Genomic DNA, 72,089 nt, shown 5'->3' with positions numbered 1-72,089 from the left:
AGTGCTCGCTTTTCCCGATTGCCGTTCGAGAGTGGAATGGTAGAGAGACAGCTTGAAGGTGGTTCATTGAACCCTCTGCCAGGCAATTTGTTGTGAATAACAGAGTAATCACGTAGATGTAGATGTAGATGCAGTAAAAGTGATATAATTCGAGTTCAGATGGAAGACTGATTGTGTGTGAACCATTCATTGTATATATTATTATTATTATTATACAAATTTGGCCGTTAAAGACCGTGAAAACAGTTATTTCTTGCGCTTCTGGGAAGTCTTCTTTCTCTCAGTCCACACTTCTTTCATTCTTGCGCTGAAGGCGGCTTTTCTCTCTTCAGACCATTTAGTTCCACAAGTCTTCTTAATTTTCACACCGAAACCCGTGAATGAATTCAGTTTTTTTCTAAAAAGGTTTCTGTTAAATATTGTTTCCTGATCTATGCCCATTTCTTTTAGATCTCTTTCTGTGTTGATAAACCATAAATTTTTATTTTTTAGATTTGCGATGTACGAAATTATTTGTTTTGTAAGCCTATTCGGGTTCATCCTCATGATGTGAGCATAAAAGGAGCATCTTCTTTTACTAATTTCTTCTGTAATTTTGCTGCACTTCGTATACATTTCTTTGTTGCTTTTTAGTCTGTATACAGGCTTGCCTTGATCATCTGTTATTTTCCTGTGTCCAAGAATTGTCCTCACAATTCTTCTTTCACGATTTTCTATCTGTTCTGCGTATGTAATATTTGCCAGTGTTTCTGATGCATATAGTATCTGCGGTCTAATGACAGTCTGGTAGTGTCTGAGTTTAATGTTTTTGGATATACATTTTTTTGAATACATTTGTCTGCAGTAGTGAGTTGCTGTCTCTAGTTTTTGTATTCTAGCCCTGCAGGCTGGATGACCTTTTGCCACAGGCTGAATTAGTTCACCAAGATATTTAAAATGTTTAGATACCTGTATTTTCCCGTATTTCGTAGTTATTTTCTTTGGTGGATTTTTGATATTTGTAATGATTTCTGTCTTTTCAAATGAAATTTGCAAGCCTGCTTCTTCAGCAGTTTCTTTAAGTAATTCTATTTGTTTTATTGTGTCTTTTTGTGTGTAAGCTAAACAGGCGAGATCGTCAGCGAAGGCAAAACAGTTGGTTTCAATGGCTTTGTAGCACTTCCCTCCAATTTGGACTTTCTCAACTCCATGTTTTTGCGTGAGTTTTCTCCATTCTGCTATGACTTTATCCAGAACACAGTTGAAGAGTACCGGGGACAGCGCATCTCCTTGTCTGACGCCGGTCTTGACCTCGAAATGCCGTGAAATTTCTCCTTGGAATTTTACTTTTGATGTTGTATTTGTTAATGTTTCTTTGATTATGGTGATTGTTGTTTCATCTATTTCATATTCTCGAAGTGTTTTGATGAGTGTGTCCCTATCGATTGAGTCATAAGCTTTTTTGAAATCAATGAATGTTATGAAATGCTTCTTGCTCCTTGTAGATAAATAGTTCATTGTTGTTTTGAGGTTAAAATTTGTTCGGCGCCGGATCTTCCTGGTCTGAAGCCAGCTTGATTTTCTCCAAGTTTTCCCTCTATAATTGGTAATACACGATTGAGCAGGGCTTTTGATAGAATTTTGTATGGGACTGGCAGAAGCGATATTCCACGATAGTTGTTAACATCCCTTTTGTAACCTTTTTTAAACAAAGGGTGAATTAGGGTAGTTTTCCAGTGACTTGGGATTTTCTTGGTTTCCCATACTTGTTCAAGTTCTTTGTGTAGTGCTTCTACTGATGTTTCTCCCCCAAGCTTGAGCATTTCTGCTGTAATTGTGTCTTCTCCACATGCTTTCCTGTTTTTGAGATTTTTGATTATGTTTGTGATTTCCTCTCGTGTCGGAGGTGTTGAATGTGTTGGTAATGTTTCTGGTTGCGTAAAACTGAGAGTCTGGATGGGTATTTGGCAGTTTAGGAGTGTCTCAAAATAGTCAGCCAGGACTTCACAGTTTTCAGTATTGTTGGTGGCGAGAGTCTTATTATTTCTCATAAGGTTTAGGCAAGGGGACTGGTATCCTCGGAGTTTCTGGTTGAATGTTTTGTACCAAGCTGCCGTATTGCATTTCTTGAAATTCTCTTCGATTGAGTCCAGTTGTTGTTTTTCATATTGTCTCTTGGTGTTGCGAGTAGTTTTCGAGGCATTCTTTCTGGCTTGCTTAAATTCATCAAAGTTGTTTTCAGTTTTATGTGAGTTCCACTTTTTCCAGGCTTTAAGTCTTTCATGCAGAACTTCATTACAGTTGCTGTCCCACCACGGGTGTCTCGGTTTGCTCTTTTTTGGAAAGGTTGTTTCTGTTGCCTCAATCAAGTTGTTCTGAAATTCTTGGAGGTTTTGTGAAGGGGAGAATGTCTTTAGTTTTTTCTGAAAATCCTTGAGGTTAGAGTTGGACTTAAGGTTGTAATTTCTCAGGGTTGTAAGATCAAAATTTATTTTATTTCTGTTTCTATATTCACCGTTTCTGCTTTTCTGTTTGTTTTGTGGGATCAGTTTAGTTTTTATTTTCGTGAGATAGTGATCGGAATCGAGGTTTAGAGATTTTCGGACACGTGTGTTCAATATTTCTTTTTCACATTTGGAGGAGATGGCAACGTGATCTATTTGAAATTCTCCGATACTCTTTATCGGAGATACCCAGGCTTTTTGTTTTCTGGGAAGATGTTTAAAACGTGTTGACATTAGCTTGAGTTTAAACTGCTTACAGAGCATAATTAACCTTTCTCCATTTTTGTTGGTTCGTTTGTGTGCGGGAAAGTTGCCGACAATATAGCGGAATTTCTTTTCTTTTCCAATCTGAGCTTTAAAATCTCCTAGAAGTATTTTTGCATTGTTTTCTGGGATTTCTGATATATGATCCTTAAGGTTTTCCCAGAATCCATCCGTTTCTTCCCTATTTTTAGCATTATTTTTGTCATTTGTGGGAGCGTGAACATTGATTAATGTGTATTTTTTATTTGCACATCGAAAAGTGAGGAAAGATGTTTTCGATGATGTTGACCAAAAATAGTCGACAGAGTTCAGAATTTTTGTGTTTACAGCAAAAGCTGTGCCAAGCTGAGGGCATTTCTTCATTACAATTTTTCCAGGTTTTCCTTTAAATATTCTGAATTTGTTTGATTCAAATGTGTTTTCATCAGTGAAGCGAGTTTCTTGTAGCGCCACAATTTGTATGTCTTCCGTGTGTAACTGGTCTGTAAGGTGCTTAAGTTTTCTCACTTTGAGAAGGGAGTTTATGTTGAGAGTTGCTATGTTGTTGATTTTTCTGGGTTTAATCTTGTTGGATTTGCATGGTGTTGCAGACTCCCCAGAATCCTTGGGTCTGCTTGCGTCGTTGCCGACGGTGGATTGGCCACCTGGGGTAGTTTCGTTATTGAAAGACATTTCCATCATGCGTTAAGATTGTAACTGTTGAAATTCTTCAAAGTTGGGGAGATTACTTGCGTAACCTACCAGGACTATGACTAACGTTGTTAGCGTTAGAAGGTTTTCTTGAAACAGCCGCCTCTAACATGAGGAACAGACGCTGCCCACAAGCCGCCCAATCTGGGTACAGACGCTTGCAGTTATAGATTTTTGGTTCGTCCGCTCTCTCAGCCGTTGGGAGTTAAAAATTCCTCATCCGCCTATGAGACCGTTGACCGGTTTATATATTATTTAACATTTGCAGCCACTGTTCCTCAGTTACTAGGAAATGCAATTTATCTTTTTACCCAAACATGTTTCACTTAATTTCCTTAGGCATCTACAGTGGTCAAAAAAGAAAAAAAGAGATAACTGTTTGTTAGGCAATGACTGTTTTGTTTTCCGACGTGTAGTGGCTCATGGCGGCCCTTTTAGATTACGTAATTTTTGCATTACGTAAAAGTACAAGATTGTGATTCAGCACTTTTTTATGTCTGCTATGCTTTATGTGCACCCATTGACTCCTAAGCAAACAGACACAACTACATGTCACACTTTTGCCACTCACTGCGCTTTACCTGTCTGACAGGTTATCTGAGGGGCCGTGGGAACTCTAGGGTGTAGCAGTGGACTGGGCCGTTGGAGGTGGGAGAGAGACTGGGTCCATGGCGTGTGCACTCTGGTCATGTTCCTCTTTGTGCATGTGTGTGTGTTTACTTTAAGTTTTATTTATTTATTTTTTATGTTACCAATTTACATTACATGCATAACAGTACTACTACAAATGAAATAAATCTCATAAAATACGGTGTCACTGTCGCCTTCCGCACGTTTATTGGTCAAGTGTGACTTGCTTGACGGCCATGCCTGCTACTTTTCTGCAAGCAGTTTAGTAGTTTATTCTGTTGTCGCAGTCACGTCATGCTCACATTTTCTCTCCTCATCTCCCAAAGTTAACGCGCAGTGTGAGAAAAAATATGTAATCGCCTGTAAAAAGATATTTTTTCCTTTTTCACAAAGTTTAAATCATCTCATGAGTAATCAGCAAGGAAATATTACAAGGGAATATTTTAATAGATAATGTTTTTGGATAAATGTTTACTCCACCTTCTTTTGTAATCTGTGTTAAAGAAAAAAAGGGTTGTAGAGAGTGGGGAATATAAAGGCTACATGGCATAACTAATAGGTCAGAGGAAAATCAGGTAAGCGTGTGATGCTGTACGGTGATGACTTGCGTCGGTGGACCATTAACCTGTGCCGATCCCATATGAACTTGTTCGACGTAACTGGATACGCTGCAAAATTTCGCCGTTCCACATTTACCACAAGGAACCATTTCTTCATAAGGATCGTAATTATATGCACTATACAGCCATTGTTGGTAAGACGTTTTCTGGCAGGTGGATGGGCAGAACACGTCTCAGGGCAATGCAAGTACGGTTGTAGGACTTCTTCTGTGAGGGATTGCCAAATGAAAATGTATCCCCTCTTGTAGGTTACGTGTTATATTTGCACGGCTGAATGAAAGAAACGACAGAGCTGTGCACACCGCTTTTGTTGCTTGACCAGTGGCAGCGATTGGATTACTGCCTACACTACCCGGCAGTACAGTCGAGTCCCACGGAAAAGCCTGTTGAAACCTTGAAAGGGCCTATCCTCATCTACATGTACATTAATGTAGTAATATAGTGGCAAATCTTTTCGAGGACTCTGAAGCATATGACTGATTTTTTTATTGTTGCCACATACAAGTGTCTTGAAAGGAGGGTATAAGATGAACATCAACAAAAGCAAAACAAGGATAATGGAATGTGGTCGAATTAAGTCGGATGATGCTGAGGGAATTAGATTAGGAAATGAGACACTTAAAGTAGTAAAGGAGGTTTGCTATTTGGGAAGCAAAATAACTGATGATGATCGAAGTAGACACGATATAAAATTAGACTGGCAATGGCAAGGAAAGCGTTTCTGAAGAAGAGAAATCTGTTAACATCGAGTTTTGATTTAAGTGTTAGGAAGTCGTCTCTGAAAGTATTTGTATGGAGTGTAGCCATGTATGGAAGTGAAACGTGGACGATAAATAGCTTAGACAAAAAGAGAATAGAAGCTTTCGAAATGCGGTGCTACAGAAGAATGCTGAAGATTAGATGGGTAGATCACATAACTAATGAGGAGGTATTGAATAGAATTGGGGAGAAGAGGAGTTTGTGGCACAACTTGACTAGAAGAAGGGATCCATTAGTAGGACATGTTCTGAGGCGTCAAGGGATCACCAATTTAGTACTGGAGGGCAGCGTGGAAGGTAAAAATCGTAGAGGGAGACCAAGAGATGAATACACTAAGTAGATTCAGAAGGATGTTGGCTGCAGTAGGTACTAGGAGATGAAGAAGCTTGCACAGGATAGAGTAGCATGGAGAGCTGCATCAAACCAGTCTCAGGACTGAAGACCACAACAACAACAACCATATACAAGATGTCGATTCAGCACTTGATTGTGAATATGCAACGGAAATGTAAGTAAGATCGGGTTTCACCCACAAAAGTATAACAGGTTCGCTGATGTTCTCAACAGATGAGTACACAAGTGATTTATAAGACAGAATCATCAGCACTATAATTTTCTTCGCTGACGGAACTGCGGTCTACTGGGAAGTAATCTCGCTGAATGACCGGAATGATGTGTAGAAAAATGTAGGAAACTATCTTTACTTCTTGAGATGAATAGCATTTAACTTTATATCTTAAGAAATGTAAGTCAATGGCCATAAGAAAAAGGAAGACGCCGATACTCTTCGTTTACTGTACTACTGGTAAAGCAGTGGAATTCATCTGATTATTCAAATATTTAGCACTGGAAGGGAAGGGAAATGGAAGATCTGGGTTTCTTGGAAGAATTTTGGAAAAAATATGGTGCATCTGTTAAGGAGACTGCATAGATGACACCAGAACGATAATCCTACAGTAGCTGTCAAACATTTGGATTACGTATCGAGTAGGCATAACAATCTTAATCGAACGAATTCAGAGGAGACGTACTACAATCTTAACACATCGGTACTACCAACACGAAATTGCAACAGAAAAAGTAAATGCAAATAGTTGGTTGAAAGGTCACATTTTTGTCGCAGTTTTCTGCGAATAATATACGACTGTACCGCTGCTTCTGTCGTAATCTTGTGGAGGGATTTTGAGGGTGACATAAAGGAAATAGTGAAGCATACAGTCATTTTTTTCCTCTAATCAATGGAAATAGAATACACCACACAAACGTTAATTCCGCTACGAATTTTCCTCTTCGATGTATTATACAATGGTTCTGAGAGTGTAGGTGTAAATGGAACATCACATTCTAACAGCGTAACCGTTTTGGGTGTAACTAATGTCATCATCACAGAAATAGCCACCGTACAGACACTATGCTGAGGTGTCGGAGCGCGGGGTATCCAGCAAGTTCTGTCGTAAACATACATTGAATTCAGCAGACTGTTACACCGCATTGACATTTACAAGATCGTTCGCTGGTTGCCAGGGATCCTGAAACCGACCCATGGAAATGACCTCTTGTGACGGCTTCTGTTTGTAGTTGGCATGAAATGACCGTATGGCATCAATTATTGGAACAGCTGCCTCTCTGAGGCTGTTACACCGCCGCCGTTCTAAAAAAAATGGTTCAAATGGCTCTGAGCACTATGGGACTCAACTGCTGAGGTCATAAGTCCCCTAGAACTTAGAACTAGTTAAACCTAACTAACCTAAGGACATCACAAACATCCATGCCCGAGGCAGGATTCGAACCTGCGACCGTAGCGGTCTTGCGGTTCCAGACTGCAGCGCCTTTAACCGCACGGCCACTTCGGCCGGCGTACCGCCGTTCTACTGGGCGCCACTTCGGCAACTCGCATGTCTGTGAGGTGACGTGATTAGGACAACACGAGACCTACGTAGAGCCTAAAGAAACACCACGGAGTCAGGGATACGCCATTTATTTTTCATCCTTTCGTATCAGTATGTGCTGTGTGTACCAGTGGAACAAGGTGTTGCTGTGTAAGTGCAACACACTTCACAAATGAGAAAGTTGTGGAATTTGACCGGTACCTGTTAGGCAACTTTCAAGGACAGGGACAAGAGCATGCCGGTCTTACGAAATAACTGCAGCGCGTTAAGTGGGAAGACCGCAAAGGCAAACATTGCATGGACGGCCTTGAAGCGGAAACAGGTTCGCGGGTTGTCGACCTTTGCTCCGGTTTCCGACAAAAGATTCTCTGCGAAACTGGAAACTACCCCGCAACCGTTACTGACGCCGCTTTCATTTACACCGCAAAACAATCGGCCCGTAAGAACATCCAGAGCTACGCCTAGCGCGCCCTGTGCGATGACGACGACGATGACAATGACAATGATGATGATGATGTTGATGATGATGATACGAAAGTTTCTGATTTAACATCCTGTTTCAATCACATCTCACTTTATGAAATTTATTGTACGCATCGTTTTTGACTACTTTCACAACCATATATGTCAGACTGTAATTGTAGAAAATCTGTGTGCGCGTTCGATTTATATTCAAACTATCGAGTATAATATATTCTGTATGATAATAATTCGCGTTCTGACTCTGTTAAGGTACTCATATTTCCAGGAACAACCGTCAACATACTAAATGTTTAAGCTCATTAAATATTCATTTTTCATAAGCTGTTGAGGAAGAACTTGGTGAATACAAGGGTTTCAGAATCTATGACAGTAAGTGAACGTTAGAAAAAATTTATTAGTACTAATATTAACTTGTGACCACTTTTATCTGTTATTCTTACTAATAATAAATAAATATTTACTCTCGGTATTGTATTTTATTTGATAAGCATAATGAAGTTTTCGAGATACGCTCACCCTTGTATAAAAGAAACCACATACTGCGTTCAAACACACAGAAATTCGGAGAGGAGAATTACCACAATGCAAACTGTTGAACAGCATTTCTCTCATTGGTGTAGTGTCATACGTAATACGAGGCGACAGAAAAAGTCAATTACGACTATGGCTCGTCAAGTAACTTTTATTGAATACTGCATTAAACTTCAAACTCATACAGGTATGTGACACAATCTTTCAACATAGTAACCAAGTCCCTGTGAACGCCCAGCCGATCCTTCAGTTCCCCCAAGATAGAGATCCATTCTCGGCCACGGAACCATCCGAGAACAGGTCTCGGCGCCTTCACCTGTGGGTAACATGCGACTGCCACGAACCAGTTGGACTGCCTGGACATTGTCGCTTGTGGCCGATGTCGATGGCCTTTCTTCCCGACCAGCATCACCCATCTCTGTGCGGCCTTCCTCATACTGTAGGCACCACTTCACTAAGGCTGGAGTGGACGTTGCATTTGGTCCATGTAAAGGCAGAATTTCACGACGAATCTCTCTGCAACTTGACGTTTCGCTCACAAGAATCTTACACTCTCGCGTACTTCAACTCTGAAGTACGTATCCGGTTGCCTCGCAGTTTTACTCGCACGCTCTGATGTTGTCGGGACCGCAGCAGAATCGTGAATGCAGCAAACCCAGAATACGTTATCTCCTCTGATATCGCGTCACTCTTGTTGCGTCGGACTAGATGTTTGACTTACTTTCTGATGTCGCCTCGTACATGGATACTACATCGGCAAATCACATAACAACGCTTCAACTCTATTCCAAATTAAAAGCATGCATGACTTTCAATGAATATTTCATCTGATGAAGTGAGTATGCTATCAAAATTAGTCCACCGTCGTGAATGCTTTCGAAGTCCACATAAGAGTTGACATTGGGGGCAGAGAGGGAAATGTAGATCATCTATTACCGAAGTTACACAGCATAAAGACACCACATGGACTAAACTCGAATAGAAACAGTTAAGCGATGAGATACAAGATTTCACAATATCCCAGAATCATTTCGAATCCGATATCGCAAATGCCACAGGATTTATAGAATCAAGTTAACCTAAATAAGAAGACTGGTATTCATTAGCTGAGCGTTACGTGCAGGGAGTTCCTCAGATCCTGTTATACGTTTCAAGCTATTGTAGACGGGGCTTAAAGTTTTCACAAGGAACCCGTGTCTGGAAATGTGCTATTTGGGTATAAAATAAGTTTGAAGATCCGACTACTTTCACAAATACCGGACTTAGATTCCTTATCAAAACTTTATCTGTTAAGTTCCCTTTACATCCCCTTGCACTATGTAATATGAACTGTCTTTCAGATGGGAGGTTAAGTCTTGTGCACCATCTATCTGTGAAAAGTGTGAACTCTGTGCTGTCATTTTCCGAGTTTGCACTCTTGGTGTGTTGTGTGTTCTGAGGCGGAGATGAACCAACCCGTCGCTTGCCAACACAGGTCTGGGGAAACAGCCTAAAAGCCACACTCAGGTGGCATTTTGAACGACATTAACAGTAAATGCAAACAATTACGGGGAACGAATTACAGTAGTTATCACAGCGGTTTGTTACCCCAGGCGTTATTTTCACTGCTAGTGACAATAATTATTACTGGGCGATGATCTTAATGTCTGACATTATCTTGTATTAGACTATTCTACGGTATTTGTTTGACAATAACGTTAATGAGACTCAGATCGCTGATGTATTTAACGTAGAACATTTTCACTTTTCAAGTAATTAGCAGTTTATTCACATCCCGTCGGGAGACGCGTATTACCATGACGTATGTAGTTACTTGCGGCCCTTGCAGTTATGGCGACGATTTCCACTGTTATAGCATATGCAGTCAGCGTATGTAATAATACACACATCTATGACTGAGATAATTTTAGAATTTCGTTTTATAGCTCGTTACATATCGTTTGGTACCACCATGTTGAGTCACAAATTACTGTATACGAATAATACGTGAATCACATCTTTAAGCGATCATTACTCCAGCTGTATGACATACATAAATAAACTATTATCTCTCGCATAAGTGAGAGTCATGAGGTGGAGTTGTCTAATAAGCCATGTTTTCTCAGTTTTTAAGAACACAACGCGTTGATTATGATTTTTATTTTTTGCTCTTTAATTTTTTTCAATAGGACGCTATCATCTGACTGAATGGGACAAAGTATTTCGTAGTCAGTCTCCAAATTTTTAATTACATCTAAGAACTACGTGCGTTGTTTGATTTGTTACTCCAAATCTTGCTTAATATTTACGAGTCTTGTGGGACCATAGATCGGATACACGTAAACTAGCATAATTTTACTTTGCGACCGGTCTCTTTCTCCATATCGAAGGGAAACAGACTAAATTTTTTTGAGGCATGAGCAGCACATATTTTTAGAGTTGGATCACTGGTTATAACGAGATTGTAATAAATACGATCAGCGAGATATAAAGAGCCTCGCAAACAAGTAGAAGTATCCCCTAAGCTGAAATCCATCTTACTTCATGCTTGACAGGCAGATCACCTGAATCCCATAATTATTAAATTTGCTTAAGTCATGGCGACATTTTGACAAGGGTTTTTTGGTTAGAGTTAGTTCTTTTACAGTTTCACCGTAAGTAAAGACGTTTGACTTCTTTTTTCTGTTCACTAACCATCACAAGAATGTGTTAAAGACTGTATCGCGTATCTATTGCTTAAATCCACAATCTTCAGTTCATCTCCTACAACCGACACAATACTTCACAAGAAAGCAGAGTATCTCTTTGCGTGGCTTGCCAATTTAACGATTGGTCAAATTATTTGGTGTCAACACTGTAACAAGATGTACGAAATATTTCCGCGTTCGTTAAAATTCCCCATCCGATTGTTTCACAATTTACAGAACCTCAGTCGTCTACATTTTTATATCAAGAGACACAGTAGAACGTAAAAAAGATGTTCCGACTAACCACCACAGACTGCCGTCCAGCCTACTCCTGAGCGTCTTATGTATTAGATGTACCACTCTTTATACGTTTTGTGATAAGAATTACCCATAGACTTCTTTCCTCATGTAGCCTTTTCAGCAACTTTCGTGATATTATTGATTTCATCACATATATTTCCATTTTATTCACCTGTGGTTTACCCACTGTCCACATATTATAGAGCTGGACTTCAGTTATACAGTTTTAGGAATTTGAATTCAACATCAATATTCGATAATCATTGCGTTCTTTGGTTGGAGAAGGCTTTTTTCGTGTACGCCAATGTGTTTTGCACATTGCTCTCATTCGTCCATGTTTCTTTGTATCCCCTAATGATAGAATTTTAAGTTTGGCAAGTATCACTTTTCGTTTCTACAACTCTACGTCATTCTCGTTTTAGTTTTCTTCGCACTTAGCCCACATTGTGTGGTATATAGGTCGCCCATACCATTCCCCATGTCTTATAAGTCTTTCGGTGTCGTAGGCAAACCAAATCACTGGTAGTTGATTCCATTGGACTTTCACAAAGCTTCAGAAACTTTCTTTTACTTTGCTTAATTCATTGCTTTTAGAATACACAATTTAAAGAAAAGACTGGATGAACTGCACCACTGTCTTGTGCACTAATCAACACGAACGTGTCTTTCTTTTCGCACACTATCACAGTTCCAATTTGTGTTTTGTATACGTTGTTTACGTACCTGCTACACTATCGTAATCTTTCTTTATGTATACAAATTGTATGATGGTATGTTATTCTTGCGGTTACTAAACTTAAACTCAAAGCTAATTATTGTAACACCCCAAGAAACCCGAAAACCCAAATAAGAATGTCATGATAACAGTGTTATCCTGACAGGTACGACAACTTTGACAATAATATAACACCTTAAAGTTTTGATGAACACCTATTTCAATAATTACTGAGTATGCTATGAAATAAAGCTGGAAAGGAAAAAAAGGTTATTTGTTAATTAGCTATCAAACATCTTAGTAATAAAGTCCAAAGTAATATGTCGGTCAGAAATAACATTTATTGTGAAAGAGAGTTGCAAACGCGGCGAAAAGGAAACTCAATGCGTCTACAATGCTCGATCATGGGGAAAAGTCAGTCGCTTGCTAGCTTGCTTGCTATCAAGTCGAAAGACAGCACCGTTTGTAATAGTACTACAAACGGAACGCTACGAGATAGGTTTTTAAAAACAAAAACAAAAAAAGGATTATTGTGTGACAGAGATGCGCGGACTTTGTTCTCAGTTATTCTGACTCGAGAACTTGAACTGAAGTGATATTCTGATAGTGTACGACGAGCCAATGAACTTTAATTATTGGAGATATTATTGTTGAACTCAACCTTCATCAAAGTGAACAGTTACAACGAAGAATGGACGTAGTATCGAAGACTGCAATACCTGATTAGCTTGGAGTAGGAAACACTAATACGACCACACGAAGATAATTCAAATACGCCGATTGTAAAAGTTGTCGTAATTGTCACAATCACCGAATTGGAAAGAATCGTAATTGGTCTGATCCATCGGTGTGCGTGTGGTGTGATGATTATAAACTAATTGCTAAGAAGGAACAATAAAATTGTTCGTCAGTAATGGAAATCTCACGTGTTGGCTCCATCATTAATTGAAATGTGTGATAGTTGATGATCAAAATTAATTAACTGTGAACATTTTAATTGAAAGAGTGACTTGATGAAGATTGAGCAGTGAAAGGAGTGTTTTGCTGAAATAATATCACGACACACAAAAGCAAGACGGCATTATAGATTATCTCTGGATTTGCCTCGAGCCGTAGTGAACAATTCTGCCTAGCAACGTAACAACAACTGCTGATACTGAACCGCAAATGAATTTTTCCTCGATTCAGTGGTGTGAAACGACGCCGGTGATGAATGATTCAATACTGCAATAACTAACTAAGCGGGCATAGCAAATCATCATAAAACTATAACAGACAATTAAAATCAGCAGTTCACATCGCCGAGAAGACTGCGCGGACTCGCAAACGGACTTTCATACGTTACGCGAGGAACAATTTTCTTTACAGATTTTTAGATGCTGTTCCACGTTATCCGACGGGGACAACCATCCCTGCGCGTCGCGTCTCCATTCCACCGACCGAGCTGTAGCAGTAGCAGCTCAACATCAACAGCGACAACAAAAGGGGAGAGGGGACGTCACACTATGTAATACTTGGTTTTCTGAGGTCAAACTGGAAAGTTCTCCATCCATCTACACGTTAAAGATAGAACTCAGCGCATCGTTCTCAGAGGAATAAAATCGACAGATCTAAAAGGAATAATTTCACGAGTGCCGCAAAGGTCTAACATAGGACATTTAGTGTTTGCAGTTTACACTAATTGCCCAGTGGATAACGCTGGAGCGTCTTTGGGAGTATTCTTGGATGACGTTGCTGTCTACAGTACACTTTCGACGCCAGAAGGCTGTAACAAAATGCTGGGAGACGTGCAGAGTTTGGACGACTGGTGCAGCAACTTGCAGCTAATCCTGAACTTCGACAAACATAACACATTGAGCGTAAATTGGCGAAGAAGTTAACTAACGTTCTATCACATTGTAGACAACAAACTACTGGGAGCAGTAATTACAGTAATCGCTAGGTGCAACCATTTGGAATTATCTAAAGTGGAATGACCACATAAAACAAACAGCAGGATAAGCAGATCCCAAGCTGATATTCATTGAGAGAATCTTAAGGAAATATAATTCATCCACGGAATGACAGCTTGCTCTATCTATTCCTGAATGTTATTCATCCGCTTGCGACCTTTACCATGTGGAGAGGAGAGCTGGACGAGGAAGTAAGTACAAGATACTGGTATCAGAAGTACTTCTGGCCACGCAGTGCAAGGTGACTTGCGGAACACATAGATGCCGACGTATCTGATCTGTTTAGTAGTTGAGAACATGCCACAGAATGTAACACTGGGTACTGAAAGCTACTGGGCCCTCGAAACCGTGCAAATAATCGTTTTCCATCTCTCTATTCGCGAATGAAACAGGAAAGGAACCAATTAGCAAAGGTACTGAGTTTGCTGCTCCACGTACTTTACTATACTGTCTAGTGTAGCAAATTTATAGATATATTTAACAGACCTTAACATAAAATTTCAATATCAGACAGCGATTTTCAGTTAAAAATTAGATTAAAACTGTGTGCCCGACCGAGACTCGAACTCGGGACCTTTGCCTTTCGCGGGCAAGTGCTCTACCATCTGAGCTACCGAAGTACGACTCACGCCCCGTCCTCACAGCTTTACTTCTGCCAGTATCTCGTCTCCTACCTTCCAAACTTTACAGAAGCTCTCCTGCGAACCTTCTGTAAAGTTTGGAAGGTAGGAGACGAGATACTGGCAGAAGTAAAGCTGTGAGTTCCGGGCGTGAGTCGTGCTTCGGTAGCTCAGATGGTAGAGCACTTGCCCGCGAAAGGCAAAGGTCCCGAGTTCGAGTCTCGGTCGGGCACACAGTTTTAATCTGCCAGAAAGTTTCATATCAGCGCACACTCCGCTGCAGAGTGAAAATCTCATTCTGGAGTTAAAAATTACATAAAACTATAATTTAAAAAAGACTTACTTCAGTTTATTATCTCAAAAATCACTTTTAGTATCGATTATAGTAGATTCGATTAGATTCAGTTTCGTTCCATAGACCCAAAAATGAGATTATTCTCGTGGGTGTGGAACATGTCAAAAAGTATAACATATAAAACATTTGGATATAATAGTTACTATCCTAGTCATTTGTCAGATTGTCAAAATAGGTAAATACATTACAGTAAACTGGAACTGCTAATTTCTACAGAATTAATACGCTGTCAGAGTGAAACATTGTTGTGCGCTTTTAATAAATTTATGATGCACAAAATATCTAATCCTGACTGTTGTGACCAAGTGCTGTCAAAACTGCAGTCTAACAGACATTTTTACTTAAGCTGGCTTGTTAAGATATTCATCTATAGAGTAGAGTATAGGAGTTGCCTATCAAAAAGCCTTTCAAGCTCTGTTTAAACCGTGCTTTACCTGAAACCAAGTTTTTGATGGGTGCTGGCAGTTTATTGAAAATATGTGTTCCCGTTTTGGACCAAGGTAAGTGATTTTAGGTCTGTATGTAGATTGTTCTTATTCCTAGTATTGATACTATGTATTGAACTATGGGTCGGAAACAGAGATATATTACTTCCAACAAATTTCATTAAAGAATAAATATACTGAGAAGCAGTGGTTAGAATACAAAATTCCTAGAGCAGGTTTCTACATGATGTTCTTGAATTTGGATCACAAATGATTCTTATTACACGCTTCTGCTCGCTAAAAACTTTTACTCAGTTTGATGAGTTGCCCCTGAATATGATCCCATATGACATAATAGAATGAAAGTAAGCGAAGTCTGCAAGGGTTTTTATATTTGTACCTCCTATATCTGACATCATTCTCACTATAAATACAGACTTGTTTAGGCTCTAATGGCTCTGAGCACTATGGGACTTAACAGCTATGGTCATCAGTCCCCTAGAACTTAGATGTACTTAAGCCTAACTAACCTAAGGACATCACACACACCCATGCCCAAAGCAGGCTTCGAACCTGCGACCGTAGCGGTCGCGCGGTTCCAGACTGAAGCGCCTAGAATCTCTCGGCCACCACGGCCGGCCTTGTTTAGGCGCCTAAGCAATTCTGTAGTACGCCCTTCCCAACTGAATTTATTATCGAGTTGTAATTCCAGAAATTTAAATCGAATGGGTCAGTATGCCACAGTGATTCAACCCTACTGACACAATGATAGTAACATTCAGTGTCCAGCACATTTTACCTTTTACTTCTGCAGGAATTACAGTCTGCTGTTAAAACGCAAATTGATTCCGTTTCTGTTGAAATGCATGACGAACAGAATGCTGTCTTGTAAATCAATTTATTGATAGCTAAACAGTTTCCTGAAAAAAAATTGCTTCTATTTCGTTATTAAGTAAATTTCTATCTGTTATACAAGTTTCATTTTCGTTACAATTGTGCATCTTATGCCGTTTGCTTAACAAAATGAAACATAAAACGAATTTTCATTTCTTTCTTTTGCCAAATTTGTAACCCGTGACATTCACGTGTGCAGCTGCCAAACTCCTCAGATAAAGTGAGGTTCGCCACTAAACGACCTCCGACGCTATTTGTTGATCCTGTGACGTCAGTGTCTCGGAAATAGCGCTGTAACACGTGGTCCGAACATTTACGGTAAGTAGTCCCACTTGTGGAATGCTTTAGTTTCTACTGAAATAATGAAGTGCAAACTGTTATTCTGCTACAGCCAGGACGTTACTGATACCTTCTTTCTTTGTAGCTTACCAAGCTTTTAAACAGACACTTGTAAATTAAAATATTTGAAGCAACTATCACGTGGAAACTGGTACAGCGCTAAGAAAGCGTAAAATTTAGTGTTCTTGCTGTTTTGCGGCAAAGTGAATGTCGGATACCAGCACGCGGTTTTCTAGCTTTACTCTGGGAAAAGTTTTAATAAGGAAATAAGATTTAAGTAGCGCACTATTTTCATTTTCTATGCATTACAAATTAAAAAAAAAAGAAACTGGTAACTGGACACTGTAGTTCTCACTCAAGTGATTATACAAGTACCTTAACTCTAGACAGTATTTCAATCAGCTAATATAACTATCAAAGGCGCATTTATACTTTTAGTCATACCACATATCTTTTGATTTTATGTCAAAGTGAGAGAAGAATGCCGATCCAAGTTGTTGAAATTCTCCCGCATAAAAGGAAATTAGCTCGAGGATTTAACAGAGAGGCAAAATGTGGTTTACAAGAAACGTAAAGGAGTTCACTTACCGTGCCTTCCCTCAGCAGAACTGGTATGTGGTGTGAGATTAAACATGTCAGACGTTAGAACCATCAGCCTTGGACTCTTGGTGGGCCGCTGTCAAACACTGTCAAGGAGCTTGACATTCACTTCTGTCACTATACAACTAAACTGACACAAATATTGTTCGTTTCCGCCCTAAAGCGATGACAACTACCACTTCCTTTCTTCACATTGATGAGCTTTGCTGCTTTCGTTGTTTATCTTTTAATGACACCCAGTGCAAAGGGGAAATGTTTGTCCTCTGGAGCAAATTTGAATTATTTCTGGATGAAAAGAGGGAAATAGTAAGTGTGGCACACAGGTCATGAAAGTACTTATAGTTTCCCTGAAGATACTGTCGTATGGATGGATCTGAACGAAAATTCGAATTCTGTGTCTGTTTCAAGCAACATGTCTGAGGGTACAAGGAAACCCCCGCGAGAATCACGCCCAGGCATTCGGTCGGTGTGTCCTCAGGCTTTTCCAGCGACTCTCCAGTAGGCGCGGCCACTGAGGCGTCGTACTCTCCGCACCAGTGCGCTGCAATTCCAGCAGCACGTTTACGTCCTTCCAAGCTGCAATAAGAACCCAATCACACAAAAGCGATATCGAAATATGCTATGGCGACATCTAGATCATCGACCTCCCTCTCTTCTTGAACCCTGTCTCTAACGACAGCACTGTCGACGCGCTTTAAGCTCTAACCTTCCATCTTTCCTTCTATTTCGACCATTTCCAACGTCTTTGGCGTATCAGGCAGGACCCCGTCAAACACAGTTGCGGTCACAAATCTTTCTCCACCTGGCTCAACACACGATGCACTCGAAAGAGCAATGTCGTTGGCGTTTCCTTCCAACAACACTTTTACCGGGCTCTTCTTATCAGCTGGCAATGGATGATCATAAAAATGTACAAGCCGTCTTATAAGGAAAAATAAAGTCTTCCAGTACCCTCGCAGTGAGAATATACTAACACTGTAAGCACCTAACTCACTCATGGCTAGCCTGCTAAAACTTCATGCATGTACTTCTAGTGAGTGTCACTAAAATTGCATTTAGTAGATAACATTCCAAGAGAAGATGTTATATTAATACTTATCTTCAGTCGGCGTCAGTGATAATAATAAATACCAGTCTTTACCATAATAAATTTCATCTGGGCTTTTAGTTATAAAAGACTGAAGCACTTAGTTGGGTTGTAACTTTGACGTTTTATTTTGGCGATTTCCCCTGATAAGTTTTGATACAAGAAAATTTGTTCACAAAAATATAACATACAGTTATTACACACAGGACAGACATTTTTCAAAACGAAAGGTGTTCTATATGCTCAGTAAACTTCTTACAGGTCACTGTCTGACAACACAACACAGCCTGATCGCATACTAAACACGGACTAATTGAGACTAAATGATATTCCCTGCTTTCAGTCCTACATGTGTTTCTTATAACGTTATGGAAGCTTTTTGTTCAAATTAGAGGTCTGACATAACATTCTGTTTTACAAACAGTAAATACGCAAGTAAGAAATACACCGTTTCATAGTTACAAAAATCTGAGTAAAATTGTAGAGAGAAAAATTCTTTGATATAATTGTAACATAAATATGTAAAATTTCAAGATATGCCACGCCGTAAGGTTTCTTTACATATTGCCATATTAGTGTTTTAAGTAAAATAAATTGTTTCTGATTGAATTAACTATCATTTTAGAATATAAAAATGAATCATTGCTTAGTGGGCAATAAATTTCTGTTTGACATTACGTAAATAATCATGTCCACGTGGCATTGGTTATGAACGATATGGAATCAAAATAAAAACCCGATTACATTTTGCGTAGGTGCATATTCAGTTATGAGTCTAAGTCATTGTAATGTGAAATCTGCGAAAATTTTAGTACACTAAGGACAAATTCAAAAAGACATAAAATTTTGTAAATGCACTAATGTGTTGCGTAATTATGTGAAAAGCAACAATCTCCTGTTTTGAAGCCGAAAATCGGAATAAAAATTACCAAAAAAGGCTGTATCGGGACCTTCCGTTTGTGGGGCGGCGGGTGGAAAATTTCTTTGTTGTTATATACTTTTGAATGTAGAAACACTTCCCGGCCGATGCACCATATGTGGGGCGGCGGGTGGAATTATTTGTTATATAAATGTTCCTATTATTTATGCTGTTGTTTGCCGTTCTCAACACTGGCTCCCTAACTACAACATTGGCAACCAGAAAGTGATTACCAAAACGTGAAGCCTGTAATTAGAATTCCTGGTGCCCACTTCATCTGAGAAATACACTTATAGCTACAGCTTATAGCTCTGAGGAATTAGGAGATTGTCTGGGATTCATAATCAAAAACGATCGTGAAAAAAAACTTCGTTAGATTCTGAAAGTCACAGATGAAAAAAAAAGAATCCACACAATCTGACTAACAGAGCAGTTCAGAGTCTAATGCGCTGATGCCACTATAACTGTCCAAATTAAATATTTAAATGAATGCTCGCCATAATTTGATGATAAGGTTCATCAAACGCCACGCTAAATAATGGTAGAATATCTGTCCCGCAACGGCACGTGAAAATACGACATACGCAAACTGAAGATAGATAATTAAAGTCAACCCAGAATTAACACTTCACTCGAAAATGATTTCATGGTTACACGTATCCCGAGTAACTTAATACGGCATCCGAGGCTGTTTATAGCAATGATACCGACGCGACGCAGATGGCGTGCTGTTCAGCGTCTGGAGAGAACTGGGGCCTTCCTTCCTCGCGCAGCGTTCTTATATATAAAGCTGCGGTGCGGACGGCTAAGGAAACGCCTGATCAAATCGGCTCTCCCAACTAGCCGCTGGGCTAGTAATGCACCACATTAAGTTATTGAATAAATCATAGCTTCTTTTGCTGATGGCCGATGAAACTCTCAATTTAAATGTGCATTCAACACACAGGTAAGTAATCATAATAAAAGTTTGACGTGGCTAAGTTAAATATTTTGGGCGAGAGAATTAATTTAATTACACTGCAAGCAGTAGACGAGCTCTGAACTTGCCCTTTGGAAACACGCTATTGCTATAGTTTTATAGTTATTCAAATGAACCGTCTCACATCTTTATGGTTATAGCGGATCTCCATCCTACTTAAATATAAACATCCTAGCCTTATTTATTAGCCTACTTAATCTATCTTGCTTCCTTAATTTTTAAGACAAAACCCAGAAAATTATGAATTTTAACTAAAATCTTAAATTGTGAGATCCAGAAGACTGTTTCTATTAAATAATTATGAAAAAGGAATCTAAATATAAATTTTTATGTCTCTAGCTCTTTTCTGTTGCGCCAATGATTTTTACAGAAAAACGTCCAAATTTCGAAAATGGTTAAAGTTATCTAACTGATATTCAACACATATTAATTTAGTATTACTCCTGACATGCTAGAAACATTTTAGGTTATTTACTTGATTTTTAAAGTATTGTGCAACATTTATGACGTCAGAGCTAGTTACAGCGGACTGGCTGGCACACAATGGAAAGACTGATGTGAATTTACTGTGGCGTGAGTAGGCTGCTTCCCTACACGTTAACCCAAGAAGTTACCATAAATCTTGATTTGTTATAACACCCAAAACATCGATGTCGTCTTTCTTACAGCATTATTATAGCCAAATCTTTTGCATACACGCTCCTGAAAGGAAAGCATAGAACATTTCTTTAGTCCTTTTGTGTTACTATTGCGACCATTACAACCAACAACATGACATGTCATTGCTTACACACACTCAAAATTTTTCTGCTTGCGAGTGACTTATTCAAGAAATGTAACTAAGCTAAAATGAAAACATTCACGAAATAACACACATTCACGAAATAACACACCCTACATCGAACATACATATATCTAGATTTTCGGAAGCACTTGACACAGTGTCTATTGCAGACCGTTGAGGAAGGTACGAGCATATGGAATGGGTTCACAGATACGTGAGTGGTTCGAAGACTTCTTAAATTACAGAATCCAGTATGTTGTCCTCGATGGTGAATGCTCATCAGAGACAAGTGTCAGTATTCTCTATATACACATATGATTTGGCGGACAGAGGTGGCATCAAGGATTTTCTCTGCCTCGCGATGACTGGGTGTTGTGTGCTGTCCTTAGGTTAGTTACGTTTATGTAGTTCTAAGTTCTAGGGGACTGATGACCATAGATATTAAGTCCCATAGTGCTCAGAGCCATTTGAACCATTTTTTAGGGGGCATCAATCCGAGGTTGTTTGCTGATGATGCTTTGGTGTACGGTAAGATATCGAACCTTCCCCCATGAACCATGGACCTTGCCGTTGGTGGGGAGGCTTGCGTGCCTCAGTGATACAGATGGCCGTACCGTAGGTGCAACCACAACGGAGGGGTATCTGTTCAGAGGCCAGACAAACGTGTGGTTCCTGAAGAGGGGCAGCAGCCTCTTCAGTAGTTGCAGGGGCAACAGTCTGGATGATTGATTGATCTGGCCTTGTAACACTAACCTTGTAACACTAATCCCCCATTCGGATCTCTGGGCGGGGACTACTCAAGAAGACGTCATTATCAGGAAAAAGAAAACTGGCGTTCTACGGATCGGAGCGTGGAATGTCGGGTCCGTTAATCGGGCAGGTAGGTTAGAAATTTTAAAAAAGGAAATGGATAGGTTAAAGTTAGATATAGTGGGAATTACTGAAGTTCGGTGGCAGGAGGAACAAGGCTTTTGGTCAGGTGAACACAGGGTTACAAATACAAAATCAAATAGGGGTAATGCAGGAGTAGGTTTAATAATGAATAAAAATATAAGAGTGCGGGTAAGCTACTACAAACAGCATAGTGAACGCATTATTGTGGCCACTACTACAGTAGTACAAGTTTATATGCCAACTAGCTCTGCAGATGATGAAGAAATTGATGAAATATATGATGAGATAAAAGAAATTATTCAGGTAGTGAAGGGAGACGAAAATTTAATAGTCATGGGTGACTGGAGTTCGAGAGTAGGAAAAGGGAGAGAAGGAAACATAGTAGGTGAATATGGATTGGGACTAAGAAATGAAAGAGGAAGCCGCCTGGTAGAGTTTTGCACAGAGCATAACTTAATCATAGCTAACACTTGGTTCAAGAATCATGAAAGAAGGTTGTATACCTGGAAGAATCCTGGAGATACTAAAAGGTATCAGATAGATTACATAATGGTAAGACAGAGATTTAGGAACCAGGTTATAATTGTAAGACATTTCCAGGGGCAGATGTGGGCTCTGACCACAATCTATTGGTTATGAACTGTAGGTTAAAACTGAAGAAACTGCAAGAAGGTGGGAATTTAAGGAGATGGGACTTCGATAAATTGACTAAACCAGAGTTGGTACAGAGTTTCAGGGAGAGCATAAGGAAACAATTGACAGGAATGGGGGAAAGAAATACAGTAGAAGAAGAATGGGTAGCTCTGAGGGATGAAGTAGTGAAGGCAGCAGAGGATCAAGTAGGTAAAAAGACGAGGGCTAGTAGGAATCCTTGGGTAACAGAAGAAATATTGAATGTAATTGATGAAAGGAGAAAATATAAAAATGCAGTAAATGAAGCAGGCAAAAAGGAATACAAAGGTCTCAAAAATGATATCGACAGGAAGTGCAAAATGGCGAAGCAGGGATGGCTAGAGGACAAATGTAATGATGTAGAGGCTTATCTCACTAGGGGTAAGATAGATACTGCCTACAGGAAAATTAAAGAGACCTTTGGAGAAAGCAGAACAACTTGTATGAATATCAAGAGCTCAGATGGAAACCCTGCTCTAAGCGCAGAAGGGAAAGCAGAAAGGTGGAAGGAGTAAAGGAGTATATAGAGGGTCTATACAAGGGTGATGTACTTGAGAACAATATTATGGAAATGAAAGAGGATGTAGATGAAGATGAAATGGGAGATACAATACTGCGTGAAGAGTTTGACAGAACACTGAAAGGCCTGAGTCGAAACAAGGCCCCGGGAGTAGACAACATTCCATTAGAACTACTGATGGCCTTGGGAGAGCCAGTCCTGACAAAACTCTACCATCTGGTGAGCAAGATGTATGAGACAGTCAAAATACCCTGAGACTTCAAGAAGAATATAATAATTCCAATCCCAAAGAAAGCAGGCGTTGACCGATGTGAAAATTACCGAACTATCAGTTTAATAAGTCACAGCTGCAAAATACTAACGCGAATTCTTTACAGACGAATGGAAAAACTGATAGAAGCCGACGTCGGGGAAGATCAGTTTGGATTCCGTAGAAATGTTGGAACACGGAGGCAATACTGACCCTACGACTTATCTCAGAAGAAAGATTAAGGAAAGGTAAACCTACGTTTCTAGCATTTGTAGACTTAGAGAAAGCTTTTGACAACGTTAACTGGAATACTCTCTTTCAAAATCTGAAGGTGGCAGGGGTAAAATACAGGGAGCGAAAGGCTATTTACAATTTGTACAGAAACCAGATGGCAGTTATAAGAGTTGAGGGGCATGAAAGGGAAGCAGTGGTTGGGAAGGGAGTGAGACAGGGTTGTAGCCTCTCCCCGATGATATTCAATCTGTACATTGAGCAAGCAGTGAAGGAAAGGAAAGAAAAATTCGGAGTAGGAATTAAAATCCATGGAGAAGAAATAAAAACTTTGAGGTTCGCCGATAACATTGTAATTCTATCAGAGACAGCAAAGGACTTGGAAGAGCAGTTGAACAGAATGGATAGTGTCTTGAAAAGAGGATATAAGATGAACATCAACAAAAGCAAAACGAGGATAATGGAATGTAGTCAAATTACGTCGGGTGATGCTGAGGGAATTAGATTAGGAAGTGAGACACTTAAAGTAGTAAAGGAGTTTTGCTATTTGGGGAGTAAAATAACTGATGATGGTCGAAGATATAAAATGTAGACTGGCAATGGCAAGGAAAGCGTTTCTGCAGAAGAGAAATTTGTTAACATCGAGTATAGATTTAAGTGTCAAGAGGTCGTTTCTGAAAGTATTTGTATGGAGTGTAGCCATGTATGGAAGTGAAATATGGACGATAAATAGTTTGGACAAGAAGAGAATAGAAGCTTCCGAAATGTGGTGCTACAGAAGAATGCTGAATATTAGATGGGTAGATCACATAACTAATGATGAAGTATTGAATAGAATTGGGGAGAAGAGGAGTTTGTGGCACAACTTGACTAGAAGAAGGGATCGGTTGGTAGGACATGTTCTGAGCCATCAAGGGATCACAAATTTAGCACTGGAGGGCAGCATGGAGGGTAAAAATCGTAGAGGGAGATCAAGAGATTAATACACTAAGCAGATTCAGAAGGATGTAGGTTGCAGTAAGTACTGGGAGATGAAGAAGCTTGCACAGGATAGGGTAGCATGGAGAGCTGCATCAAACCAGTCTCAGGACTGAAGAGTACAACAACAACCGAAGTTGAGTTACTGCAGGAGGATAGATGATGACTTGGCAAAATTTCTAGTTGGTGTGATGATCGGCAGTTAGCTATAAATGTAGAAAAATGTAAGTTAACACGGATGAGTAAGAAAAACCAACCAGTAAAGTTTGGGTACAGAATTAGTAGTGTCATACTTGACACAGTCAGTCGTTTAAACAGTTGGGCGTGGCGCTGTAAAGCGATATGAAATGGAACGGTCATGCGAGAGTTGTGGTAGGAAAGACGAGTGGTCGACTTCGGTTTCTTGGGAGAATTCTAGGAAAGTGTGATTCATCTGTAAAGGAGACCGCATATAGAACGCTGGTGCGACCTGTTTTTGAGTACTTCTCGAGTGCTTTGGATCCGTACCAGGTCGGACTAAAAGAAGGCATTAAAGCAATTCAGTGGCGGGCTGCTAGATTCGTTATTGGTAGGTTAGAACAACACGTTTCAATGAGACGCTTCGGGAACTCAAATAGGAATCTTTTAAGGGAAGGCGACGTTCTTTCCGAGGAACACTACTGAGAAAATTTAGAGAACCGGCACTTGAAGCTGACTGACGAACAATTCTGTTGCGTCCGAGTACATTACGCGTAAGGACCACGAAGGTAAGATGGGAGAAATTAGGACTCATACGGAGGCATATAGATAGTCGTCTTTCCCTCGCTCTGTTTGCGACCGGCGCAGGTTTAAATGGCTCTAAGCACTATGGGCCTTAACATATGAGGCCATTAGTCCCCTAGAACTTAGAACTACTTAAACCTAACTAACCTAAGAACACCACACACATCCATGCCCGAGGCAGGATTCGAACCTGCAACCGTAGCAGCAGCGCGGTCCGGACTGAAGCGCCTAGAACCATCTCGGCCACAGCGGCCGGCTACTGGGACAGTAGCCACGCGCCGTAAAATGGATTGCGGAGTATCGATGTAGATTTAGATATACAAGTGCTGGCGCCAGGAGTTTTTCACCGACATCGTGCACGCAGTACTATAAACGTGGCCGCCGCGGCGCATTGCTTCCTTCCTTTCCCCTGTGCTTACAGGGATCTGGTGAGCGTGATGTAAAGTAAAACTTTATTTGCTCTTTCTAACTGGTTAAGAATTCTCTTCCCATTTGTTCTTTATACCACGAGAAAACATATTGTACTTAAGCTAATATTTACACCAGACTATATCACCAGAAACAGAGCGTCCGCAGCTCGTGGTCGTGCGGTAGCGTTCTCGCTTCCCGCGCCCCGGTTCCCGGGTTCGATTCCCGGTGTGGTCAGGGATTTTCTCTGCCTCGTGATGACTGGGTGTTGTGTGATGTCCTTAGGTTAGTTAGGTTTAAGTAGTTGTAAGGGACTGATGACCATGGATGTTAAGTCCCATAGTGCTCAGAACCATTTGAACCAGAAACAGCTGAATACTGATGGGTTCCGGCTGAATCTTAATCTCGCGTACTTTCTTTTGGTTTTTCTTCCAATACGAGACCATCATTTTACCAGAACTTCACCTCCCTTAGGCTAGAACCTGAGCTGAAAATTATATTACTGAATTATTTGCCACTCATCACCAGATGTACGTCTCACTCAGGTATTAACACTTTTCTTTTTAATATTTCGTCCTTGCGGTAATAATGACGCGCTGAGTAGGTAAATGAATTAGGGAGTTAAGGCTGAATATTTATTTACAAGGCAGCAGACACTGCCGCAGCTGGATAGTACGATACGACGTTGAGAATAAGCTTATAAATAAAAAGCGGGGTCCGTGTGAAGAAATTACATAATTAAATGCGTGAAAATTACGCCCGCTCTGTGAATCATCGTCTTGTTACACGGTAGGCATTAACATAAGAGACAGTGCCCAACACCGATAAGATGTACGCAGGCACGCCTTAATTGTGGAGGACTTCTTGCCTCGCGCTATCATGTATCTCCGTGGTGGAAGAAAAGCGTGCAAAATCGCTAATAAATCTCGGCATATTCTAGAAAATCGGCACACGCCAACAACCGTAGGCGTGTAATTGCAGTGTGTGCGAGTTCCAAAGAGCCATACTCAGACTCACCTGTGATTTTGCACTCCGTCAAACCTAGGACAGTTACGTAATAAGCTGTTTCCAGGTCCCGTCAAAGGATTAAAAAAGATAAAACAATACTGAGAAAGAATCCATCCTCTCATTGAATTCGGGTGATTTCCGGAGACTTTTATGAAATGTAGGCGAACTCTTGGGCACGTGAGTGCAACAAATAGCTTGTCTCATTGCGGGCAGTTCGTCTCTGTTGATAATATGAGACAGCCATGCGAAACAAAGCAAAAACAATTATTTATCACAAATGAAAAATGTATCAAGCTTTTGGTCTTGTGAACCTGCCCCTGCGGTCGTAAATAGGAGCGTAACGCACGACCAGATCGTTGGGAGCTGTAATAATGCCGTGGAAGACAGTATCATCACCAATACTATATCGGAAAAAGAGGGAGAGATTGCATCGCATAGTTGCTCATCACCAGACCCTGTAGACTCGTCCTAGGTTAAATTTCAACACTGTCACTAGCGTCTCGCGTATTAATGGCACGTCACCACGGAAGGTTCTTTCGAGTGAGGTTTTCGTAGCTGTGAGTCTACTTCGCCAACACTGGATTTCACACTCTGTTTTCCAAACAAAGCGCGTGCCGTAAGCAATATGTGCCAGCCACATGAGAGAGATACGCAAGTCATTCACTACCGCGTAAAAAAAGGGAATTTACGCCGTCTTTTGTACATCGTACATAAATCCGCGAAACTATGTTATCATGTTTGTTTACTATTATGCTGTCACTACATCGTCGCAGTGGCAAGTGGGGAGTGTTTGTAACTATGTTTCCGTAAGATACCGGTAGACATCGGGCCTTAACTACTGAAACGTCCCCTTAGAAAAATTATACATGACTGTGCTTAAACTGACACACAATATTTTTAGCGCAACGCAATCTGACTTTCAATAATCCCTACTAGAGGATGGCCCCGACTAAATTAACCTATACGTCTCACAGATCACTTACCTCACAAAAATCTTCGTTACTCGAACTACTGCAATACAGCGAGCGCCACTACTGCGATCTAAATAAAAGATTCAAACTACTGAAGGCACTAACTACTGATAGGCATAGTTAGCAAAAGAAAGATTTTGATAGAGAACAAACAATGTATTTACCTTAACAGTGTTCAAAAGTCATTATATATATATATATATATATATATATATATATATATATATATATATATATATATATATATATATATCAGTCCATGATATCCAATATTATAAATTCGCTCTTTCTTAATGACACACGTCCAGATCGTCCGCTCTCAAAATTCCGCCATCTCTCTTCCCACATCCACCACTGCTGGCGGCTCTCCTCCAACTGCGCAACGCTACGCGCTGTTAACAACCAACTGCCCAACACTACAATAGCATACACTCCAACAATGCAAACCAGCCTCAGACTGCACACAGCACAGTCAGAGATTTTCGTATAGAGTGCTACATGGCGTTACCAATAAAAAAACCCTAAGAGCGTACTTACACAGCCCCCATGCTCCCCACAAAAAATTTTACAAATTATTTTGGGCAGTGGCCAATACATATTTGAAAAAAAATTTTGTAGTTACAATAACAAAGATATCAAATGCACACACTTATTGATACACTGTTGGTCAAAAGCAAAAATTGTTCTCATAAAGACAGTCCTGATCATTTATCACAATAGTAATTATAGTTTTTTCACAAAGTCTCATTAGTAAAAGAAATTGCGCACAGAAGTAGTGGATTTCCATGCAGTCTTGAAGAAGTGGTGTTGTCCTTCCAACAGAAAGACAGTGGTGACTCTTGACATGCAGACAGGTAATGGGCCACAACAGAGCAAACTCACAGCAGAGTCAATCGTAGTTGAACAATATTGGTAGGTAGGTCTTCACAGAGCAGACCACTGTAGTCTTATTAGAGATTACGGTATTGGTGGGCCACCAGAGGTGCAGACCCACTGCAGTCCTTGTAGAGACGGCCAGCAGCCATCTGTTGCGACTGTGCAGGTGTACAATCACCATTGAAGAGTCTTGCGGACAATATAGCAAGTCCATGAACCACCACTTGTGCACTCACAAAAAATTTTTTGAAATGTCCTTAGAACCAGCAATGCTGTTAACCAGTCCCTTGCTGAATTATTAACACACGTGCAAACACTAACGGTCCCAACTTCTCACATATTGTGCATATACTATGACCAACAGAAGCGTGTGCACTGAAATGAATGCTTACAAGTTACTTAATTTGCTGAACAGGTGTCCATTACAATTTTATAACATGAGAATACAGTTACAAAGGTACAAAATACATCATTAAAGAACATAACAATACAGATAACATTTGTAGTAACACAGGCTATACAAAAGAATAGAAATAAACATATACATCAGTGTTACAGGAATTATGACATAAGAAAATATATAAATAATGAGAATAGTTTTCGAAACATTAATTTCACACGTGAGCATGGAAACAGAACAGAATTAATAATGTCTATAAACATCTTTACAAAGAAAATAACATATTATTAATGCAAATTATATTTGAGGATAACAGTATTCCTCATCATAGTGAATATAGCATAGTACTAGAAAAATTCTACAACATAAATCTTATTAGCTAAACACATAAAGACACAAGAGTACACAAACACATAGCAGAATAACACAGGAGAAAAGGACAGGGTTTGTTTTCAGTGTAACATTTTCTACTGCAGTCCAACCCAAAACTTCATTCCATAGATCTTTCGTCTTATTTCAACATTTGTTTCCACCAAAAAAATCCTATCCAACCATGTTTTCTGTATTTATATGTTCACATATTTCTTACCTCATTATTTATTTTTCCTACCTAAACCTGTTGTCCCTAAACCCCACTTTTTTGCTCATATCCTCTTTCAAAAATACTTTTTTGGCCAAACCATTTTCTTATAGCTTCTCAATGCATTTCTTCCAATTCATCACAACTCGTTCTCTTATATGGCCTACTCCATCTTAAGCTAACTTAAATCTACTGAGCTCAGATGCTAAACTAAGGGACGAGGGAATGCAGCAGCACAAAACAATTGACACAAACAACAATGACAAAAAAATGGAAATTGGCAAAGCAAGAAGCAGTAAATGTAATAACTTATATCTAAACATGACAAACCAACAAGCAGAAAAAATAGTACACTAAAGACAACAATGCAGATAAGGGAAATATATATTCACATCTTAATGTCTATGTAATTAAAGTGGTGCACCACAAAAACTTATTCTACAAAAAATTACCAAGTACTTGAAAAGAAAATTATTTATGCAGTTACTGTTATTAGTCCCTTCTTGTTGTTTTTTCCTTTCCAAGTGCTCCTTTTTCGAAGAATGCCGATCATAAAATTATTATTTAATAGATCTGTTGACAGAAAGTGTTCACATTAGCAAATGCATTTAATTTTATTTTATATAACCAATGCTGCAACACAGCTGGAAACCAGATATCAAATGAAATAAGCAACTATGTACAAAGTAAAGCATGAAAGTATCATTCAATAGTCACGTGGCATTTCATAAGTTAGTAGAAATTCTCTCAACTCTCGTAGAAAGACGCTTGTCATAATCAGGTGTGCAGATGTAAGTATCTTTCCAAGTAATGAGCGTGTCGTATTTGCGATGCTTTCTAGAAAGGAATGTCAATAGCGGGGTTAATGGCCTCTTTCTTCTCCAGCTAATGGCTTTTTCCCCAGGCGGCTGGCACGCAGCTGGGTGCTTATGGTGCATTACGTCAAATAAAAGATTCAAACTACTGAAGGCACTAACTACTGATAGGCATAGTTATCAAAAGAAAGATTTTGATATAGAACAAACAATTTATTTACCTTAATAGTGTTCAAAAGTGATAATATATATATCAGTCCACGACATCCAATAGTACCTCTGCCAACTGTATCAAACAACTGCGCAGTAGACACTACCAAATAATTTGTGTACTCCAATTAGCTTTGTGTTACGGATTTATTTTTCTTATTTTGAAATGAGTGAAGAGACTATCATGGCGCACAAAATGATTCGAATGTGTGTCTCGTCACAACAAAAGGAATCAGAGATACCGATGACCGTTATGCCAGTTCTGGTTTCGTGGAAGCATAGTACGCGGACACAGGATGGTACCGCTTCGAGAGGGAGGCGGGGCTTCATCTACATCTACATTTATACTCCGCAAGCCACCCAACGGTGTGTGGCGGAGGGCACTTTACGTGCCACTGTCATTACCTCCATTTTCTGTTCCAGTCGCGTATGGTTGGCGGGAAGAACGACTGTCTGAAAACCTCCGTGCGCGCTCTAATCTCTCTAATTTCACAGTCGTGATCTCCTCGGGAGGTATAAGTAGGGGGAAGCAATATATTCGATACCTCATCCAGAAACATACCCTCTCGAAACCTGGCGAGCAAGCTACACCGCGATGCAGAGCGCCTCTCTTGCAGAGTCTGCCACTTGAGTTTGCTAAACATCTCCGTAACGCTATCACGGTTACCAAATAACCCTGTAACGAAACGCGCCGCTCTTCTTTGGATCTTCTCTATCTCCTCCGTCAACGCGATCTGGTACGGATCCCACACTGATGAGCAATACTCAAGTATAGGTCGAACGAGTGTTTTGTAAGCCACTTCCTTTGTTGATGGACTACATTTTCTAAGGACTCTCCCAATGAATCTCAACCTGGTACCCGCCTTACCAACAATTAATTTTATATGATCATTCCACTTCAAATCGTTCCGCACGAATACTCCCAGATATTTTACAGAAGTAACTGCCACCAGTGTTTGTTCCGCTATCATATAATCATACAATAAAGGATCCTTCTTTCTATGTATTCGCAATACATTACATTTGTCTATGTTAAGGGTCAGTTGCCACTCCCTGCACCAAGTGCCTATCCGCTGCAGGTCTTCCTGCATTTCACTGCAATTTTCTAATGCTGCAACTTCTCTGTATACTACAGCATCATCCGCGAAAAGCCGCATGGAACTTCCGACACTATCTACTAGGTCCTTTATATATATTGTGAAAAGCAGTTGTCCCATAACACTTCCCTGTGGCACGCCAGAGGTTACTTTAACGTCTGTAGACGTCTCTCCATTGCTTACAACATGCTGTGTTCTGTTTGCTAAAAACTCTTCAATCCAGCCACACAGCTGGTCTGATATTCCGTAGGCTCTTACTTTGTTTATCAGGCGACAGTGCGGAACTGTATCGAACGCCTTCCGGAAGTCAAGGAAAATACCATCTACCTGGGAGCCTGTATCTAATATTTTCTGGGTGTCATGAACAAATAAAGTGAGTTGGGTCTCACACGATCGCTGTTTCCGGAATCGATGTTGATTCCTACAGAGTAGATTCTGGGTTTCCAAAAACGACATGATACGCGAGCAAAAAACATGTTCTAAAATTCTACAACAGATCGACGTCAGAGATATAGGTCTATAGTTTTGCGCATCTGCTCGACGACCCTTCTTGGAGACTGGGACTACCTGTGCTCTTTTCCAATCATTTGGAACCTTCCGTTCCTCTAGAGACTTGCGGTACACGGCTGTTAGAAGGGGGGCAAGTTCTTTCGCGTACTCTGTGTAGAATCGAATTGGTATCCCGTCAGGCCCAGTGGACTTTCCTCTGTTGAGTGATTCCAGTTGCTTTTCTATTCCCTGGACACTTATTTCGATGTCAGCCATTTTTTCGTTTGTGCGAGGATTTAGAGAAGGAACTGCAGTGCGGTCTTCCTCTGTGAAACAGCTTTGGAAAAAGGTGTTTAGTATTTCAACTTTACGCGTGTCATCCTCTGTTTCAATGCCATCATCATGCCGGAGTGTCTGGATATGCTGTTTCGAGCCACTTACTGATTTAACGTAAGACCAGAACTTCCTAGTATTTTCTGTCAAGTCGGTACATAGAATTTTACTTTCGAATTCACTGAACGCTTCACGCATAGCCCTCCTTACGCTAACTTTGACATCGTTTAGCTTCTGTTTGTCTGAGAGGTTTTGGCTGCGTTTACACTTGGAGTGAAGCTCTCTTTGCTTTCGCAGTAGTTTCCTAACTTTGTTGTTGAACCACGGTGGGTTTTTCCCGTCCCTCACAGTTTTACTCGGCACGTACCTGTCTAAAACGCATTTTACGATTGCCTTGAACTTTTTCCATAAACACTCAACATTGTCAGTGTCGGAACAGAAATTTTCGTTTTGATCTGTTAGGCAGTCTGAAATCTGCCTTCTATTACTCTTGCTAAACAGATAAACCGTCCTCCCTTTTTTTATATTCCTATTAACTTCCATATTCAGGGATGCTGCAACGGCCTTATGAACACTGATTACCTTTTCTGCATTTACGGAGTCGAAAAGTTCGGGTCTGTTTGTTATCAGTAGGTCCAAGATGTTATCTCCACGAGTCGGTTCTCTGTTTAATTGCTCGAGGTAATTTTCGGATAGTGCACTCAGTATAATGTCACTCGATGCTTTGTCCCTACCACCCGTCCTAAACATCTGAGTGTCCCAGTCTATATCTGGTAAATTGAAATCTCCACCTAAGACTATAACATGCTGAAAAAATTTTATTGTGAAATGTATTCAAAATTTTCTCTCAGTTGTTCTGCCACTAATGCTGCTGAGCCAACTATTAACCTAGCTCGGTTGTTGAGTGCAACTTCCACCCATAATAATTTACAGGAACTATCCACTTCTACTTCACTACAGGATAAACTACTACTAACAGCGACGAACACTCCACCACCGGTTGCATGCAGTCTATCCTTTCTAAACACCGTCTGTACCTTTGTTAAAATTTCGGCAGAATTTATCTCTGGCTTCAGCAAGTTTTCTGTACCTATAACGATTTCAGCTTCGGTGCTTTCTATCAGCGCTTGAAGTTCCGGTACTTTACCAATGCAGCTTCGACAGTTTACAATTACAATACCGATTGCTGCTTGTCCCTCGCATGTCCTGACTGCCCCGCACCCTTTGAGGCTGTTGCCCTTTCTGTACTTGCCCGAGGCCATCTAACCTAAAAAACCGCCCAGTCCACGCCACACAACCCCTGCTACCCGTGTAGCCGCTTGCTGCGTTTAGTGGACTCCTGACCTATCCAGCGGGACCCGAAACCCCACCACCCTATGGCACAAGTCGAGGAATCCCCTCCCCCACCCCCACTGCTACCCTCTCCTCTAAGTTCACGTTTGTTTACAGTGGCGGCCGACTGTCACGATATACCGTCCGCATAATAGTCAATACCTAGGCAAATCTTGTAAACAATGGAATAAAAAGGTACAGGATGGATGCAAGACCCACATAGAGATTTCGGTCGGCCGCGGTGGCCGTGCGGTTCTAGGCGCTGCAGTCCGGAACCGCGGGACTGCTACGGTCGCAGGTTCGAGTCCTGCCTCGGGCATGGATGTGTGTGATGTCCTTAGGTTAGTTAGGTTTAAGTAGTTCTAAGTTCTGGGGGATTGATGACCTAAGATGTTAAGTCCCACAGTGCTGAGAGCCATTTGAGCCATTAAGATTAGGTTCAGCGGCGTTCTGCGTATGCTTACTGACAAAGTATTTGATGGCTCGGTATTTAGTACAGTGCTAGACATTGAAACTGCAACAACGTGAAGGACAACAAATATTTAAATACTATTTTTTGTATCTGTTCACTATAGTGGGAAGAATACATGCTTAAAATGTAGACTATTTCGCGGTATACAGGTGAGAAGTTTAGTGCAGTCGTGTCAGCTCTAGCCATAGTGGACATCGAGTCGAAGAGAGCTCAGATGGCAGAAACGGGTATATCATTCCCTGTTGTTTCAACCACATGCCAGAGTTCATCACCCATTATGGCTAAGCTGAAAGATCCGAACAACATGTTGACCAGAGCGACAGTCGAACGCCCCCTGCATCTCGGTAGGTCAGGTCAGCACAGGTACCGCGCGGTCTCGCGTTATCTTGTTGAAAAGTAGGGTCGTGGGTACCTTGAAGATAGCATACAGCCCCCGGCTTTAATATCTGAGACGTGTAACGGATGCTGTCCACATTACAGGCTATGCGAACCAGAGATGAACACATTGTATACTCAATGGTATCGCAAAACGATGACTGCGATCCGATAGCCTTCTCCTGCTGCGACTCCTGCGTCCATTGTTGGTGGCGGACGCCCCAGAATGGGCGCGCCTCCCTCTGCTGGCCTCGTGAATGGGAGGAGCCACAGCGGTAAGCGTGGGTGTGCTCGACACGTTGCCGACAGTCTCCGTGCTGACGCACGTCTGCCTACAAACAAGCCCACTTCCTGATCGCCGCGCCATGACAGCACTGCGTCTGTTGGCGCGAGCAGCAGGATCGTGGAAAGGTGAACCATTTACCACAGTCTCGACAGCTCACTCACTACTCCAGCCGATGTCGAATTCCCACTGTGGGGCGGCTGGTAGGAATAATTTACTGTTATATAAGTGTTTTGTAGAATGTAGAAACTCTTTCCGGCCGATTACACCATTTGTGGGGCGGCGGGTGGAATAATGTTGTTATATAAAATGTTTGAATGTAGAAACATTGCATTTCCCGGCCGATGCACCATATGTGGGGCGGCGGGTAGAAAATTTACTGTTGTATAAATGTTTGAATGTAGAAACATTTCCCGGCCGATTATCCATATGTGCGGCGGCAGGTGGAATAATGTTGTTTAAAATGTTCCTATTATTTATTCTGTTGTTTTGCCGTTCACAACACTGGCTCTCTAACTACAATTTTGGCAACCAGAAAGTGATTAGCAAAACGTGAAGCCTGTAATTAGAATTCCTAGTGCCCACTTCATCTGAGAAACACACTTATAGCTGCAGCTTATAGCTCTGAGAAATTAGGAGATTGTCTGGGATTCATAATCAAAAACGATTTTCTAAAAATTGTTCAGTATATTCTGAAAGTCACAGATGGAAAAAAAAGAATCCACACAACCTGACTAACAGAGCAGTTCAGAGTCTAATGCGCTGATGCAACTATAACTGTCCAAAATTAAATGTTTAAATGAATGCTCGCCATAATTTGATGATAAGGTTCATCAAACGCCACGCTAAATAATGGTAGAATGTTTGTCCCGCGGCGGCACGTGAAAATACGACATACGCAAACTGAAGATCGATAATTAAAGTCATCCCAGAATTAACACTTCACTTGAAAATGATTTCATGGTTACGCGTATCCCAAGTAACCTGATACGGCATCCCAGGCTGTTTATAGCAATGATACCGACGCGATGCGATTCCCGACACAGATGGTGTGCTATTCAGCGTCTGGGGAGAACTGGGGCCATTTTACCTCGCACAGCGTTCTTATATATAAAGCCGCGGTGCGGACGGCTAAGGGAACGCCTGATCAAATCGGCTCTCCTGACTAGCCGCTGGGCTAGTAATGCACCACATTCAGTTATTGAATAAATCATAGCTTCTTTTGCTGATGGCCGATGAAACTCTCAATATAAATGTGCATTCAACACACACGTAAATAATCATAATAAAAGTTTGACGTGGCTAAGTTAAATATTTTGGGCGAGAGAATTAATTTAATTACACTGCACGCAGTAGACGAGCTCTGAACTTGCCCTTTGGAGATACGCTATCGCTATAGTTTTATAGTTATTCAAATGAAACTTCTCACATCTTTATGGTTATAGCGGATCTCCATTCTACTTAAATATAAACATCCTAGCCTTATTTATTAGCCTACTTAATCTATCTTGCTTCCTCAATTTTAAAGACAAAAACCAGAAAATCATGAATTTCCACTTAAATTTTAATTTGTGAAATCCAAAGTACTGTTTCTATTAAATTACTAATGGAAAAGGAATCTAAATATAAATTTTTAAGTCTCTAGCTCTTTTCTGTTGCGCCAATGATTTTTACAGAAAAATGTCCAAATTTCGAAAATGGCTAAAGTTATCGAACTGATATTCAACACATATTAATTTAGTATTACTCCTGACATGCTAGAACCGTTTCAGGTTATTTATTTAATTTTAAAAATATTGCGCAACATTTATGACGTCAGAGCTAGTTACAGTGGACTGGCTGGCACACAATGGAAAGACTGATGTGAATTTACTACGGCGTGAGTAGGCTGCTTCCCTACACCACCAGTGCTGTTTAAACGTTTCTCCATCGAACATGAGGCATTACGTGATATTCTCACATTCTCAAATTCGATCTTTGAGTGAGAATCCAACTGCGTAATATTTAATATGGGAGTCGTGGGTCAAACTTGGTTCCAACTTGCAGATGGCATGATGTATGTCGAGAAAAACGGCAACAGAAAAACACAGTAATATGCCGCAAACAGCGACAACAATCTCAAAAGCTTGCTTTGACGTACAGTAAATAAGAGTTAAGGAACCCATTGATAATGGTGATATTTGTCGCTGAAACTCGTTCGTGGAATAAATTTAAAAAATGTAACAAAAGTGTTTTGCATCAAGGCGGACCCACAATTCCCATATTGTTTTTTGTATGCAATCACGGACCAATGGAAGAGTTCCAAGATAAAATTAATGCCCATTCTTTCCATGTACACAGAATTTAGATAGTACTACTGCTCCCCGCTTTGTATGGTAGCGCTCAATCCGAATCATTTAAGTATGCGAGCACGTAGTATGTCTGTTTGGTGTTGCAGCTTCATTGGACAGCCCTGCTTGTTTCATGTCCCCGTTCGCACTTTTTCATATCAATTCATGTTAAAAAAATGGTTCAAATGGCTCTGAGCACTATGGGACTTAAAATCTTAGGTCATCAGTCCCCTAGAACTTAGAACTACTTAATCCTAACTACCGTAAGGACATCACACACATCCATGCCCGAGACAGGATTCGAAACTGCGACTGTAGCAGTCCCGCGGTTCCGGACTGCAGCGCCTAGAACCGCACGGCCACCGCGGCCGGCTAATTCATGTTCATTTTTATTTATCACGACAATAAGATCCAAAATTATTGCACCAAAAACATACGGGCAAGGTTAAGAGGACTGGTGACAATCCGTTCCTCATCTCCAGACTGCGCTCCACACTGTCGAATTACGAGGGCATGCTGAAAACTAACGCCTCCGAACTCTATGTGAAAACCCTTAAAACTCTTTAAATAAGACAAACGTTATTTTCGTTCTACATCTTTATTCTTCATGTCTACATTTTTTTTCTGAGTGGTCACCCTGGCGACGAACACACTTTCCTCAGTGAGATATCACTTTGTTCATACCGCCACTGTAGAATATCTCACTTTTTTGACGCAGCGTAAACGTCATTTCTGCTTGGACCACTCCATCACTATCGAAATGAAGTCCTCGAAGGTGCTCTTTAAGTTTTGGAAACAGATGAATATTGGTTGGGGCCAGATCGAAGCGATATGGAGGGTGATCGATATCAGTCAAGCCAAGGCGTCGGATTGTTCCAGATTTCGCAGCGCACGTGTGGTCCGGCATTGTCATGTTGAAACTCTACTGCAGCGCCCCGTTTCCCACGCACGGATATAGCTACGTTGCACACCGCTATGTGACACACTACAGTTCGGAACCCTCCAGCGGCGGAGGGCTGTCAATGTGTAGACATGAAGGATGAAGATGTAAAATCTTAATAAAGTTGTCCTGTTTCAAAAGCTTTAAGACTTCTGAAATAAAAAGTTCTGAGGCATTACTTTTCTGTGCGCCCTCGTAAATACGGAAGTTCTGCACTGCACAAAGGACACGAGACCGAACTGCTGTTAATTCTGACCCGTCAATCAGATGGACATGAGGTTCGGCAGTCTTCCTGTTGACATTCAGTAGTAGTATACTGTGTGCGGACGCCTTCCTTCTGGAGTGATGCGTATTAGCCCATGCACGACGATACGTTATATTCGCACTTTGAAACACGTATGTATTCAGTACCAGCGATGGCGAGGCAAGACAGAATCTCTGACCAGAGAGTTATTTATCGTTACTAGTCTGCGCTTGACCGCGCGAGAGTTCAGTAGTGTGTGTGGACTGGGCAGAGAGAGTAGTTCAGTTGCGAGTTGCACTCTGTCGGCAGTAGTTGTAGCGAGTGGACAGTTGTACTGAGCGGCCGTCGGCATGCGTCGGCGGCGTGCTCTCCTTCCATCTCTGGTCACGATTCAGGACGAGGTATATTGTTTTAGAAGGTAATGAAGCAGCATTGCGCTCAGCTAATGACATATGTTAATTGTAATTAATTTGTTGAAGAATTGCCCCAATAATAATTTTCTTATAAAGTAACTGTTTTAAACAAAAAGATTCATTTCAAGTCAAGTAATACTTCCTATACATTCCCTCCAAGAATTAAAATTAAACATGGGCCAGCATTGCACGGAGCTGTGCCGAAAAATAAGAGCAGATATTGATGGAGTTTACTGATGTAAGAATTTTGGTTTTTGTGTTCAGGTTCAATTATTGCACAGGGCCGAAGGTCAGCGCCGCTGCCCTTATAAAATTTGTCAGGTTTAATTATTTGTGTTCAGATGTTACACATAGTTTATGCTTCATTATTTAATTAATTTTATTGTGGGTTTAATGAGCAATCTACATTAGTTAATGTTCGTGGGGAGTTTACATTTGGGCCATTATTATTCTTAATTTTGCAAGCAGGTTACGCTTGGTTCATTTTTATTATGCAGTTTTGTGGGAAGAGAACATTTCACTTAACATTGACTTTCATATTCTTGCCTGGAGGTTACATTTTCATTAACACTGACTTTTCAAAAATTGTGCGGGGAGGTTACACTTGGCGACATCCGGACCAGGATCGTATTTCTTTGTGAATCTTCTGATAAGTAGTCAGATATCTGCTCTTATTTACTTAAATATAATTAGCATTTGGCGCAACGCTTTTACTAACTTTGTCACTTTCTTCCACAGATCATCGGCAATTCGTTGCTCTTTGTTGTATTTGTATTTGTTGGATTTTGCATTGTCTTTGTCTCATTTGTGAATAATTGTGACTAGTGTAAAAATGCCGCGAAAAACTGTGAATAGTACATCGCGAGGTATAATGAGTGAAATAACGAGTTAAACAACTTGACCGATAGTACTTGTGACACGCAGTGCAATGATGATAATCCTCCGTTTACTGACAATCAGTGTGTACCGACCACTAATGCTGATTTTGATCCTAGTGATGAACAAACGAATTCGATTGTGTCCTCTGTTAATTTAACGACAATTGATGACGCGGGGCGTTCTGTTGCAATGAACGCTGCCCAGCTCAACGCACCCGGTTTGCAGGTTTTACGTGAGAAACAGACGAATTTTTCTAATGAAAATGTACAGGATACTCAAAGTAGGACGAATTTATTTAATTCCGAGTTAGTGACTAACAGTGAACATCCGATTGGCAAACCTATTCAAGAATCACAGAATAACCAAATGGTTACACAAAACGTGACAATTGCAGGTACGCCATCAAACAGCACAGAGAATAGAGTAGGTAATTTTGGAACGGAACGAGTTGAGGCATTATTGGTAAATGAAAAACAAGATAACTTTAATGAATCGGATAAACCACTTAATGAAAAACTTTCCGAAAAGATGAATGAAATAATAGACAAGCGTTTCACACAACTTATTGAAATGATCAGACAGTGGTATGAAAGTTGCAAACAGTTGAACGAAAAACACGACAACGTTAATGAAAAGAACAAACAACTTAGTGAACGGATTACAGCTGTTACCGCGCAATGTCATGACACGAAAGAACAATTACGTGACGAAATTAAGGCTTTTCCTAATAACAGTAATGAAGAAGTTGGAACTGTTGCACAAGAATTAAGTAGTACACGTGTAGGCACAACAGAATCACATAGAGACGAAATTAATGCAGTCACTGTACAATGTCATAGAAACGCAACACAGATACGCGACGAGTTTAATTAAAGTCACCAGAAATTTCACACACTCTGAATACAGAAGTCGATAATGAATGTGAACAACAGAACAACCAAATTGACGAGCGTATTAAAGTGACAGAAATGAAAAGTGTTTCAGTCACTAATACGTCACAGAATACGCCACGCTGCGATCTCGAGCAATTCTTATCCGTAAGAAAATCTAAAGTATTCGAAAATGACAGAGCACAGGTACACGACGAGTTTAATTTAAAGTCATCAGAACTGTCACACACGCTGGATACGGAAAACGATAAGAAATTTGAACAACAGATCGGCCAAATTGACGAAAGTATTAAAGTAGCAGAAATGAAAATTATTTCAGTTAATAACACGTCACAGAATACGTGCCATTCCGAACATTGCTCACACTCGTACAGCCAGTGCAACTTAAACAGTTTACAGAGACTACGCGACTTAAAATCCGAAAAGGTACGCGACTTAAAATCTGAAAAGCTACGCAACTTAAAATCTGAAATGACACAGACAAACAGATTCTCACACAATCGTGAACCTGTTCACACATTCAGTGATGAGAACGTTGATTATAAGCAATTTGTATGTGTAAGAGAATCTAAGGAATTTAATAATGATAGAACACAGGTACACGCTTTGAACTGGATACGTCGATTTATTTTTGTATTTTCAATAGCATTGCCTATAATACAGAAACTACAATTAGCGTGGATACAGCAATTTATTTTTGAATTTTCACCGGCATTGCCTGTAACGCAAAAGCTAAAATGTATTTGTAGCGCAAAATCGACTTCAGGGGATTCATTACGCTTTAATGAATATGTGCCGTAGCGTGCATAGGGCCCCGAGCTGTAGTAGTGCTGTTTCATCTTTAGTTTTCTGCACTGCTGGCTTCTCTTCTACTATCCTTTATATCTATTAAAACAGCTCTTTAACTATTGCTCTACCTAGAATTAAGTAAAGTGTAAAGAAAACCCGATGTGACAAATTTTACCGAAAGTGACAATTTTCATTAGGCACTCCAGAACTACTAGCGTAATTTGTATAACAGATAAAAATTATAATCATCAGTATGTGTAAAATTGTCCGCCCCTCGTGGTCTCGCGGTAGCGTTCTCGCTTCCCGAGCACGGGGTCCCGGGTTCGATTCCCGGCGGGGTCAGGAATTTTTCCTGCCTCGAGATGACTGGGTGTTGTTGTGTCGTCTTCATCATCATCATTCATTCCCATTACGGTCGGAGGAAGGCAACGGCAAACCACCTCCATTAGGACCTTGCCTAAGTAAGGCGGTGCGGGTCTCCCGCATCGTTCCCCTACGCTCTGTAAAGAAGCATGGGACTTCATTTCCATTTCATGTGTAAAATTATCAGCAACAGCGAACGCATTTTGGTTACAATAGACGTTTTTCACCGCAACAGCATGAAAGCGAGCCGGTTAGCATACCTAACCAACAATGTAGTCTACAAGGTCAACCAAACTTTAATGTTTCGCCGCGTGCACGTATAGTCTCAGCTCCAACAAATAGTAACGCACGGCAGCAAGGAAGTAACTACGTGCAGAAAACACAGAATTTCAATTCCTATCGCAATGCACCGTATAGGAATGACTAACACGACAGACGTAAAAATAATGAGCAAAATTTTCAGCGTACATATAATAACAGTCGGTCTTACCAACAGCAAAATCATCCGCAAGAACATATTCTCATGAATGAACCCGACGGTAGGTATCATCCAGAACGTAATACGTCTGGAAGAAATAACAGAACAGTTCAAATAGTCGAAATGCCACAGAATTCTCCTGACAATAATAACACGTCAGATAGAATTTGACTATATACTGTACAGGTCGCACCTTCCAGTAACCCAAGCACTACTTTTGACACGCAGAATGTTGTTCACGAAAATGTAATTACTTTTGACGACATCAGAGACACTCTTTTGCAGGAAAGACCAGTTGTTCAAAAAACTATTTCACACCCTGTCATCGAAATTAAAATTGGTTCATCGAAATTTTCAGCAGTAATCGATTCTGGATCACCTATGTCAGTAATAAATGAAGAAACTTTCAACGAGTGTAACAAAGAGAATACCTATCCTACATTACCGTTAGGCAAAACGAAAGTGAAAGGAGCAGTATCGAGTAAAGGAGTAGATGTAAAATTACAGACACATTTATCATTTTGTGTTGCAGGTCATACATTTCACTCAAATTTTTGGATTGTTCCTTTATTGACAACAGACGTTATTTTAGGTACTAATTTTCTGGTACAACACGACGCAATTATTGATTTTCAAAATTCCTATTTAATGTTGAAGGATTAAAATGTACAATTGGCTTTAGAATTTCAGCATTCTTTATCTGCGGAAGAACAAACAATTAATTGTACTGAGGTCATTTCCGCAACACGTAACATAGACTGTAATTCCACATTGTTCACAGATATGTACGTGCATAACTATAATACTCCAGACGAAGCTGACTATGACGTAATACAGATGATTTCTGATAAAGTCAAACAAAGCAGTGCAAATACAGACGACGAACGCACTCAACTACACAAAATTCTTTTACAGCAAGCTTCAGTCTTCGACAACATTCCTGGTACTATGTCCGGTTTTATGTATGAATTTCAAGTCAAACAGCACGACACATTTAAAGCAAAGCATTATCCCATTCCATATATCCATAGAGAACAGGTTAAGAAAGAATTGCAGGATACGCTTGACCAAGGAATTATTGAACCGGCAGTTAGTCCGTACATAAACCCGCTACATATTGTTAAGAAAAAAGATGGCTCACTTCGCCTCGTGCTTGATTCACGTCACATCAATGACATCATTATTAATGAAACAGATCGACCACAGACACTAGAGGAACTTCTACAGAAATTTCACGGTACTGCTATTTATTCTACATTACATCTGAAATCGGGATTTTGGCAAATTCAGCTCCATCCGAACTGCAGAAAGTACACATCATTTCTCTGTTTTGGTGACTGTTATCAATTTTGTAAATTACCGTTCGGCTTAACAATTTCTTCAGCAGCTTTTATTCGCGGTTTGAACACAATATTTCCGACAGAACTTAAAGACAGAATCACAACGTACGTAGACGACATTCTTATTGCAGAAGCTAACTGGTCTGAGCAGAATCTGATTCTTGAACAACTGTTGCAAACTTTTCGTGCACAAGGACTCACAGTTAATCTCAGTAAATCGCATTTTGGCAAAACTTCTATAAAATTTCTTGGACACATAATTTCAGCAGAAGGCATTACGCCTGACCCGGAAAAACTTCAAGCTTCACGTGACATTACTGTTCCTACGACGAAAAAACAACTACGCAGTTTTTTGGGTTTAATTAATTTTTTTCGTAAATTTATTCATTACTCTGCTTTAGATACCCCCAGATTATGCCAATTGACAGGTAAAAACAGTATTTGGTCCTGGGATAGGCAAGCACACTCTGAATTTGTGAACCTGAAAGAAGCCTTGTTGAATGCACCACTTTTATCGCACCCAGATCTTACTAGAAATTTTTGTATTGCCACCGACAGTTCTAACACCGCTTTAGGCGTATATATTTTACAGGAAATTGAAGAAGATGGCTCTACAGTAATTAAAAACATCGCATTTGCAAGTCGCATTCTGTCACCTGCTGAACGAAATTATTCTGTTACAGAACTGGAAACATTATGTGTTGTTTGGGCTTTTACAAGATTTAGGCATTTTCTGTATGGAAGACACACCACAGTCTACACAGACCTCAGAGCGATACAATTTTTACTTTCGGCTAAATTTACACACGACAGATTAAGCAGATGGAAACTTTACTTGCAGGAATTTAATTTCACAATTGTTCACATTCCCGGCACACAAAATGCTGTAGCAGACGCACTATCTCGTTCTCTCGGCAACAATCAGCAGGACATCGCAACCAACTTCTGTAAAGCAAATTTCAGCGTCATGTACATTCAACAAGTTGCATTTGAAAATTTTATTTCGTCGTCATTACAGGACATAGCACAAGAGCAAAGTGAAGACAACGTGTGGAAAGAGATTAAACACCTCTGGCAAGATAGGAATAATGTTACCATTAGAAACCATTACACTGTACGCAATGACATTCTGTTTAGCCGCTCTCATCCTGACAGCGACAATTGGTTATTATGCGTTCCTGACGAGCTGTTTAACAAATTAATCTGGTATACTCATTTAAGTTACGCACATTACGGAGCTAGAAAATGTTTTCTTATACTGAGACAGAACTGTTATTTTGCCAACATGGAAAAGCGTATACGACGAGTTTTAGCGTCATGTAAAATCTGCCAGAAAGCTAAATCAGACACGACTTCACATATTCCTCCATTATATCCCATTGTACCTGTTAAATTAAGACACATGGCCGTTGTAGACATTTTTGGTCCAATTCCCAGAAATAATAGAGGTTTTTGCTATATCTTTGTCGCTGTTGAACTCACTTCAAAATTTGTTACCTTCACTCCGTTACGCAAAGCTACAGCTAAAACTGTTTCGAAAGCATTTGTAAAACATTTTCTATTTCATGTAGGGCATGTGATGAAAGTAATTTCCGACAATGGATGACAATTTCGATCTGTTATATGGACACGTATGTTACGAGTTAGAAACATTTCTCCGATCTATATATCCAGGTACCATGCTTCTTCGAACCCTTGTGAACGATTAATGAAAGAAATTGGTAAACTGTGTAGAATATACTGCCACAAAAGACATATTGATTGGGACACACACATACACTCATTCCAGGATGTAATTAATTCCATACCAAATGAATCCACTATGCTATCTCCGTCTGTTATACTGAAAAATGTTGAACCACATAACAAAATTAAAGAATTAGTAACATTTCCTACATCTCGTCGACTACGACACCATGAAATAATTGACATTGCCCTGAACAACATCAAACGTGCCGCAGAGCGCCGGAGAAGACAGCAAAAACAGGTTTTTCACATTGGACAGAAGATATTAGTACGTACACACTATTTATCCAACAAAGGAAAGAGTAGATGCAGTAAATTTGAGTTTCTATACGCAGGTCCATATCGAATTCGCAGCATTCCTCACCCTAATGTTGTACACGTCGAAACTTTGAGAACCAGAAAATCGAAAGGAAACCACCACTGGTCAAACGTCAAACCTTTTATTGAATGAAGATACTTTATGATTTAACATGCTATAATGCAATTTGCTAATTTGATGATCACTTATGCAATTATATTCACACGACTACTTGCTGATGATCATCGTATTTTTTCTTGGCAAGTGCCCGGCAAGGTAAGGTTAGCAGGTCGCTCTTCTTGTCGTTACACATCAGACCGTGCATATTTTCACAGATGAATTTACACATTTTATGACCACTTATGCAATTATATTTATGTAACTACTTACTGATGATTATCGTATTTTTTCTTGGCAAGTGCCCGGCAAGGTAAGGTTAGCAGGTCGCTTTTCTTGTCGTTACACATTAGACCGTGCACATTTTCCAGATAAAATTACGTATGTTACGAATAATTATGCAATTCTATCTAGTGATATATTAATTTTATCAAATTTTTTCTCTATTAAATTCTCCAATTCTCGCCTCTATTAACTACACAACATACAAGCTGAACACAAAGAAGGCCACATTTCTTGTCATCATTTTTTTTATGTTTGTACGATTGTTTTCATATTTTGTTTGTATGCACTATGAAATAGTTAAGATCTAGCAAACACCAGTTGACTTTGACATTTTGCCTTATGATATCTCAACACCGTAACTACTTTACTGCTACATTGTGATACACTGGGTACATTTTTGCCTCTGAACACTATCTATTTTTTTCACATATTACGTTTTCTGTCATGTTATGCTGTATGCTTAGTTATGTTACCATAAACCAGTCATTATTTAGTGAGTATATTATGTAAATGCAAGACATTAATCTTTGTTCATCATTTTCAGAAAGAAATAACGTGTAAACAAAATAAATTAAACAGAAATGGAAATTTCACCTTCGGAATGAACGAAAGAGAATTCAATACTTCGTGATGAAGAGTAAATGGATCAGAATTAACAAGCATTAACAAGAATATACTATACACATCGTAGAATAGCAGTCTTAACTAATTTTTTCTTTCAGAATACGAGGCGGTTGATGCAGGCTGTCAGACAGAACTACACATCTTAGTTTTAGTGATGAAATGTGATAGAAATAAGGAATAGTTGTATAATGAGTAATGAAGTGATTTTTTGCAGATGATAATGAATGCTGATGAATAATGATGAAGAATATGCTACTATGGATAATGAAGTTTTTCTTTACAGGTGATGATAATAATGGAGTTATGATAATATAGATAATGAAGTGATGGATAATGAAGTTTTTTCTTTACAGATGAGGATAGTGTTGAAGTTATGTATTTATGCTATGTAATTATTTAAGTATTTGTTGCAGTTCGTTTTGACAGTAGGTATTGTATTGCATAGTATGATAACTGAAGGTTTTGGAAGGGACAGCTATGGAACACATTTTTTTATACACATTTCACTACCTGTTAATTCGAAGTTCATTACTTTTCAGCATAAAATGCGTTTCTTCTTTCAGTTTAATAATCCATTTTTGTATATTTTTGCAGGAGAAATTATTTATGAAATTAATGTGCTATAAACAGTTGTTCATTAAGTCTATGTCATTTATGAAGGTGATTACATATACTCTACTTGTTTCATAATCTTGCTACAGCTGACTCATGACGAAGGACGTTACACATTTTCATTTACAGCAACAACTCAAAAGCAATTTTTTTTCTTTCCCCTGTAATTACCCAACGCAATGCATTGCTAACACAAAAAAAGGAAAGTATTACCAGTCCCAAATAATGCTACCAATTTAAAAGAGTTATGAGTAATACTGAATGATGTTTTCCAATCACAGACTTTGAGTAATAGTTACAGTATAATAATAATGCTTTGTAACTGGGAAATGAATGCTACTGATTACTGTAATGAGATGACCAATGATTGCCAATGATTACTAATAATAATGCTTTGTAACTGAGAAATGAATGGTACTGATTACTGTATTGAGATGACCAATAATTAATTATGAACATTATTCTGTAATACTATGTTATTGCCTACCTCCTGTTTTATGCTTTGTAACTGGGAAATGAATGCTACTGATTACTGTATTGAGATGACCAATGATTAATTATGAACATTATTCTGTAATACTATGTTATTGACTACCTCCTGTTTTATGCTTTGTAACTGGGAAATGAATGCTACTGATTACTGTATTGAGATGACCAATGATTAATTATGAACATTATTCTGTAATACTATGTTAATGACTACCTCCTGTTTTATGCTTTGTAACTGGGAAATGAATGCTAGTGATTACTGTATTGAGATGACTAATGATTAATTATGAACATTATTCTGTAATACTATGTTATCGACTACCTCCTGTTTTCAGTAATGACTTCTGATGATTTGTAATTAGGAAATGAGTGCCAATGTTCTCTGTAAAACACCACATGAATATAATTATGTAATGACTTCTGATGATTTATAATTAGGCAATGAGTGCCAATGTTCTCTGTACTATGCCACATGAATATTATTATGTAATATAATTGGGCAATGAGTGCCAATGTTCTCTGTAAAACGCCAATCTATGAACATTATTCTGTAATACTACATACATGGTACAGAAATGTTCAATAACTGGGCAATGAATGCCGCAAACTACTAATGTAATTCTCAGTGAAGACTAGTATGTGACTTAACGTCCTTCACCTTCTGACCTAACTACCTTGAATTACTGCAATATCCGTTTGTCCTGTATATCCTCTTGATCATGGAACACTATATTTGGTTTTTGCACTAATTCTACGTTGGTGTACCTTACAAGAACGTGGTGTTGACACGACATGCTGTCCACCACTGTAAGCGAGGGAGATGTTATTACGGTCCCACTGTTTGGTGTCCCTAATGTACTGCCAAAATGATAACATGGAATATTACTACGACATTTCAGTGTCTTGGCTACGCTGATAAATACTTCTGGGAAAAGAACTTCAGATTGTTTCACTTGGTGTTGTGCTACAGTAGAAAGATATGGACTTTCAGTGGAGCTGCGTGCAACCTAAAGTGCTACAACCATGATGCAATCCTTCCCTTTCCTATCCTAATTCTTGAAACATAGTGAAAATCATTTTTTTGCTAATATGATTTGTATTCATGACCAATACATTTTTTTTGATTTGCTGATATGTTCTGAACTACAGTACATGTGCACTAATGTCATTTGTCAAGAGATTTGTACTCATTATGTCTATTTGTTGTGAAAACTTTGAAGAATTTTTCAGTGCATGTGCACTTACGTCATTTGTTAATATGTTTTGTACTCACATTTTGTTATTGCCTAATATGTTTTGTACTCGGTGCATGTGCACCATATTTACTTCATGTTATATATCTGTATATATTCTGTAATTGTAAAGTTAATTAGTTAAGAAAAAAATTTGTTGCTCATGGCAAGTCCAAATGACTCACCATCGCTGCCAAAGTTTTGCCCCCCCAGTGGAGGGTTATGAAACACGTATGTATTCGTACCAGCGATGGCGAGGCATGACAGAATCTCTGACCAGAGAGTTATTTATCGTTGCTAGTCTGCGCTTGACCGCGCGAGAGTTCAGTAGCGTGTGTGGAAGGGGCAGAGAGAGTAGTTCAGTTGCGAGTTGCACTCTGTCGGCAGTAGTTGTAGCGAGTGGACAGTTGTACTGAGCGGCCGTCGGCATGCGTCGGCGGCGTGCTCTCCTTCCATCTCTGGTCACGATTCAGGACGAGGTATATTGTTTTAGAAGGTAATGAAGCAGCATTGCGCTCAGCTAATGACATATGTTAATTGTAATTAATTTGTTGAAGAATTGCCCCAATAATAATTTTCTTATAAAGTAACTGTTTTAAACTTCCTATGCATTCCCTCCAAGAATTAAAATTAAACATGGGCCAGCACTGTACGGAGATGTGCCGAAAAATAAGAGCAGATATTGATGGAGTTTACTGATGTAAGAATTTTGGTTTTTGTGTTCAGGTTCAATTATCGCACAGGGCCGAAGGTCAGCGCCGCTGCCCTTATAAAATCTGTCAGGTTTAATTATTTGTGTTCAGATGTTACACATAGTTTATGCTTCATTATTTAATTAATTTTATTGTGGGTTTAATGAGCAATCTACATTAGTTAATGTTCGTGGGGAGTTTACATTTGGGCCATTATTATTCTTAATTTTGCAAGCAGGTTACTCTTGGTTCATTTTTATTATGCAGTTTTGTGGGAAGAGAACATTTCACTTAACATTGACTTTCATATTCTTGCCTGGAGGTTACATTTTCATTAACATTGACTTTTCAAAAATTGTGTGGGGAGGTTACAACTTGCTTATATTCATTCACTCGATGTAGAGAGATTCGCTGAGGGAGACAAACTTTCAGTATATTCTACGAACAACCACGAAGATGCGCCAAAACCTTGAGATCTGAAAAGACTCCTGAGTAGTCAGAGTAAAATAACGCCAATTATTGCCTCTGTCTAAAGAAGTGTGAAGGACTTTTCCTATTCTTACCATTGACTCGTTGATATCACTGACTTTAGCAAGTAGCAGAGTTAATGTTCACTGCGACCATCGCATACAATGGATTCCTGATAAAGCTTCTTTGGTAGTGTGTCATTGCACCTGTATTATTGATGCGAGGCCAGTACGAATGAATAATTTGACATCTTTAAAACGACGAATTTTTTTGTGGTACTCTTTGTAATTAATGGCCGTGGTTCCCCGCCACAAAGATGTACGGAGTTCGAAATACTTCACAGGTTGACCTCAGTTACACTGTACTTTCCTTTTTGTTTAACGCAATTTCTATTCCATACCTCTCGGAGCATATGTATAAGACCTGTTAGGGACGATTGTACAGGAAAGGTCTGAGAGAGAATATTGAGGGTGTACTAGGAAAGGTACAGTCGGTTATCCATAAAAATCACGACAGTTCAAGTGTACAGTCAAGCTTGTTTCCAAACTTGTACAAACGAATTTCCCCTCGCTAGTCTTTCCACAAAAATACACGTTTCCAGGATCAAGAAATGTGATGAAATGTTTCTGGGAAGTTGAATATAATTTGTCGACAGTAGACAGTGACATTATCCAAGCCTACATCAGTACTCCACAAGCCATCAGACGGTCTGTGGCGGAGTGTACTTCTGATACCACTAAATAACACCCCACTCTTCCCTTGTTCCACCCTTGTTCCATTCGCGAATGCCGCAGGGGAGAATGTTTGCCGGTAAACCTTTGTATTAGTTCTAATTTCTCTTGTGGTCATTTCGTGAGACCTGTTTGGGAGGGAGTAATATGTTGTCCAACGCTTTCCGAAAAGTTCTCTCTCTTTCGAAATTTCGATAGCAGACCTCTCCGTGGTGCGCAACTCCTCTCTTGGCAGCGTCTGCCACTGTTGAGCATCTCCGTACCGTAACGCTCTCGCGCCGGCTGAACGACCCTTTGAAGAAGCTACGAGGGTCACTCCAAAAGAAATGCACACTATTTTTGTAAATATACAGTTTTCATTCTGCATGTGTGAAAGTTTAACAGTGTGTAGATAAATCCTTCCCTCTTGTTTTCAAACTTAGTTGCTGATAGAGCTGCCAAGGACGCCTGCAGATTACCGGATGTGACACAATGTTCTATTCCTTTGCAAGGTGTCGTTTCCGTGCTGCGGCGGAAGTCTATGCACTTGTGGGAGGAGGAATGGATGGCGGTGAGGGAAAATAAGCTGCGGTTGGTGAAACCCACCATCCAGCCGTGGTGTTCCTCCTGCCGGTCACCAAGGCGTGACGAAGTGACCCTTAAACGTCTTCGCATAGGGCACTGTCCTCTTACGCATGCCTTCTTACTACGGCGAGAGGAACCCCCGCTGTGTGATGCCTGTGGCGCACGAATCACTGTACGCCACATTTTAGGTGAGTGTGATTTATATCGATCTGTCAGGGCGGAAGTTAATATTAGTGGGGATCTGCCCTAGATTTTAGCCGATGACGAGGCGAGAGTCAAAATAGTTTTAAAGTACTGTGCTGTTTCTGGGCTTCAACCCAAAATTTTAGGTTGGAATTTTTAGTGTTGCCGAGTGGCTGACCACTCCTTTTTATTCTTGTAATAGGCCAGTTCCAAGCATGTGCTATGTGTTTTATGTTAACCCCTTCCCCTACGTTCTCTTGCAGTTCTCCTCTTTACATGCTGCTTTCCACTTTGCTGCTGTTGATGTGCACACTGCCTGTGTAGACTGTCACCTTTAATTTTACTCCTATTTTTGCACTTGCTGCATTTTAGTGACACTCGTCCGTTGTTGTTTCCGTTCGGGCGCTAAAGACTACGCTGTTGAGCGCCCATAACACCATATCCATCCATCCATCCAAACTTAGTTCAACCTGTTCCCGTGAGTGGCGCCGTCACAGCATGTTTTCAAGATGGCTGCTACACTTGACGTTCGTCAGAAGCAACGTGCTGTCATAGAATTCCTGTGCTGTGAAAAGAAGACAGTGGGAAACATCCACAAGAGGTTGAAAAAGGTGTATGGGGACGGTGCTGTCGATCGCAGTACAGTTAGTCGGTGGGCAATCAGGCTACGTGACGAAAGCGGGCACGGCAGTATTGAGGATTGTCCTCGCAGCGGCAGGCCTCGTACTGCTCACACTCCAGACAAGGTGCAGAGAGTTAACGAACTGGTGACTGCTGACAGACGCATCACAGTGGACGAATTGTCACGCTACTTTGGGATAGGGGAGGAAAGTGTTTGCAGAATACTGAAAGTGTTGGCGTTAAAGAAGGTTTGTGCCAGGTGGGTTCCCAGGATGTTGACAGTGGCTCACAAAGAAAAACGGTGTACAGCGAACTTTTGGAACAGTGCGAGAATGGTGGAGATGAATTTCTTGGAATATTTGTGACAGGTGATGAAACATGGCTCCATCATTTTTCATCAGAGACAGAGACGCAATCAATGCAATGGCATCATACAAATTCACCTAAAAAAAAAAAAAAATTCAAAACCACACCTTCTGCTAGAAAAGTTATGGCTACGGTGTTTTTCGATTCGGAAGGACTCTTGCTTGTGGACATCGTGCGAAGTGGAACCACTATAAATTCTGATGCATATGTGACGACACTGAAGAAACTTCAAGCTCGACTGAGTCGTGTTCGACCACATCGGCGAAAACAGGATGTTTAGCTGTTGCACGACAATGCACGGCCACATGTCAGTCAAAAAACCATGGCAGTGATCACAAAACTCGGATGGACAACACTGAAACACCCGCCTTACACGCAGTGGTTAGACACTGGACTCGCATTCGGGAGGACGACGGTTCAATCACGCGTCCGGCCACCCTGATTTAGGTTTTCCGTGATTTCCCTAAATCGCTCCAGGCAAATGCCGGGATGGTTCCTTTGCAAGGGCACGGCCGACTTTCTTCCCCATCCTTCCCTAATCCGATGAGACTGATGACCTCGCTGTCTGGTCTCCTTCCCCAAACCACCCAACCCAACCCACCCGCCTTACAGTCCTGACCTGGCTCCATGGGCCTGATTGGCCGAGCGGTTCTAGGCGCTACAGTGAGGTTCGAATCCTGCATCGGGCATGGATGTGTGTGATGTCCTTATGTTAGTTAGGTTTAAGTAGTTCTAAGTGTAGGGGACTAATCACCTCAGATGTTAAGTCCCGTAGTGCTTAGAGCCATTTGAACCATTTTAACCTCGCTCCATGTGACTATCATCTCCTTGGGAAACTGAAAGACTCTCTTCGTGGAACAAGGTTGGAAGGTGATGACTCCCTTGTGCACTCTGCCAAACAGTGGCTCCAACAGGTTGGTCTATAATTTTACCGTGCGGGTATACAGACGCTGGTTGCAAGATGGCGTATGGCAGTTGAAAGGGATGGAGATTATTTGGAGAAATGAAAATATTGTTCCTAAAGGATGTATCTACACAGTGTAAAACTTTGAAACATGTAGCATAAAAGATGGATTTTAAAAACATAGTGTGCATTTCTTTTGGAATGACCCTCGTAACTACTTTTCATTGATCTATATCTTCTATTAGCCCTACCTGACAGGGGTCCTAAAACGTTGAGCAGTAAACAGGAATCGGTGGAACAAGTGTTTTGAAAGTCACTTCTTTCGTTTCCTTGAGATGGTTCCTATGAATTTTAGTCGAGCATTGCTTTTCCTATTGTTTGTTTCATGTCTCATTGCACTAACCTGAAATTAAAGAACTCTTTCTTTGCTGCTATAAGGGAGGAAGATTGGGGCTTTCAGTTGTGTTGGTGACGAGACACACAACGCACGCGCATACGCACACGGAGGAGAACAGATTTTTTTTTGGGGGGGGGGAGATCACACATGTCTTTTTTAAAGCAACGATACTGGCTTTTGCCTTAATAGATTCAGGTTAACTAGGGAAAGCCAACGACCTTCCCGCAGTGGTAACACCGGCTCCCACGAGATCACCGAAGTTAAGCACTGGCAGGCTGGGCTAGCACTCCGATGAGCGACCATTAGCGCTGTAGGCGAAACGGGGTACACTCAGCCATTGTGAGGCAAACTAAGGACCTACTTTATTGACAAGTAGCGGCTCCGGTCTCGTAAACAGACATACGGCCGGGAGAGCGGTGTGATGACCGATCACACGCCCCTCCATAACCACATTCAGTGACGCATTTGGGCTGAGGATGACACAGCGGCCCCCGTGACTAATGAAAACCTGTATGGGAATGGCCAGATGCAACTTTGAACCGTCGTCCTCCGTCTAGCCGAGGAATCGTTGGCGCTAGGATTTCACCCGGAACAAGTCCCGCCCACTCACCCCCGGTTTTCCCGGTCTTTGTTCGGCGCCTGGGCTTCGTCTCAGTTGATCCACGTGGTTTACCGCGTTTGGCTGCACTTGGAGTGAATGTTAAATTAATACCTTGCTAGGCCTTAAATTTTGCCAGATAGTTAAAAGACACGTTACAAAAAAGTGCATAATTGGCCTCAGCTGCGCCAGGTACTTCCACAGCAAACATAAGAGAAAACAATTTAGCTCTGAATTCTTTAAATACGAGAACTCAGTATTCAAATGAAAATCCTATGAAGAAACATAGTTTTATGTGAGAAAAAGCACCCAAAGCTACAACAGGAAAAACCTACCCTCAAAGAATAATTTGCTTGGAGAGGAACCACAGTATACTTGACACTTAAGTTTCAGAGCTCAGACAGTATATGTGAAACAAGCACCAATGTTCACTATACTTCCAGAGGACATCAAAATTACTTTGTTCTTGCTAATCGATCCAAGCTGTTTTTGCGTGTTATTCACTGAATAGTTTTGCGTGTTATTCACCGAATAGTTTTGCTGAAAAGTTTTAGGGGTGGAAGAAGAACTAGCACAGCATGAAGGAAGTTTTACAGCCGTGAAACACTGCAGCATTTATTTCCTCTAGAACAGGTCTGTGACAAACATATACATCATCATTATTATTGTTTTTAAAAAATGGTTTGAATGACATTTACGAAATTAATAAACCTTTTGGCTAAAAACAGACAGGACAAAGAATAACCACAGATTATTTTCCTGAGACGTTCGAAACAGCATATAGCACACTAATCATACAGAAACAGCCACAATTCTTTATAACCTCGTTTATAATGTGCAGGTATGGCATTGGAAGAATTTACAATTTAAAATTCATCCATTACCCATGGAAATACTAACGAAATATGTCATATAAGCAAATATCTTACTGCTTTCATTAGGCTTTTCTACTTTATGGCATTTTTATATTCTTTAATTTTCGTGAGCTACTATGAGGGCCTACGTAAACAAAACGACTTTGACTTATTTCTATATAACGTTGATTTTAGACAACAAAGTTATTTGACTGCATCCGTGGCTTTACTACCGACAGGACAGACTCAAGACCATTGTTTTCGCATCGTATGTTTGCCCGGCTGTTCCCCTCAGATAAACCTATTATAATAAGTGAATTAGTTAATGAAAATTTGTCCTTATTGCCCTCAAATAACATCACGTTATTTTTTGTTTTCTATTGCTGGCGATGCTTTCAATTCTCTATAAATGTTTTTATTTCTTTAATAATGCACATTCATATTATATTACTATCCAGGAAAACTTAAATTTGTTGTCATTACTGAATTTCATCACAGTGTAACGTGTGTTGGACTGTAACGATAACAACTTTGAAGTAGCTTCCAGTTTGCGGAACTGGCGACTGTTTAGGAGAGGGCCTTACACTGTGGAGAGGCATGGAGGGGGGTGAATGGGCAGGACTTGTTCCGGGTGAAATCCTGGCCCTAAGGGCACGTGTCTTGCCGCCGCTTTAGCGACAGCGCTCGGTGTTCGCAGCACGAAGCGAGCGAAGGACAGCGGAGGGCAGGTGGATCCCCGGAGGCGGCGCAGCGGGCGGTGACCCCCACAGGAGGCAGGCAGGCAGGCGGGCAGCCGCTGCTACATCGCCAGACAGCGCCACAAAGTCGCGCCGGCCGGTACTGGACCACAGCTGCCGGCCTTGGCAGCAGGAGCCTCGAGGCTCGCCTTGACTCATTGACGCGGCTGCTATGCAGCACAAAAAGTACGCCAGCCACAGGTTCTTCCCCGCGAATTCATCGCCCAGTCTTGGCAACGGAACCCAAAGCTACACTGCTGTCGCTGGTTCTTCGTGCCGAAACTTAAGGACAGACGGAGGGCAAAATGCAGTCTCCAACTTATACACTGAAGAGCCGAAGAAACTGGTACACATGCCTAAGATCGTGTAGTGCCCACGCAGAAGTGCCGCAGCACGACGTAGCATGGACTCGATTAATGTCTGAAGCAGTGCTCGAGGGAACTGACACCATGAATCCTGCAGGGCAGTCCATAAATCCGTAAGTGTGCGAGGGGGTGGAGATCCCTTCTCAACCACATGTTCCAAGGCATCCCAGATGTGCTCCATAATGTTCATGTGTTGGGAGTTTCGTGGTCAGCCAATGTGTTTAAGGTCAGAAGAGTGTTCCTGGAGCCCCTCTGTAGCAATTCTGCAGGTCTGGGGTGCCACATTGTCCTGCTAGAATTGCCCAAGTCCGTCGGAATGCACAATGGACACGAATGGATGCTGGTGATCAGACAGGATTCTTACATACGTGTCACCTGTGCAAGGTCGTATCTAGATGTATCAGGGGTCCCATATCTCTCCAACTGAGCATGTCCCACACCATTACAGGGCCTCCACCAGCTTGAACAGTCCCCTGCTGACACGCAGGGCTCATGGATTCATGAGGTTGTCTCCATACCCGTACACGTCCATCCGCTCGAAACAATTCGAAACGTGCTTCGTCCAACAAGACAACATGCTTCCAGTCATCAGCAGTCCAATGTCGGTGTTGACGGGCCCAGACGAGGCATAAGGCTTTGTGTTGCGTAATCATCAAGGGTGCACGAGTGGGTCTTCGCCCCCAAAGGACCACACCGACGATGTTGCGTTGAATGTTTCGGACGCTGACATTTGTTGATGGCGCAGCATTGAAATTTGCACCAATTTGCGGAAGGATTGCACTTGTGTCACGTTCACATCTACATCTACATCTACATGGTTACTTCGCAATTCACACTTGTGCCTGGCAGAGGGTTCAAATTAAATAGTTCAAATAGCTCTGAGCACTATGGGACTTAACTTCTAAGGTCATCAGTCCCCTAGAACTTAGATCTACTTAAACCTAACTAACCTAAGGACATCACACACATCCATGCCCGAGGCAGGATTCGAACCTGCGACCGTAGCGGTCACGCGGTTCCAGACTGTAGCGCCTAGAACCGCACGGCCACCCCTGCCGGCGCAGAGGGTTCATCGAACCATTTTCATACTACTTCTCTACCATTCCATTCTCGAATGGGGCGTGGGAAAAAGGAGCAACTAAATCTTTCCGTTCGAGCTCAGATTCCTCTTACTTTATTATGATGATCATTTCTCCCTACGTAGGTGGGAGTCAACAAAATATTTTCGCATTCGGAAGAGAAAGTTGGTGGTTGAAATTTCGTAAATAGATCTGATCGCAAACAAAACCGCCTTTGTTTCAGTGACTGCCACCCCAACTCACGTATCATATCAGCGACACACTCACCCATATTGCGCGATAACACGAAACGAGTTGCCCTTCTTTGTACTTTTTCGATGTCCTAGCTGGTAAGGACCCCATACCGCGCAGCAATATTCCAGCAGAGGACGGACAAGTGTAATGTAGGCTGTCTCTTTAGTGGGTTTGTCGCATCTTCTAAGTGTTCTGCAAACAAAGCGTAGTCTTTGTTTCGCTTTCCCCACAATATTATCTATGTGGTCTTTCTAATTTAAGTTGCTCGTAATTGTAATTCCTACGTATTTAGTCGAATTGGCAGCCCTTATATTTGTGCGATTTATCGTATACCCAAAATTTACCGGATTTCTTTTAGTACCCATGAGGATGACCTCGCACTTTTCTTTGTTTAGTGCCAATTGCCACTTTTTGCACCACACAGAAATACTCTCTAGATCATTTTGTAATTGGAATTGATCGTCTGATGATTTTAATAGACTGTAAATTACGGCTTCGTTTGCAAACAACGTAAGGGGGCTGCTCAGGTTATCACCTAGATCATTCATGTAAATCAGGAACAGCAGAGGCCCTATGACACTACCTTGCGGAACTCCAGATATCACTTGTGTTCTACTCGATGATTTACCGTCTATCACTAAGAACTGTGACCTCTCTGAGAGATTCTCTTCAGTCGTCGCTGGTCCCATTCTCGCAGGATCTTTTTCCGGACGCAGCTATGTCGGAGATTTGATGTTTCACCGGATTCACTGTATTGACGGTAGACTTGTGAAATGGTCGTACGGGAAAATTCTCACGTTAGCGCTACCTCGGAGATGCTGTGTCCCCTCGCTGGAGCGCCGATTATAGCACCATGTTTAACTGACTTAAATCTTGATAACCTGCCATTGTAGCAGCAGTAACCGATTTAACAGCTGCGGCAGACACTAATTGTCTTACGTACCCTTTGCCGACCGCAGCGCCGTATTGTGGCTGTTTACATACTGTATCTCTGTATTTGAATACGCATGCCTATACCCGTTCCTTTTGAGCTTCAGTGAATATCTCCAAAAATATCACAGCTAAAATTGTAAAACTTGTGAGTATTATTTGCAACATAATGCTTGATATTCTGTGCAATTTTTGTTCGAAACTGCTCATCGACATACATTTTATGAGGATTTGTATTTTTATCATTGTCTTGTGAATGAATGCACCCAAGAACTGGAATTTCACAGTTTACATCTGCATAATAGGCTAACAAAACATGTGGAACAGATTTTTGTTAAAGGTCATAGTTGCTTTGAAATTAATTTTTCAATCATATGTTACTGAGGAGTGCTCTATTTTTCTCAAATTTTTAAGGACAACTTTTCTCAGAGAAAAGATAACGGAAAAGTGCTGCACAGCATTGCTCAGTAAGAAAGTTTTAAGAACTATGCCAAATTTCAGAATGTTAGCATTTATAGTTCCTGAGAAAAGGTACATTGTAGCTCAAAAAAGTCAGTTTACGGCAATTCGCATTTACAGTTTTTTTTTCAATTTTTGACAATATTGGTACACCTCTAGTGACTAATGCTGTCCATATCCATAATCTTTATTCTCTTCCTCGTCTTCCTAGAGTAATCTCTTCGCCTGCCTACTTTGCCTAGCCAACTTTTACATTTTTTCTTCTGCTGCCTGAGCTTCGTTCAGTCGCGCTTTATCGATGCTTCTGGGTATCTTCAGCGTGAATGCACCTGGATGGAAGCCTAGTCACTGCAGGCACTTAATCCTACCTTCATTCCCACTGTTGAACACTGGATAGGCATCACATACAGCTATCTTCACAACAACTGAGGTCACAGATACCGTTTATGGATAAAGCATCTATATATTCACCCACGTTTATTATTTGCACATCAAACATTAATCATATGGAGAAGTATTTCTAAGCCAGTTAACCTAAATCCACTGGAAAACTGGTCTTTGGCACTGTTCACAGCATCATCAGTTGCTTCAGTAATTTTCTTCCTCGATGAACTCCGTGACTTTGTCGAAAATTGTTCTTCACGCTTACGTAACACTGTTACCGTAACACTGCTTTTTACATTTCCTGTAACTGTTAGACATGAAATTCGACATTTCCTCACTTTTTTTAATATGTTTCCACTGTTATGACCAATTTCAAGCAAAACAGGATGATATATGCAAAACCAAAAACTGAAATAAGTATAAAGCACGTACCTAATCAAAGAAAACTATGTTGCAAAGAAAGCAAGAAGCAAAGATAATCTTTCTCACAACCTTCTAGGGTCATCCGCTGTTCGTTTCAATTGTGTGAACGAAACATTAAGGCACAAACAAAGTTTCTAGTGTAGAGGTGTGGATCACAGCATAGGAACTGGGGGAGTGACAGGCGCAGACGCCGAAACAGACTTTTTCAAAACATATTTCAAGGCAGAATTAGGTTGCGAAACTTCGCGATGTTATTCTCAAAGAATCAATCTAATAAATTAAGCAATAAAAGATATAGAATTTTTTTCGCAATTTTTCCCTGCATCTCCCCTTAAGAGTGCCTACCTTCATCATTTGCGAACATGGAAGGAACGTCCCTAAAGACAGCAGAAACTAGGACATTCGTCATCCTCAGAGAAAGGTGAATCGCCGGCTCATCATTCCATTCGAGAAGGGCCAACGAAACGTTAATGCAATAAAACTGTTCATTTTAGAAATATGTAAGACACTTCAAGGGCCAAAGAACAACTGCTACGTAAATTTCGCCGAGACAACAAATACCATATCTTGTTCATGCAATAAATTCTGAAATGACCTCCAAAAGCCGGCCTTTGTGGCCGAGCGGCTCTAGGCGCTTCAGTCTGAAACCGCAGGTTCGAATCCTGCGTCTGGCATGGATGTGTGTGATGTCCTTAGGTTAGTTAGGTTTAAGTAGTTCTAAGTCTAGGGGACTGATGACCTCAGTTGTTAAGTCCCATAGTGCTCAGAGCCATTTTAACCATTTTGACCTCCAAAATTTCCAGGAGTTATGCCAGTAGCTGAAAGATCGGATAGGCAGTAAGGAAGTGCAATTTTTGCACTGCAAGAACTAAATTTATACAGTGCGTACCACATCGATAGAAGCACTTTTGATATTATCTCAATGTTATCTATCTATATCTTGCACTGTAAGAGCACAGCTTTACTCCATTTGAAACAAATTTTATATGAATGCATGGTATCTATCCTTTCGGACATGTCAGAAAGAACCGACGCCCACATTCACATAATTAATACGCCTTGAAGGGCTATCAATCTGTAGGCATCGGTGTAGATGCTCTTTGATGATCGACGTACGGTGGGACATGGACAGGGGCTGTCAATAAGTGTTGGCGCTATGTGGGGAAGTGGGTCCCCAGAGAAGCGTGCTGAGGTAGTCTGCGCATTTCCGATTAACACTGTGTGCAGGTGGCACAGTGGTTAACGGAGCTGCCCAGTAAGCAGGGATCCGAGGTTCGAGTGCCGCCCGGCACACTTTTTCACTCGTGGCCGCTGGTTTCGCATAAAGTCCCTATGCAGCTGATGTCATCAGTTCGTCCCCTTTCCTTTCTCCCCTTTGCGAAGGGGCGGTAAATAAAGAAGTGCTGTTGCAGAGTGTTCTTACGAATGTGCATATACAAATGTTGGTTAAAAAATGTTATTGCAAATTTTGGCTCTCACGTAAGCCCCAGGGGATGATTTCCACACTTGGTGCATTAGTACACTTCCACACTCGTCCATTTGTTATAGTTTTTGAATTAATTATTCACTCAGACATAAGTACAGTTTATGCTAGGGAACAAGAATTAGGCGATTATTATGCTAAAATCAGTTTTTCACGACACAGTTCAATCACTATTTATTGGCATTGTTCTTTTCTTTCACACAATGAAATTAGCACTGTTTACAGTTGTTCTTTAATAATAATTTGACTCCGAGCTCGCAATAGCAGTAATGTAGGCTGCTATAAACGAAAATTACTCAATCATTTCGAACAGAACCACAAGTCCCGCTGTCCTCTTTGTTCTCACAGTTTTGGCGCGAAATCACAAAATGGCTCAAATGGCTCTGAGCACTATGGGGCTTAACATCTGTGGTCATCAGTCCCCTAGAACTTAGAACGACTTAAACCTAACTAACCTAAGGACATCACACACATCCATGCCCGAGGCAGGATTCGAACCTGCGACCGTAGTAGGCGCGCGGTTCCGGACTGAGCGCCTAGAACCGCTAGACCACCGCGGCCGGCGCGAAATCACAGTTAGCCACGTGTTCACTTACGAGGATGTATACCTCGTAAATCGCAGTCGCACAAATAATCGAAGCACTTCCTGTTCACCAAATATATGCTTGCACACTTGCACTGTTAAACAATACTCTTTGTCGAAATAAATCGGCGAGAAAAAGAATTCTCAGCGGACCACGTGGGCCACCCTCAAGCGGCGCTCGCTCGCTCGCCACCCACCCTCCAAGACGACTGACCAACGACTGACCCAGGCCCAAGATGGCCTCTCGCTTATATAGGCTCGAATGTCCAACGCCCTGGTAATTTAAGTACCAATCTCAACAGTTAAGGTTACAAATTTTGATGCATACATCCCTCAACAGAAATAAGTGCACCGTCGAAACCGCGCTAAAAAGTAAATCTTATTTACTATGTTACATTAATTTCTAGGATTATCCTATCGCACGAAAAATCAAGTTTTAGTTTTTGCAAAATTTCGCCACTTAGCGCAAATTTGTTTGTTGACATCTGTGCTGCAAAGTTTTATCATAGAACTGCTTATAGCACCGTTTTTAGGCGTAATCTATAGCGATCTACACACTGCGCTGCTCAAAATCTTCATATCTATTATAATTAATTAATTATGGGCGATAAATGTTAATAATAATTTGCAAACAATGAAAACTATTGCAAGTTAAGTGTATAGTATAACTAGTATAAAATACGTGTGAAGCCACCCAAAATATTATATAGTGCCGTTCTTTACGTCATGAATTTTCTATTGAATTTTATAAACAATTTTCCCTCAAACTTTGTTTATTGCTCTTCACGGGCTTAATTATTTATGAATCTTAACGTATGACTATGGCACTCGATCCACTATGACGAAAGGTTTTTAATGAGTGCTCGCTCATCCCTGTAAGTTGTTATTTACTATCTTTATTAATCTTTCAGTATGCGTGATATTAAACGATTTTGAGGTTACTGTAACTTTTCCCTCTCGTGACTTGAAATAAAGATCGATCTTTCAGGAGGTGCATATTGCTGACTGCAATCCACTGCCGCATCGATCTTCACTGCGTTACAAAGTTTTCGCGTAATGCGCGAAAAACCAAACAATGCCCCAAGCTGTGGGCCACGTGGCCGCCCGGCGGCGGAGACGTCACACCGACCGTCGCAAATCTCGCGCGGGCGCGCCACGCACTTCCGCGAATCGCGCGCTCGCTCCCCACAAAGCAGTCCTTGCATACCAGAAATATTCATCTAGTAACGGGGGGGTTTGTATCGTCACACCATCCACCATCAGTTAAGATCATGAGAAATAAATCTGTTGTGTTGGGCGATTTTAGCTGCCGCAGCACCATATTGCATATGGGGTCCACTTGGGACGACGAAAATGGAGGCGCTCTGCCGTCATGCTCTGAAACTGAAAACCTGTCCCTTACCCGCAACAGCAAGCTCCCTCCGTCATTAAACAGCGAAATGTGGCATAGAGATTACTGCCAGGACCTACCCTCTACAAGTAAAAACAGAGTCTTTATGTATTCCCACACCTGACCTCCAACTCAGACCGATTATGTGACACATCTGTCCAACGGTAACAAACTAGCAACTCTGTTTCAAGAGGAGGCGGATCTTTAGGAAATCTGAGAAATGTTGACTGGATGGAAATTTCTTCTGTACTCCACGGAAATTTTCTTGCCATCCTTCCAAACCCTGGCGACTTATCCAAGTTATAATATTTATATTAGTTACTAACCACCTTCCACACGAAGCACGTCCAAATTCCCACCAGTGACTTCTAGTACCAGTCGTACGCAGTTGATATCAACAAGTGTATGGGCCTGAAGACGACGTTGTTACAACGTTGAAACTAGTTGCCAAAATAAAATCGACATCTTAAATACACTCCTGGAAATGGAAAAAAGAACACATTGACACCGGTGTGTCAGACCCACCATACTTGCTCCGGACACTGCGAGAGGGCTGTACAAGCAATGATCACACGCACGGCACAGCGGACACACCAGGAACCGCGGTGTTGGCCGTCGAATGGCGCTAGCTGCGCAGCATTTGTGCACCGCCGCCGTCAGTGTCAGCCAGTTTGCCGTGGCATACGGAGCTCCATCGCAGTCTTTAACACTGGTAGCATGCCGCGACAGCGTGGACGTGCACCGTATGTGCAGTTCACGGACTTTGAGCGAGGGCGTATAGTGGGCATGCGGGAGGCCGGGTGGACGTACCGCCGAATTGCTCAACACGTGGGGCGTGAGGTCTCCACAGTACATCGATGTTGTCGCCAATGGTCGGCGGAAGGTGCACGTGCCCGTCGACCTGGGACCGGACCGCAGCGACGCACGGATGCACGCCAAGACCGTAGGACCCTACGCAGTGCCATAGGGGACCGCACCGCCACTTCCCAGCAAATTAGGGACACTGTTGCTCCTGGGGTATCGGCGAGGACCATTCGCAACCGTCTCCATGAAGCTGGGCTACGGTCCCGCACACCGTTAGGCAGTCTTCCGCTCACGCCCCAACATCGTGCAGCCCGCCTCCAGTGGTGTCGCGACAGGCGCGAATGGAGGGACGAATGGAGACGTGTCGTCTTCAGCGATGAGAGTCGCTTCTGCCTTGGTGCCAATGATGGTCGTATGCGTGTTTGGCGCCGTGCAGGTGAGCGCCACAATCAGGACTGCATACGACCGAGGCACACAGGGCCAACACCCGGCACCATGGTGTGGGGAGCGATCTGCTACACTGGCCGTACACCACTGGTGATCGTCGAGGGGACACTGGATAGTGCACGGTACATCCAAACCGTCATCGAACCCATCGTTCTACCATTCCTAGACCGGCAAGGGAACTTGCTGTTCCAACAGGACAATGCACGTCCGCATGTATCCCGTGCCACCCAACGTGCTCTAGAAGGTGTAAGTCAACTACCCTGGCCAGCAAGATCTCCGGATCTGTCCCCCATTGAGCATGTTTGGGACTGGATGAAGCGCCGTCTCACGCGGTCTGCACGTCCAGCACGAACGCTGGTCCAACTGAGGCGCCAGGTGGAAATGGCATGGCAAGCCGTTCCACAGGACTACATCCAGCATCTCTACGATCGTCTCCATGGGAGAATAGCAGCTTGCATTGCTGCGAAAGGTGGATATACACTGTACTAGTGCCGACATTGTGCATGCTCTGTTGCCTGTGTCTATGTGCCTGTGGTTCTGTCAGTGTGATCATGCGATGCATCTGACCCCAGGAATGTGTCAATAAAGTTTCCCCTTCCTGGGACAATGAATTCACGGTGTTCTTATTTCAATTTCCAGGAGTGTACAACTGGAGGAATTTCTTCATTTTTAATATAAATTTATACCAGCTGACGTCCCACTGTCCTCCATTTCAACTATGGATGTACGAAGAATATTCCAAGAGGTCACAAAACAAGCCACCTAGAAGAGATATAATCAGAACCAGCTGCCAAGCTAAACTATCACTACAACCAATACGAGGAAGAACGTTTAGGTAGCAAACTCTTCAACCAGTTCAGCCTATTCCATCGTCCACATCTCAGGCTCTAAAACATGAAATTGACACCAAAGGCTCAGGCTCTAAAACATGAAATTGACACCAAAGACCGACATAAGCAGGAGCTTTAGTAATTGCTACACATCACCTTTTCAAGTAACAAAAATAGAAATTCTTGTACGGAATAGAAGGACTTGTCAAAGAGAAACGTTTTCATTTTGTCTTTGAGTTTAACTTCGCTGTCTGTCACATATTTTGTATCATTGGGTAAGTGATCAAAAACTTTGGTGGCAGCATTGAACTTCACTTTTCGTGCTAAAGACAACATTAATGTGGCGTACTGAACGTTTTTTCTTCTGGTGTAACATTGCTCCTTTTAAGCTGTATAGGATTATTTACAAGAAACGTCATCACTCCGTCTTCAGGCCACGAGTGGCCTACCGGGACGACCGACCGCCGTGTCATCCTCGGAGGAGGATGCGGGTAGGAGGGGCGTGTGGTCAGCACTCCGCTCTCCCGGTCGTAAGATGGTATTCTTGACCGAAGCTGCTACTATTCGTTCGAGTAGCTCCTCAATTGGCATCACGAGGCTGAGTGCACCCCAAAAAATGGCAACAGCGCATGGCGGCCTGGACGGTCCAAGTGCAGACCTCCAGACAGCGCTTAACTACGGTGACCTCGCGGGAACCGGTGTATCCACTGCGGCAAAGCCGTTGCCACAAGAAACGTCATGTGGGAATAAATCGTACTGTAAGGCAGTAGTCAAAATGCCCAACTCCTTGAACAGATCTGTATGAGATGATCGCGAGTGAAGATCACATATTATTCTTATAGCACGCTTATTAGCAATGAAGATTTTCTTCCTTAAAGGTGAGTTACCCCACAACATTATTCAATATGACATTATTGAATGAAAATAAGCAAATATATCACGGAATACAAAAGCTTGCAGAATCAGTTTACAGTCACATTAGTGCCATTTTTTGTGAATACATTACTAGGAAGGCCTTCTCGCAGGCTTAGATATGATTACTCGATTCTGGCAAAGTGCAGCACATCGTTAAGAGGAACTGCACAGACATAGGGCAGTCCGGTTTTTTGCAATAGAAACATCAGAACCTTGTTGTGTCAAACTACCCTGCGGTTCGAGGAAAGTATAGAGAGCACCCTTAATCAAATGTGAGTCCTTTTTACTTTCATAGCGAATTCTTTCTTTTTTTTTTTTTTTTTTCAAGAAATGAAGGAAATCCTTTAATCCTTTCATTCGTCGTTAACGCGGTGCCAACAGCCAGTAGCGTTGACTGTACAGTTTTTGCAAAATACCACTGTACCGTTAGCAAGACCTTCGTTCATGTCTCTAAGAAGTCTGCTGCTAGATGGAGGCATAATTCTGGAGTCACTGTGACCTGTGATGTTTAACATGGGCCTGGATGAGCAGCTCGTTGTATGAGGGATTAGAAACTAAACAAATGAAGAGCCCACACGAGAATCCTATTACTGATCTACTGTTCCCTGTAGGCTTTGTTTTTCAGTTTGCATGTTTCTCATCAGCTACCTTCATCATTTTCACAGTTGCTTGCCAGCTTAAATGAAAATTCGCGAGCTTCTCCATCTCCTTACTTATAAATGATTTTAAGCTGCGAGAAGGTTTGGTGCTCTCGTGCTACACCTATCGTTTTCGTTCTCTGCGAGCATAAAATTACTAATCTACATTAAAACTGTCATCGTATAGGATGTCGATGTCTGTTCTTATTTTTGTTACTGATATTTCTAGACAGGATGTCAGCAGTTTAGCCATTCTCTAGACATGCTTCAGCCTGACTAATTACTCTTCCAATTTCAGTTATGTACTGAAGATGCACCTGCTATCAGTCATCGTCAACAGATCCCGGTAAATCTTCCATACAGACATAACGGAGCTACTGTAATGCAAATCTGTTACATGGGGCTTGGACTCTTCCGCGTTCACCTATTGACTCATTTGGGGTGTTTCGCACAGCAGTTTGGATCATTTATGTACGTTTCGTTAAAACTTGACTGTTTGCTCAACTACTTTAACGTAAAATGCGGAAAAGTCAGATTCCTCGAAGTAGGACATTACGGGGAAGAACCCCCCCATCCCCCCGCCTCTCTCTCTCTCTCTCTCTCTCTCTCTCTCTCTCTCTCTCACTCACACTCACACTCACACTCACACACACACGTAAGTTGGAGAAATGCTTGACGTGAGTACCAACAGCGCTAGGGAATGGGCCCTTTCGTAAGCGTGAAGAATGTATAAACCATGGGGCAACCAACAAAGTCTACGATCCTCAAATGGTTCAAATGGCTCTGAGCACTATGGGACTTAACATCGGAGGTCATCAGTCCCTTAGAACTACTTAAACCTAACTAACCTAAGGACATCACGCACATCCATGCCCAAGGCAGGATTCGAACCTGCGACCGTAGTGGTCGCGCGGTTCCAGACTGAAGCGCCTAGAACCGCTCGGCTACTCCGGCCGGCTTACGATCCTCAAATTGATCAGTGGCTATCACTACGATTCGCACACTTTATGTGTTTCTGTTTGATAAACAAGTATTATATGAGGTACATGTCAGCTTTTTAGTTCATTTGGAATGCACTGACCAATTTTAAGTTTGCTAAATCACTACCAGATAGTTTAGTCACTATCTTTCTGAAGAACAGATAGAAAATCCAATTCATAGCACTGAAGAACAGTATTGTTGGCTTAAATCTGTGGTAGTCAGAAGGTCGTGAGATAGAATCATGCAGTCTCTGCTCCTCAGGTCCGAAAAAAAGTCGATGTAAACCTTCGATGGTGAAGCAGGTAGAAACAATTTCTTTAATACAACGGAGTCATGCTAACAGCATTCGTTCAAAAAATCAAACGTGTGTGAAATCTTATGGGAATTAACTGCTAAGGTCATCAGTCCCTAAGTTTACACACTACTTAACCTAAATTATCCTAAGGACAAACACACACACCCATGCCCGATGGAGGACTCGAACCTCCGGCGGGGCCAGCCGCACAGTCCGTGACTGCAGCGCCTGAGACCACTCGGCTAATCCCGCGCGGCCAGCATTCGTTGAGTAACGTCTTCAAAACATTAACGCTGCTGCCTACTTCAGGAAATCGGTCCACGTATGTCAGTGAGCAGTACCAAAGAAATTTTCCAAAAAGCAGCGCACGAAAGTGCGATTTTTCAGGGGGTCGTATCTCAGGTTCAACTGATGACAAAGAAAAGGGTAAAGTGTTTCCGATAGCCGTTGCCTTAGCGACTATTTGTATATCCATCGGAAGAACAGACATACTACAGTCTTCCTAAGGCACAGAATCAAAATTTAAAAGTACCACACTTCTCCAGGCCAAGGAAATTGAACATGTCAGTAGGTGCTTTTGCTTTCAGCGTGGTCTTAGGATGGAGTTTAGGTGACTTATAAAAGCACCAGTTGTTAATCGTCGGTTCCTGAGAAAAGCCGAAAAACCATGATTTTTGGGCACGAAAAGTACCAATTATGGCGTTGGCCACTTCTATAACTTCTCTTCGTGGCAAATCATCGAACTTCTTACCATACGTGCTTAAGATGATGTTTAGCCGTTAACGAGAACCAAAGGTAAAAAAGTTACCGTACTAATGCACATAAAATATGGATGTAATATTCAAACTGAAGCGTAGATATAGTTTTAATTGATGTAATGAACACGTGGCAATGGTTCTGAGTTCTTTGCAAGGCTTCTGAGGTCACCCAACTATTTTTTTCTTCGCCATTTTTTCCCCAATAAAACTTTATGGCCCACTGACGCTATGTAATGGACACTTAATGCCTACACAAATGTGTCCAAAATTGATACCGCAGTGACAAAAAAGCCTGAAAAGAACTTAAAATGACTGCCAAAATATTATCTACAACTGTAGGACTGCAAATTCGGTAAAATATTTCAAACACTTTTAGTCTTTTAAAATACGATACCAGTCACAAGCTGGGCGTATTCAACGAATTGCGGTCAATGACCTACGTATCCAGAAAAAAACGTAAAGTAAGCTATTTTGTGTTACCTCTATATTAGGCGTAATTACTTGTTGTCTATATGTGTCAAAAAATGGCTCTGAGCACTATGGAACATCGATGGTCATCAGTCCCCTAGAACTTAGAACTACTTAAACCTAACTAACCTAAGGACAGCACACAACACCCAGCCATCACGAGGCAGAGAAAATCCCTGACCCCGCCGGGAATCGAACCCGAGAACCCGGGCGTGGGAAGCGAGAACGCTACCGCACGACCACATGTGTCAAAGTATACAGGGTGTTACAAAAGGGTACGGCCAAACTTTCTAGAAACATTCCTCACACACAAATAAAGAAAAGATGTTATGTGGACATGTGTCCGGAAACGCTTAATTTCCATGTTTGAGTTCATTTTAGTTTCGTCAGTATGCACTGTACTTCCTCGATTCACCGCCATGATTTCATACGGGATACTCTACCTGTGCTGCTAGAACATATGCCTTTACAAGCACGACACAACATGTGGTTCATGCACGATGGAGCTCCTGCACATTTCAGTCGAAGTGTTCGTACGCTTCTCACCAACAGATTTGGTGACCGATGGATTGGTAGAGACGGACCAATTCCATGGCCTCCACGCTCTCCTGGCCTCAACCGTCTTGACTTTCATTTATGGGGGCATTTGAAAGCTCTTGTCTACGCAACCCCGGTACCAAATGTAGAGACTCTTCGTGCTCGTATTGTGGACGGCTGTGATACAATACGCCATTCTCCAGGGCGGCGGCAGCGCATCAGGGATTCCATGCGACGGAGGGTGGATGCATGTATCCTCGCTAACGGAGGACATTTTCAACGTTTCCTGTAACAAAGTGTTTGAAGTCACGCTCATACGTTCTGTTGCTGTGTGTTTCCATTCCATGATTAATGTGATTTGAAGAGAAGTAATAAAATGAGCTCTAACATGGAAAGTAAGCGTTTCCGGACACATGTCCTCATAACATATTTTCTCTCTTTGTGTGTGAGGAATGTTTCCTGAAAGTTTGGCCGTACCTTTTTGTAACACCCTGTATAAATCTGTCGAAGTATACAAATGAACTGTCAAACTTTACTGACCTGCAGAATTAGTTTTACACAAGCAACATACCCTATTGTAGTAGGGAAAGATGGAAACCAGGGAAGAAATTCTCCTGTCGGAGCACAAAAAGGCAAGTATGCTGCTCTTTAAAAGACTCTGTCAGAAAGGTGGGAACCAGATACCCAAATCATCATTCCACGTTCCTCACCAAAAATTTTGGCCTGCGAATGTATTCGCACTTTTCTGTGCTGAGAGAGAGAGTAGCAGAGAGACAGCGACGGCGGAAGAGAGAGATGACGGTGCCGGTGGGGGAGAAAGAGAGAGGACAAGCAGTGGTTGTGCGGGGGAGAAAGTGGCCGTCAAAGAGGAAGAGAGATGGACGAAGACAATACCAGCGGCAGCCAAAATAAGATGGTGATGTTCAGTGAGAGACAGTGGCAGTGAAGACACATGGACAGAGACGGGAGGAATTGGAGCAAAAGAGAGAGGGCACAGTGGAAATAAAAAAAAATAGATAGATGGAGACAGCACACAGGCTTGCGGGTATGTACCCTTCCAGATCAGCGGACGTCGACACGTAGCTTTAGGAGATGGCGCATTTTGGACAGAAATTTTAAACAAGTGGGTGTAGGGAAAAATATATGTTGGGCCCCCCAAGAATATTTGAGCCAGCCGAGGTGTGGTGGAGATAGCGGCAGTGGGAGGGAAGACAAAAGGAAACAGTGTAAGTGCGAGAGGAGACTGGTAGTGGTGTATACTATAAATTAGTGAGAGAAAAAGGAGACAATGGGAGAGGAGTGAGAGGGAGATGCTTACAAGGGAACCTCCCGATCGCACCCCCCTCAGATTTAGTTATACGTTGGCACAGTGGATAGGCCTTGAAAAACTGAACACAGATCAATCGAGAAAACAGGAAGAAGGTGTGTGGAACTATGAAAAAAATAAGCAAAATATACAAACTGAGTAGTCCATGCGCAACATAAGCAACATCAAGGATAATGTGAGCTCAGGAGCGCCGTGGTCCCGTGGTTAGCGTGAGCATTTGCGGAACGAGAAGTCCTCGGTACAAGTCATCCCTCGAAAGATAAGTTTACTTCCTTTATTTTCGCAAAGTTATTATCTGTCCGTTCGTTCATTGACGTCTCTGTTCACTGTAATAAGTTTAGTGTATGTATTTTGCGACCGCACCGCAAAACCGTGCGATTAGTAGACGAAAGGACGTGCCTCTCCAATGGCAACCGAAAACATTTGATCGCAAGGTCATAGGTCAACCGATTCCTCCACAGGAAAACACGTCTGATATATTCGATACGACACTGGTGACGGCATGTGCGTCACAGGAATATGTTGTCGACCCACCTAACTTGTACACTTGGCGAATGGGTAAAAAGGTTCTTCTACCTTGCCCGATTTAGGTTTTCTTTTGGGTGTGATAATCACTCCCAAAAAAGTGATCGCAT

Source organism: Schistocerca serialis, chromosome 5 (genome assembly GCF_023864345.2).
Source record: "Schistocerca serialis cubense isolate TAMUIC-IGC-003099 chromosome 5, iqSchSeri2.2, whole genome shotgun sequence".
Classification (NCBI taxonomy): domain Eukaryota; kingdom Metazoa; phylum Arthropoda; class Insecta; order Orthoptera; family Acrididae; genus Schistocerca; species Schistocerca serialis.
The sequence above is the reverse complement of the archived record's forward strand: the minus strand, read 5'-3'. Positions refer to the sequence as shown.